The sequence below is a fragment of the Triturus cristatus genome, chromosome 2_1, assembly GCF_964204655.1.
Source record: "Triturus cristatus chromosome 2_1, aTriCri1.1, whole genome shotgun sequence".
In the NCBI taxonomy this organism is placed as follows: Eukaryota; Metazoa; Chordata; class Amphibia; order Caudata; family Salamandridae; genus Triturus; species Triturus cristatus.
Window position 1 is genome coordinate 111,044,304 of NC_140581.1, and position 72,089 is coordinate 111,116,392.

Here is a 72,089-nt window from a genome sequence, read left to right on the forward strand (position 1 = left end):
AAATAATATGAGTCGTTCCGTGATGTTTTTAATGTTAATATACAAAAACTGGGGGGGATAGGCCCAAAGGACAAGAACCAGGTAGGGCTGTACTAAATTGAATACAAAAAGGAGAACCTGGCTCCGTTTGACATTATGCTCTTATTATTTTTGAGCAACAAACAGACCACTATCTTTTCTGTTTGAATGGAATTTTTATTAAACCATTCTTTTCTTTGCAATTGTTTATATTTACCAAAAAGATTTTAGTTGCATGAGAAGTAAAGAGACAAACATTTTTCAAAATAACATACAAAACTTGAAAAATACTTATGACAATTCACAATAGACAGTGCATGAAATACTTACATACAAACACATTTATATACAATAACGTTGGACTTTTGCATCATAACATCAGAAACCAGAATACTCTTATCGCTATCTTGTTTTTGGGGCCAAATATGTGCCAAACACGGGAAAATATTTAGAGTGTGTGCGTGGGGCATACAATTCAATACAAATCCCTCACGTCACAACAGGTTTATCCAAATTCCTCTGTGTTGAAAAAAGTGCCGACGCGTTTCAAGACCCAGTCCTCTGGTACCGAGACTCTCATCAGGGCTTCATGTTAATGGTCAGCGATTTCTAAAAAACATAAATGAATGGGGCAAACTTCACATCAGTGAACATGAAAACTAAGCACTACTCTCCTTAAATATGCTTAATTCAATTTTTCTGTACCTGATTGCTGATTCACGGACAGAGCTGCTGCTCTGACTCCTATTTGAGTGGTAACCAGAATCTCTCAACGGAAATTACTGCAGTGCGCTTTGTAGTTTATGCCGGGGGGAATTTCTACAAAACATTAAAATGATTGTGTCTATTTTAGTAGATTTAAATACATGGACATTGGGCAACCTGACGGGACAAGGTCAAAAAGTACCTTTCAAACGTTGCTGGGTTGCTCAGAGGCAGGCGTCTATTTCTGTAATCATTGCATCCCTACAAACAAATGGGGAACATATTACTGAAGCCATCAACTTGTCATCGATGTTATAAACATGCTAGATTCCAGCATGAAGTGCACTTACTGTTTTTAAATCAGAGCACATCCATATTCTATATCCAACATGAACCGTAACTTCACTGTCAGCTAGGCATTCCCTGTGTGAACTCTTCCTGTATTTTTACCCTATGAATCATGGGAAAATGTTTTGGACCAATCAAATTGACGTTCAGGTCCCATTGTTACTAAGACCGGGCTAGTGCATTCTGGGACATGCAGTTCTGAGCTATACTCTTGAAAGTTCTGTCATCCCATTCAACCCAGTTATTGCACTATTAAACTTTAGAAATAGGTAAGCTTCTTTTTGTAGCAACGTGTTGTCGATGTCTATCAGACGTTTGGTTGTATCCAGACCTGACAGGACTGTCCACTTGAAGTCTCTTTCACTGTGCAAGGTGTCCATGAAGTGTTGCACCATTGGTGCAGTAACCACCTTCTTTTTGATCCTGGAACGATGCTGCGTGATGCGCTGGTTGATCAGCTGATTTGTCTTGCCAATACATAATTTCTCACAGGGGCAAATATCGCATAAATAATGATCTTAGATTTGCAATTCGTGAATTCAGAATGACGCCATTTAATGTCTTTATGTGAGAACTCAATCCCCTCTATTGTGAAGTCACATGCAGCACAAGTTCTGAATTTGTAATGCCCCTCAACTGCTTTTAATTGCCATTGTGTCCTTAGATTTTGTTTGCTTTGCAATGGATAAATGTCAGCTCTCACAATCTGCTGGCCAATGCTCCTGTTTTTCTTCATGGCAAAGAGTGGTTTTGGGAATGGGTACTCCAGGTTTTCAAACAGGTGGCAATTTTTTAACACAATTTGTCTGAATTTGTCGGTATCTGGACTGAAGGTTGTAACACAAACCAATCTTTCCAATGGTGGTTTGATTTTCTTTTGTAGCAAATCTCCTCTAGGCGTGTACCACGCTCCTTTTATTGCATGCTTGAGCAGTTTCTTAGGATATCCTCCAAGAGCATCTGTTCCTTGAAAATTTGTGCATGCTGTTCATAATCAGATTTTCTTGAGCAGTTTTGCCGTATCCGCAACAATTGACCATACGGCAAGTTTTCTTTCAGGCTCCTTGGGTGAGCACTTCTGCAATATAGAATCGTATTCTTATCAGTAGACTTTCTGTGTAAAATGGTTGTCAATCTTTTCTCATTGGGGGACACCTCCACGTCAAGGAACGTCAGGCTCGTCCTGCTGGTGTTCAAGCTGAATTGTATGTCCTCATTGCGCGTGTTGAGCCAACCATAAAAGCTTTCTAACTTTTTCTTGGACCCACTCCATAGACACCAAATATCATCTATGTAGCGCAGCCATTGCGCGATTTTTTCTCTGAATGGGTTGTTGAAGATGAATCTATCTTCATATTTTGCCATAAAGAGGATCGCCATATCTGGAGCGAAGGGACAACCCATGGCAGTACCCTTCACCTGGAAGAAAGACCACGTCCACATCAGGTACCAACAGCATTTACTCTACAACTTGCGGAGCTGGCTTTAAGGAAGAACCATTTTAAGTTTGAAGATTCATTCTTCATCTAGGTGAAGGGTACTGCCATGGGTTGTCCCTTCTCTCAGAAAGTCTACTGATAAGAATACTATTCTACATCACAGGAGTGCTCACCCAAGGAGCCTGAAACAAAACTTCCCGTATGGTCAATTGTTGCGGATAAGGCGAAACTGCTCAAGAAAATCTGATTATGAACAGCATGCAGAAATTTCAAGGAACAGATGATCTTGCGAGGATATCCTAAGAAACTACTCAATCATGCAATAAAAAGAGTGTGCTACACGCCTAGAGCAGATTTGCTACAAAAGAAAATCAAACCACCATTTGAAAGATTGGTTTGTGTTACAACTTTCAGTCCAGATACCAACAAATTCAGACACATTGTGTTAAAAAATTGGCACCTGTTGGAAAAGCTGGAGTGTCCATTCCCGAAACCACTCTTTGCCATGAAGAAAAACAGGAGCATTGGCCAGCAGATTGTGAGAGCTGACATTTATCCATCGCAGAGCAAACAAAATCCAAGGACACAATGGGAATTAAAACCAGTTGAGGGGCATCACAAATGCGGACCTTGTGCTGCATGTGACTCCACAATAGAGGGGATTGAGTTCTCACATAAAGACATTAAATGGCGTCATTCTGAATTCACGAATTGCAAATCTAAGAACATTATTTATGCGATATTTGCCCCTGTGAGAAATTATAAATTGGCAAGACAAATCAGCAGATCAACCAACGCATCACGTAACATCGTTCCAGGATCAAAAAGAAGGTGGTTACTGCACCAATGGTGCAACACTTCATGGATATCTTGCACAGTGAAAGAGACTTCAAGTGGACAGTCTTGTCAGGTCTGGATACAACCAAACGTCTGATAGACATCGACAACGCGTTGCTACAAAAAGAAGCTTACCTAATTCTAAAGTTTAATGGTGCAGTAACTGGGTTGAATGGGATGACAGAACTTTCAAGAGTATAGCTCAGAACTGCATGCTCCAGAATGCACTAGCCTGGTCTTAGCCACAATGGGACCTGAACGTCAATGTGATTGGTCCAAAACATTCTCCCATGATTCATAGGGTAAAAATACAGAAAGAGTTCACACGGGGAATGACTAGCTGACAGTGAAGTTACGGTTCATGTTGGATATAGAATATGGATGTGCTCAGATTTAAAAACAGTAAGTGCACTTCATGCTGGAATCTAGCATGTTTATAACATCGATGACAAGTTGATGGCTTCAGTAATATGTTCCCCATTTGTTTGTAGGGATGCAATGATTACAAGAATAGACACCTGCCTCTGAGCAACCCGGGAACGTTTGAAAGGTACTTTTCGACCTTGTCCCATTGAGTTGCCCAATGTCCATGTATTTAAATATACTAAAATAGACACAATCATTTTACTGTTTTGTAGAAGTTCCCCCGACATAAACTACGAAGCGCACTGCAGTAATTTCCGTTGAGAGATTCTGGTTACCATGCAAATAGGAGTCAGAGCAGCAGCCCTGTCCGAGAACCAGGCAATCAGGTACAGAAAAATTGAATTAAGCATATTTAAGGAGAGTAGTCGTATTTTTTCCTTTTCACTGATGCGAAGTTTGCATCATTCATTTATGTTTTTTAGAAATCGCTGACCATTAACATGAAGCCCTGATGAGAGTTCCGGTACCAGAGTACTGGGTCTTGAAATGCATTGGCACTTTTTTTCAACACGGAGGAATTTGAATAAACTTGTTGTGACGTGAGGGATTTGTATTGAATTGTATGCCCCACGCACACACTCTAAACATTTCTCCATGTTTGGCCCCAAAAACAAGATAGTGATAAGAGTATTCTGGTTTCTGATGTTATAATGCAAAAGTCCAACGTTGTTGTATATAAATGTGTTTGTATATAAGTATTTCATGCACTGTATATTGTGAATTGTCATAAGTATTTTTCAGGTTTTGTATGTTAATTTGAAAAATGTGTGTCTCTTCACTTCTCATGCAACTAACATCATTTTGGTAAATATAAACAATTGCAAAGAAAGGAATGGTTTAATAAAAATTCCATTCAAACAGAAAAGATAGTGGTCTGTTTGTTGCTCAAAAATAATAAGAGCATAACGTCAAATGGAGCCAGGCTCTCCTTTTGGTATTCAATTTAATGTTAATATGGCAGAAACCTTACCTCCGCATAGAGTGTACGACTGCCAAATAGACCTTATACCAAAAATCACATGTAGTCGCATCTATGCTCTCACTGAACAAGAGAACCAACACTTATGAACCTACTTAGACCAATAGTTTAAAAAAATCAGATTTATTAGACCATCTAAATCACCTGCAGCTTTGCCACTGTTTTTCATAGCAAAAACTACGCGTGTGCATTGATTATAGAGCACTGAACACCATCACAGTTAAAAGTCATTACCCATTACCACTCATCCCTGTACTACTAGATCAGGTGAGATCTGCTAAGATATACACCAAGTTGGATCTCAATGGTGCCGATCACCTGGTTGGTGTTCGAGCTGGATATGAGTGGAAAACTGCATTCGGCACAAGATATGGGTTATTTGAATACTGTGTTATACCATTAAGGCTTAGTAGTGCCCCCACGGCTTTTCAATTTTTTGTAAATGATGTTCTCCAGGAATATTTGTACAGATTTGTCATTGAATACATTGACGACATTAGAGAAGGCATATTCATCGTGCATAATGAAAGAAACAAAACCTCATGTTTAATGTTCTGGCTGCAATTCAGAGAGTGCGTGAAATTAAGCTCAGAGGCATTATCTTTATAGAAAAGCAAGATTCTGCATGAAACGCATCACAAGGTCAAAAGTGTTTTATAAAGACAACGCCTGTGTTATCTTCTATTAGTCTGTTAGAACTGGGGGTCTCTAGTTGGCAGAGGTAGGTAACTTTGACTAAATAGGGACCCTTGCTTCTAGTTAGGTTAAGGGGGTACACTGCTAAAATAGCCCCAGCTCACCCCTTGGTAGCTTGGCACGAGCAGACAGGCTTATCTCAGAGGCAGTGTGTAAAGCATTTGTGAACACATACTGCAACCCAGTGACAACACTACCGATGAACACCACACAAGTTGTAGTATAAAAATAAGTATTTTTTATATAGACTTAACACAAGACCACAAACGACAAAAATCCATAATACTGTACTTTAAAAATGGTTGAATTAGCTTAGTTCTCTTAAGATGTAAAATGCGACACTTGGAGTTCAATGTTCCTTTGGATGCGTAACGCTATACAACGAAAGTGTTGCAGGGAAGGTGATGCGTCGGTTCCTTACACGCAAGAACGGTGATGTGTCGGTTCCCTACTGATGCGTAGGGGATGCGTCGGTTCTTCTCGGCGTGGGGAGGTAATGCGTTGGTTTCTTACTGCGCTTCCATGGCAATGCGGCCCGCAACGCCGTGATGCGATGAAGATCCGGTGCAATGAAACAAAAATGGCGTCTTCTTCTTAATGGGACACGATGCGTGCATGCCCCATGGCCGTGCGGCGACTCAACGATTCTTCTGAGCCGCAACAGGCCCTGCGACACGCTTCCTGGTGATGCGGCGGCGTCTGATGCGACGTCAATCCTCTTCTCCGGCGATGCGAGGCGCTTCAGCAATGATGAGACAACTGCAGCAGCGACACGCTTTCCCAGCGATGCGACGACAGCGGCTGTGGCAGCGACACGCTTCTCCGATGATGCTGCGGCATCTGGAGCGACGTCGATCCTCTTCTCCAGCGATGCGAGGTGCATTCGTGTTGTGAAGCGACAGCGGCAGTTCGGCGACATGCTTCTTCTTCGTGCGTCGCGCTTCCAGCTCCTTGCGACACGCAGCCCCTCAGAAAGCCCAACACAACTGCAGGTCTGAAGGTTCTTCCAAAGAACTCTTGGGGAGCTGGTGGGGGAAGTCTGTTGTCCCTGAGACTTCAGCAGGAGGCAAGCTCTATCTCAAGCCCTTGGAGATACTTCACAAGTTGAATGAAAGTAGCACAACGTTCTTTCTGCTCTCTTTGGCAGTCAGGCAACCACTGCAGGCCAATTCCTCACGCTTAGGGATAGTCTATCCTCAGTCTCTCCGGTTTCACTCCTCAGCAAAGGTTTCTCCTTGTTTCCCAAAAGTGATCTAAAGTTCTTGGGTCTGGTTCCCCCTTTTTATACACAGTTTCTCTTTGTTCTCTGAAGGCAGAGAGGCCTTTGCCTAGTCCAAACCAGTTCTGGTCAGTCCTGGAGCACTTTGTTGACAACACTCCTTCTTTCCTTTCACAGTGTAGGCCAGGGACATCAGAGTGTAGTGTAGTTCCTATATCCCTGATAGGCTCTGCGAATTGGAATAATATACACTATAGTTTTGACATAGGAATGAGGTCAGTATGTCTCTATCGAGTACATTAAACGTAATTACTTGTGTGTGCCAGCTAACTCAGAGGTCACTAGAAAACTTCTCGAATAAACAAGAAGGGATTAGTTTCTGACAACCATATAAACATGACAACTTTGTTTCCCTTAGAATTGGAACAATCTCAGAATCGTGGGAACAATAGATAACAGTTTCAGTAGATGGGCATTTCAATAAAAAGGGTTTATTGAACAGTTTTATTTCTCGTGCAAGAGATATGAACTGCTACAATCGTAAGTCAGAATGTGAAGTATAATATGTACAGCGTTAGCAGTAAGATAAAATAATACTGCAATAGCATGGTTTGTAGCTATGACAGATATTCATAAAAATACATACATAAATAACACAGACTAAAATGTTAATACTCATCTGATGCTTCTAGCTAGTTCTACCCCAGTGTACCTAACCTAAGTGTAATACGAGGTAAGAAGTAGGTGCTGTTTGTCTATAGTCTAGTTTAGCTATAGTTGCCAAGATTTGCCAAATGTCCCTCTAGGTTCTAGTCCGCTCCATACCTTAGAATGAGTGAGGTTGGAATCTCTTTACTAGTCTCGATCTCTAACACCCCGCAAGGGGAGTCAGAAACACTGGAGCTGGATTCTCTGCGAGAAGGATGACAGCGTCTGGTCAGTGCATCAGGCGGGGACTTGACTTCCTTCTGAACTTGCCGTGGTAAGCCGCGTCGTGCAAGTAGGCAGCCGAACCGTGGTTTGCCATAGTAAATGAAGGTATATTTATACCTTGAAGGTGTTTAGGAATGCCAGTATTGACGTAAAAGTCTGGCAGAAGAACGGAATAAACCCCTAACGAATAGATGTTCATGCATAATAAATGAGTTCTTGGAGAAATCAATATCCAAGCAAGGTGAAGTCCTAAAGGCTGAAGAGTCTGGTTTTCCAAGAACTCGTTGTGAAGTAGATAAACGGATGTAGGTGGGCATGGCTGTATTTGGTTAGCATGGATAATGCTTAAATAAGGGTAGGATTTCTATGCCTAAATATGGGCAATGCGAATTGTGCCTGTATAAGGACATAAATCGGGAATCCTATATACGGTATCTAAATCAACACACAACAAGACACACCACAGTAGGTGGAGCCAGCATTTTGGAGGGAAGGCACAGCCCTATTCAGGTCCCAGGTGCAACTCCTTCCACCCATCTCCATGCAGATCTCTCTATTCAGTCCTGTGCTGACTCAGCCTGTCTCCTGAAATCCCCAGCCCCTGTCACTCAAACTCCAGACAAGGAAGGAATACACAACCTAGCAGAGGCAGGCTTGGATAGTTAGGCAAGAATATATCTACTTTCTAAAAGTGGTATTTCCAAACACAGAATGTTAAAACCAACCTCACTAAATGATGTATTTTATCATTCTTAGTTCAGGCATGCTAAACTCGAATTTCTACCTAGTTCCCTGAGTCAGTTATGATTATAAGATGTTAAAATCAAACTACCCATTCTGCCTTATGGGGAACAGGTAGCCTTGCAATAGTGAAAAACGAAAATGGCTGTAATTCACTACTAGGACATGCCACACACACCAGGGCATGTCCTACCTTATACCTACAATGCACCTTTCCCCTGGGGCCTACCATAGGGGTGACTAATATGCAGAAAAGGGAAGGTTTAGGGACTGGCAGTCAACATGGCAGTACCAGACTGCACACAGGCTCTGCAATGGCAGACCTGAGACACACTTTTGCAGGCTGCTCCTGTGGGTGGCACAACCAGTGCTGCAAGCCCACCAGAAGCATTTGGTTTACAAGCCCTGGGCACACTCAGTGCACTGTAATAGGGTCTGACAAGTAAACCAAACCAGCCAATCATGGAGTCACTAATCCACACATAAATTTACCACAGGGAGCATATGCACTTTAGCACTGATGAACAGTGGTAAAGTGCCCGGAGTCATAAAACCAACAAAAACAGGTCAGACAAAATTCAGGAGGAAGGCAAAAAGTTCAGGGCTGACCCTGCAGAAAGGGCCAAGTCCAACATAGTCTGATTATAGATTTAACTATCTCATATAAATCTCCGTGATTTGAGCAATAGTAAGAACCTTGTATCTTGTGGATTGAACTAAGGGCCTGATGTATCAAGGCTTTTTGCGTTCACAAACAGGCTGATTCGCAGAATCGGCCGTTTGCAAATGCAAAAATGCCTTTTGCAATGTATGAAACTTTTGGCATTCGCAATATGGGTGATCACAATTTTTTGCGATTACCTAAATTGCGAATGCAGTGAGGGAATCGCAACTTCAAGTTGATGGTAATTTGCGATTCCTTTGAGAAAGGCACAAAAGTGCACTTTCTAAATGCCATGTGGCGCATACATGAGCCACATGTGCACACTTGCCTTTTTTGGGGGTGCCTCAAGGGGGCCTTATTTCCCACTAGGACCCTTGCAATTTCATTCGCAATTTGCGATTACCTATTTGGTAATCGCAAATTGAGAATGCCTTCCCATTTATTCCTATGGGCCTCTAGACATCTAGGCCCATGGGAATGAATGGGAAGGCATTCCCTAATAGCGAATCGCAATTTGTGATTCGCTAATAGGGAATGTTAAGGATTCGCAAACAAATTTGCAAATCCTACATACATTGCATTTTGCAAATCTAAAATAGCGTATCGGTAAAATTTGCTATTACGAATCGCAAACGCAATTCTTGATACATCCGGCTCTAAGTGACTTAACAGCTGTTTATCATTTAGAGTGTTTAGTATTTTCTGTTACAGGTATCCCTCACCGCAGTACCCTCCCTAATGCCCATCACCCCGTCTGGCCCTCCAACCTTCTGTTGCATATACAGAATGGGGGCTGCCAGAAGGTGAGCATATTAAGGGTATTGCTTCTGAGGAATTGAATTGTGACATGTGGGCAGAGGTCTGATGGTGCTCCAGAGTGGATGCTTTTTATCGTCTTCAAGGCGTCTTCTGTAGTGAGTGGGATCCATTTCAGTAGTGTCTGTTGGGTGATGTCACATGATGGGGGACCTGGAGTGGTGAGGTGGTCTTGGTTGTCAAAGTTGTCATAGATCTTCTTAATATTGTGGTGGAAGAAGGTGCTGAGTCTGTTGCGGAGGTCTTGGGAGGGTGGGATGTCTGTTGCTTCGCTGCAAGGTTCGGAAAATTCTTTGATGATAGAGAAGAGCTCTCTGGTGTTGTGTGCATTGGTGAGGATTCTGTCTTGGAGGGATTTCTTCCGTGTGGATTTGATGAGTAGGTGGTGTGTGGTGCTGCATGCTTTGTAGGCGGTGTGGGTTTCCAGGGTTTTGTTGTTCCTCCATTTCATTTTGAGTTGTCTGCAGGAGCGTCTGGATTCTTAGAGTGCAGGTGTGAACCAATTTTCTTTCTTGATGTGTCTTCCTGTGGCTTTCTTGAGGGGGGCTTGTGTGTTGGCGCAGTTGTTGATTCAGCGGTGAAGGTTCCATGCTGCGGTGTTTCTGACGTGGTCGGTGGTAGGGTACTGACGAGGGTGGAGGTGAGCTGGTCTTCGGTGACATTGTTCCAGTTTCTGTGGGGAGGTAGTGGGCATGCATGTGTACTGTGGATTTTTTGAAGGAGAACTGGATGCAGTGGTGACCTGTCCAGAGGAGTTCCATGGTGTGACTGTAGGAGACGCTGTTTCCTCCATTGAACACAGGGTACAGTGTGTGTCTGACTGTGTGCATGGGGGTGGTGACTAGGTGATTCAGTTCTAAGTTGGTTAGGTTCTCTAGGAGGGAGGCAGTGTTTGCATCATCGTGGTTATCCAGGAAGTTTAGGTCTCCAAGTACGATGTAGTCTGTGATTGGGAGGGTGTGGGGTGCAATTAAGTCAATGATGGTATCGGTAAAGGGCAAGTGGGGGCCAGGCAGCCTGTAGATTAGGGTCCCGCGGAGAATCGTTTTGGAGTTGGTCTGGATCTGGAAGGAGGGGTGCTCCATGGGGTGTGTTGTGTCGTCAGGGTGGGCATAAGGAGAGTACTTTTGTGAATGATGGCAATGCCTCCTCCTAGGTAGATGGGAACGTTCCTTAAGCAGGATCTTGTAACCATCGGTAATGGAGGTAGCAATGTCGGGTGCTGAGTTGGCGTTGATCCAGGTTTCCATGAGGAAGGAGACTTTGGGTGAGTAGATTTCTAATGTGGGCTTGTGTAGGGAGCGTACATTGAGGAGGATGCAGTTGAGTGGTTTCTGAGTGGTGATGTCCGGTAGTCTGGGAGATGTTGCTGGGGTACAGAGGTGGGTGAAGGTGCAGTGGCAGTGTAGACAGGAGAAAGGTCTCGACCTGGAAGCCCGCTACCATCAAACACATCTCCACGACCATGCATAAAACCCACTCAGGAGCCCCCATGGACCCCTGCCCACCACACATATTCCACAGGGCTGCCATCGCATCCAAACTTGGACGGACCATCAACGCCTCCTTCACGTCCGACATTTTCCCTGACGACTGGAAGCAAGCCGAGGTTAAACCCCTCCTCATAAGCCCATGGCCGACCCAACAGACCTGAAAAACTACCGGCCCATCTCTGTCCTCCCTTTCGCAGCCAAAGTCACAGAGAGACTCGTGAACACTCAGCTGACCACCTTCATCGAAGAGAACTCCATCCTAGACGCCACCAAGTCCAGTTTCCGCAGCAACCACAGCACCGAGACCGCTCTCCTCTCCGCCACAGACGACATCCACCTGCTACTCGACCAAGGACACACCGCGGCCCTCATCCTTCTAGACCTCTCCGCAGCCTTCGACACTGTCTCCCATCGCACCCTTGCAGCCAGACTTCATGACTGGATCGGATCCTTTCTCTCCGGCAGAACCCAGAGGCTCAGACTCCCTCCCTTCCTCTCCGAACCCACCGACATCAACTGCAGAGTGCCCCAAGGCTCATCGCTGAGCCCCACGCTTTTCAACATCTACATGGCCCCCCTCGCTGCCATCGTCAGACAGCATGGGCTCAGCATCATATCCTTTGCAGACGACACCCAGCTCATCCTCTCACTCACAAAGAATCCCAAAGACACCAGACTCTGCTTCCAGGACGGAATGAAGAACGTGGCAACCTGGATGAACAACAGCTGCCTTAAGCTCAACTCAGAGAAAACCAAGGTCCTCATCCTGGACCCTGCACCTCCGCCTGGGACAACATCTGGTGGCTCTCTGCCCTCGGGATCCCACACACTCCTACAGACCATGCATGCAACCTCAGCATCATCCTTGACTCTTCCCTCTCCATGAACCACCAGGTCAATGCCATCGCTTTCACTAGCTTCACCTGCCTGCACATCCTCCGCAAGACCTTCAAATGGATCCCCCGACTGCAGAAAGACTGTCACCCACGCACTCATAACCAGCAGATTGGACTACGGCAATGCCCTACATGCCGGAATGAACAGATCTCTCCTACACAGACTCCAGACCATCCAAAATGACGCCACCAGACTTGTCCTCGGGACTCCACGCCACGAACACATGACCCAACACCTATGAGACCTCCACTGGCTCCCAGTTGAGAAGAGGTTCACCTTCAAACTCCTCACTCATGCCTACAAATCCCTCAACAACATCGGCCCCAAATACCTCAACAAGAGACTATCCTTCCACGTACCCAAGAGGAACCTCCGCTCCGCCGACCTTGCCATGGCAGAGGTCCCCTGCATCTGCATCCACAGAAGTAGAACAGGCGGGAGAGCCTTCTCCTACATCTCAGCCAAGACCTGGAACGAGCTCCCCATGAACATTAGATGCTCTCCAACCCTCCACACCTTCAGGAAGGACCTCAAGACCTGGCTCTTCGACTGATCCAGAGCCCCCCAGCACCTTGAGACCCTCGCGGGTGTGTAGTGCGCTTTATAAACCCCTGATTGATTGATTAATTGATTGAAAGGGCCATGAGTGTTGGTCGATGTCGAGAGCTGGCAGTTGCTTTTGCGTGCGGGGTTTAGATGGTAGATAGTGCTGGAGTTGTAGCAGATGCAGGCCAGGGGACCAGGGTGCCTGCCGCTGGTCGCAGCTGCCATTAAGTAGGGATCGGGGTAGGGTGGGTCATCTGGTGCAGGGGAAAATTAAGGAAAGAGCAAAAAGAGGGAAAGAGTGAAAAATGCAGGAGAGAGCAGAGAAAAAGAGTGAACAACGAAGGAGAGAGCAGATAGAAAGAGTGAAAAACAAAGGAGAAAGCAGAAGGAAAGAGTGAAAATGAAGGACAGACTAGAGGGAAAGAATAAAAACAAAGGAGAGAGCAAAAGGGCACAAAGAAGAGGCAAGAGAGGCAGAGCAGCAGAAGAACAGAGTGCTCTCCCACTGGACCACCAGGGATGAGGCGCAGGCAGGAGCCTGCGGCTGGCAGAGGGCCTCGAACACCCTACAATGGAGCTCAGGCGGCTCAGGGGGCAACACGTAGTGGTGGAGCTGCACGAGGGGAGAGCAGTCTACGTACAACAGTACTACCATTCCACATCAGTTAGTGCAGCCCCTAAATCCATTTCCCAAGCCTGTCTAAGCTGCTCAGTGCACCCCACTCTGTGCTATCAAGTCAGTGTGTACAACCTGGAAGCCCATCTCAAGGAGTAAGGTGATCCCACAAGTTGAGTTAGCAGACTGAAAAAAACTCTTTTCAATGATTTCTGCTTAATTCCGTTTTTTTATTGTCGAGAGACACTCAACACAGGCAGGGGTGTTATAAATAATTATTTGTAAAATAGATATTTTTGTCACTTTTTGACACTGATACTGCTATGAGTGGGGGTATATTTAACCTATTGCATTTGAAAATATTACGGTGTTTATTACCAAATTATAGTTTGCAACATGAACAAAATATACATTTATTGGAATTCGCAAATGTATTGGATGCTTGAACATAGTGTATGCATGGTTGCATAAAATGGCTATAAACTATCCTCATGGAGGAGACATTGTTATAATAAGCCTATATGTTCCTTCCATATGGCATGGTTTGACTTTGTATGTTCGGGTAGTAACATTACAGGTCTTGCTACTATATGACAGGCACTGCTATTCTATTTCGAACTTCCTATATGGCTGATATATGCGGCCTGTAGCCAGGTCATATTATTCACTCTTTTGAAGAACCCTGCCATCCTAGGTACAATTTATATCTTCACTTGCTATGAAATGTCATTGGTGTTAAATATCTAGGTACTTTTGCATTGTGGCACACTTTTCACACATACACATGTGCGCGTGGGCACACACACACCTTCGTGCGTACACACACACCGACACAAACACACACACATCAGTTTTATATAAGCAAGCACACACATATATGCACACACCAAAGACATACTACCCAGAGCTCCACATGCACACAGCCACTGACATATAAAGTGCAAAAAGGAAATGTCTACATTACCAGTAAGCACAAAGAAAAACACTCATGGACACAGATGTACCAGGCTGGTGAAAATTTGTGGTGATCAGCAGTCGTAACATAATTGACATGTCGTGCACACTCACCTACCAGGTAATAGGTACATGCATGAAATCACCGCAATGTATATCAAGATAATCTGGAGAAGGCCAACAAAACTGTCTTAGGCAAGGCTTATGTATGGGTAAGCAGCTGAGTGGCTATTTCAGGTTCTGAGGACGTTCTGGAGGCATCTTGTTGAGATATAGCAGTTCAATGTTACAATTTATGGGGTAAAAAGGATGCTAGTTTATGAGAAAGGTATTGTGAAACAAGTTCAGGGGAAAAAGAAGATAGAGGAGATGGAGTTCCTTAGAAACTCTGAATATTTCTAGTTCTTTACTGTCTCCATATTGCCTGTGTGGTTTCGTGCTTGAGAGATTTTATTGCTTCAGAGCACCATGGTTCTGCCTTGGGATGTCACCTGGTTTTCCTGAGTTTTGCAGGGGCAATTTCATCTAAATCGGCTACAGCTCAGTTAACATAATGTGAATATTCTATTTCTGGATCTGAAATCATAGGGGGCTCAACAAAAGAGTGCATTAGAAACGGTTGACCTATTTTCTTCCATGTTCTAAACCATTTTCCTTGGTTTACATTACATTTGACATTAGTTGGGTTGTTGAGAAATAGAGACCTGTGTTGACGTCCTTCCATGGGGCACATTGGCCATGTACCATCTAAACAAGGAATCAGTGGGTCTAGGTTCTGGTTACTACTCTATCCTCCATGCAGTTGTATGATACAACCATGCATGACTTACCCACACATGCCTAAACAACACTTAACCAAGACTGCGTCTTTACTATGCATGCCTTTACCACGCCTTCCTTGACAATGATTTTCTTTGCAAAGGCATGATTGATAAAGGTATATGCGTGGTGAAGTGCACACCTGAGCTTCGCGTCTTGTGCCCTAAAGCCCGATGCCCCAGTCCTGCAATCGACCCCCCCTAAAAATGACGCCAACTCCCCACCATGAGCCCTAAAACTCAGCCCTATACCCAAAAAACTACCCGACTCGAGCCCCCCTGCCCTGAGCCCTAAAACTGACCTCTGTCCCGGAAAACTGACCCTCCACCCTAAGCCCTAAACCCAGACACCAGCCCTAAAAACTACACAAACACTCCTGCCCTGAGCTCTAAAACACTGCCCCTGCCCAAATAACTACCCCAGCCCCCAATGCCGAGTCCGAAAACTGACCCCCCAGCCCTGAAAACTGCCCATTTCCCCCACCCTAAGCCCTAAAACCGAGCTCCAGCCCTAAAAATTAGCCCCCCTTCTAAAACCAGGCCCCAGCCCCACTTACCAGAACATGTCCTGTTCTTTCAAGTTCCTGTTCCCGCCCATCCGCACATCTAGACCGCTGACTGCCTTAACCATACATATGCATGGTTAAGGCAAGCGCTGTTCTGCCTCCGTTGAAATGGCACACATGGCTCAGCTCACGTTGTGAATGCCCTTTCACTTTCCATGGTCCCCGTCCATTGAGGATGGGTTGCTGTCACATCGAGCCTTGAGGAATCTGTCATCAGTGGCCTGACAAGGTATTATGATTGCCTACATCTATTGAGACCCCAAAGGGTTTGGTTCTTCTTCCAAGAGAGAGCACTTTTAAATCTAGGGTCCTATCAAAGGGTTGATGTGTTTCCATCCATTCGATGCTACCGATGTTGTTCTTGAGATGTTCAATAAGCACTGTACTCCTGTTTTCTCAAGGCATGGTTGCGATAAAATGTCGAATTTTCAACTGAACACATCTGTCAGAATGGATCAGTCCCTATCAAATATCCATGAATCAGCTTCAAGCACAACTTCCCACATCCTTTCTGACCCACATCCTTTCTGTTAGCACTGCCTGACACCCTTGGGTGGTAGTCCCCCAGACCTTTTGCCATCACGTCTCCTGTTATGGTGAACTCATTTTTGCTGGTTTTAGGACTCTGTACACTTTACCCCTGCTAATAAGTGTTAAAGTACTCATGCTGTCTCCCTAAACATAGTAAAATTGCCCTACACCCAATAGGCACATTTAATTTACTTGTAAGTCCCTAGTAAGTGGTACCGCACCCAGGGCCTGTAAATTAAATTCTACTATTTTTCCTGCAACATCCATTGTGCCACCCACTGAAGTAACACTTTAAAACATACCTCAGGACTGCCACTGCAGCCTGGAGTGCAGTTTTAAACTGCCATTTCGACCTTGCCAAATAAACCTTTTGGTAGGCCTAAATCTTTATTTTTAGCACTTCTGAGTCACCCATGAGGTAGGCTCTTTAAGCTCCCAGGGCACGGTGCAGTGTATTTAAAAAGGTGGACATGTCGGTTTAGGTTTCACATGTCCTGGTAGTAAAAAACTCCTGAAGCTGTTTTTCACTATTGTAAGGCCTGCCTCTCCCATCGACTTACACTGGGTTATTACATTCAATAAATGCTAAATTTAGATTGGAAGCAGGTAGAAAATCACTTCTTGGTCTCTTTTGACTTGTAATTTAAAATGTTCTTTAATGCTAAAGTTCTGGTTCTAAGTTCCAACTATAAAAATGGTAATTCAGAAATTTGCATTTGTGTGCCCAAATCAACTGTGCCTTTCTGCCTGTAGCCTGGGTCATGTGACTGCCCTGCTGCTAGAAGGACTGCCTTGCTGCTTAAGGGACTGCCTTGGCTCATGAAGAAGGAAGATTGGATAGACTGGCTTGATCTCAGCCTACCCACTGTGTCTCCAAGAATCAGTTGGCTGACCTCTTGTGTGAGCTACAGTGACAGAACAAACTTCCAGAGGCCTCCCTACAGACCAACTGCATCTGAACCTGCTTGAACCTATATGAGCCCTGCTGCTGGCCTCTGCTGGAGTGAGTCCTGATCCCCAAAAGGCAGCCCCCAGTTCCTGGATCTTTGGCTGGCATCAGAGCTCCTGCAAACGACAAAGGTGAAAATCCTGGAGTTTAGGCTCTTCGTGACTGCAAACTGGACCGTTTCCGCCAACACTCTGCTGCCAGTGATGACCGTCAACATGATGTTCCATCAAGACCTGCTTGTCAAGCCAACAGCGACCTTACCTGACGACCGGAATGTAAGTTTCTAGCTCTTCATGTCAATGACCGTCGAAGTCTACAGTAACGCGAATTCCAGTAATGACCTGCACTTCAATCAACAACGACCACCCGTGATGACCACCAACGCAAACCTCCAGTAATGACCGGCTCTTCGCGTTACAACAGTGACCATCAGTGATGTTCTAAATGCCAAAGAACTCTTTGCGGCTCCCACCAATGCAAGCCTCCACCTCCAGCTCCTGCATGAACACTTAAGAAGGCAACTTTTCAGCAAGATTAACCTGGTCCCTGCTCTACAGGAGTGCAATTTGTTACTTTCCACCAGTCTAGCACGATCAAATGTCGCAAGTAGTTTTCAGTCAACACTTAGAAATCAATACCTCTAGTTCTAATGATTGGATTTTGTTCGTTCTGGTGTAATTGTACTTATTAAACTTTATTTTTCTAAATTGTTTCAGATTTTTCTTGTGTAGTGTTACACTTTAATACCATTTGAGTGCTGCATAAATACTTCACTCAATACTCCAAGTTAGGCCTGACAGCTGTTGTGCCAAACTACCAGAGGGTTATGCAAAGCTTCATTTAGTGATTCTTTGTGGTTCACCTGACAAGGATTGTAAATGTGGCCTGAATGGGACTCCCATCCATCTTAACTAGCAATCCAATTTCTTACACTTTCTTTCTGCAGGAGATATATTGTTCAGCTTAGTTTCCTAACTCCTGGAATCTGCACACAACCTTGTGTTTTACTGAATTCATTTTGCTGACTTTAAGATTCTGCACACTTTACCAATGCTAACCAGTATTAAAGTGCTTGTGCTCTCGCTGCAAAGCATGGTAGAATTGGCTTAAACTCAATTGGTACATTAAATTTACTTGTACATCCCTAGTAAAGTGATATTAATTGTGCCCATGGCCTGTAAATTAAATGCTACTAGTGGGCCTGCCGCACTGATTTTGCCACCCACAAAAGTAGCACTTCAAACATGTCTCAGGTCTGCCATTACAGCCTATGTGTGCAGTTTTTAAACGACCATGTCGACTTGGCAAATATAACCTTTTGCCAAGCCCAAACCTTCCTTTTTAGTACCTGTAAGTCACCCCTAAGATAGGCTCTGGACGGCCGAGAGAGCAGGGTGCAGTGTAATTAAAAAGTGGGTCATATACATTTTAGTTTTTCTTGTCCTCCTAAATTCCTTTTTCATAACAGCAAGGCCTAATTCTCCCATAGGCTAACATTGGAGTTACCTTATTACATCTAATGAGTGATAATTTCCAAATGGGAGCAGGTAAGCAGCTCATGTTTGGTGTCTTTGGAATTTTAATGAAAAATCCTCTCTTATGGTGAAGTCGGATTTTAAATTACAATTTAGAAATTTTGTAAGAGAGTTGACCTTTTCCTGCCTTAGCCATTTGGTGCCTGCAACCTGTCTCTGAATCACATGACTGGGTGTAGCTGACAGTTTTGTTTTGTGTAGTCATCCTAGATAGCCACACACAATAGAGAGCTTAGGTGTGCATAGAGGGGCCATAATTTGCAGGATTGGAAGGCGTAGCTGAACACAGCTTTACTCTCACATGAATAGGGTGTGTACCCCCGGTAGTGAGTCTGGAGCCAAGGCAAGTAAGGCAGGGTACCTGTTCACTTCAAAGGCATCCCTCTAGAAGCGACTTTCTACTTCAAAGGCATAACTGGATATAAATATTGGACCTCAGACACCAACCTTTCAATACACTTCTGGATGTGGAAACTCTACCAGGAAGAAGGACTGCTGTGCTGCAGAAAGGACTGCCACTCTGCTGGACTGCTGCTCTAAAGGACTGGTGCCTTGCTGTACTAACCTGCTGTCCTTTTGCATGGGTGAGAAGGACTGGACCTGCATCTGTTGAGCCCAGGACCCCAAAGTGACTCCAGGGGCTAGTTGGCTGGCCTCCTGACTTTAACCTCAGGAAGAGGATGCGCCAACAACCAAGGACCCAGCACCTAGACTCTGCCATCTTTGAGTCTACCCTGCCAAGTGGTACCACCTGAGGCCTGAACACTTGAAAGTGGAGATAATGTGCTCTGCCAGCCTCAGTGGATCGAGTGGAACTGACACATCTCCTCTACTGTACATATCCAGGCAGAACCGATGCATTGCCACTGCTGCATGGGTTAGAACCATTCCAAATACCTGTATCGCTTTCGCAGTATCTTTGGGACTGCTGCTACGTGAAGCATACTCGGTGCAGGCCTTTTCATCCCTCCCATTTGGTGCATGTAGCATGTTTATGGGTCAAATGACTGAGTGCAGTTGACATTTGGGCTTTGTGTATTCCTCTTGGACTGCTGCTCTGAAGGACTAATGCCCTGCTGTGCAGATCTGCTGCCTGCTGCCCTCTTGCCTGAGTGAGAAGGACTGGACCTGAATCTATGGAAGCCTGGACACCAAAATTACTCCAAGGGCTTTTTGGTTGGCCTCCTGAGTAGAGTCTCAGGGACAAAAGGCTCCAACAACCTTTAAATCCTCTGTAAATCCTACCCTGCAACGAGATCCCCCCCCAGTCTTGCACCCTTGGAAGTGGATCTAAAGGTGCTCTTCCATCCCATTTGTGGATTCAGCAGAACCTACGCATCTCTTCTGCTCCATAGCACAACCCAGAGCAAAACCAATGCATCATCTATGCTGTAAGCTTCTCCCGATGCAGGGACTCAGCATTGACCTCGCAGCCCACATCAGAACTGTCACTGTGCCAAGCTTCACCGGTGCAAGCCCTTACAGCGCATATCTCTCGTCGACGCCAGCCTCGACAACGATTCCGGTTCTCGCATCGCAGACTCTCAGCTCTTTGTGACTGTGTGGCACATCGTCAATGACTATGCAGGTCCTTGCATCACAGTTTCTCGGAACCGATGCAACGCCTTGGTTGTGCTATGCATCCTTGGCAAGTGACCTTGCAACACTCCGCAACCAGTATTTTGTAGTACTCTTGTTCAGCAGGTCTAACTGGGTCCCTGTAGCTAGCCCACTCTCCATCGCAACTGGCCTGAAGTTGTGACTTTGTCTCAGTCCGGCATGACCGGATAGACACAGTTGGTGCTTAGTGCTTTTTGACACTATTTTCACTAAAATCTTTACACTTGCATATTTCCGGTTCTACTGATTGGATTTTTGTTGTTTTGGCCTGGATTTATTTAGTATACTTTACTCTATTTGTCTAAATTTGAGTGGGATTGTTCCTTTGTTGTATTATCACTTTATTACTGATTGAAGTACTGCATAAATACTTTACACATTGCCTCTAATTTAAGCCTGACTGCTCTGTGCCCTGCCACCAGAGGGATGAGCACAGGTTAATTCGGTGATTAGCTTGAGCCTCCCCCTGACAAGGATTGTTGTTGCTGCTTGAGTAGGGTTTTTCTCCCTCAACCTGTAACCCAATTTCCTACAAGTGGTGGTCTTCTGCTTGAGCAGGTTCCTTTTTTTTTAGAAGCGTAGGTCATCTTCTTTATGAGTGGGGTTCTCCTCTTCATGATTGGGTACTTTCCTCTATGAGCGTTGATCCTCTTCTTTAAGTAATGGGCCTTTCCTTTAAGAACAAGGTCCTCTTCTTAATAAGTAGAGCCCTCTCATATATGAGCGGCGGTCCTCCTCATTATGAGCGGCGCCCACTGCTTCATGAATGAGGTACTTTCCTTAATTGTGAGTGGATCCCTCCTTTCTAAGAGGGGTCCTCTTTTTTCTTAGTGCGGTCCTTTTTGTAAGACTGGGAACCTTTGATTTTCGGGTGGCGGTCCTTTTCTTAATGAGCTGGGCCCTTTCTTTTTGAGTGGCGGGCCTCATCTTTATGAGTCGTGGTCCTTTCATTTGTGAGTGTTGCCATCTTCTTTACAGACAGGGATGTCTCTTTTATGAGTGGGCCCTTCCCTTTATGAGCAGTGGTCCTTTCTTTCCTTTATGAGTGTTGATGTTTTCTTTTATGAGTGAGTTCCTCTTCATGATGAGTGCTGTCTTTTCTTAATGAGAGAAGTCGATTCATTTTTGAGTGGGTCCTCACATTTATCCACGGGGTCCTCGTTTTTACGAGCAGTGGTCCACTCCTTTATGAGCAGGACCATCTCCTTTATGAGTGGGATTCTAGTTTTTACAAGCTGAGTTCTCTTCTTTTGAGTGGGGTCCTTTCTTTTTTGAGCATTGCTGCTTTTCTTCATCAGTTGTGGTTCTTTCTTTTTTGAGGGACAGTCATTTTCTTTGCTGGGTCCTCCTCTTTAGGAGTGAGGTCATCCTTTTTATGAACGGTGCTGTACTTTATGAATAGGGGTTGCCCTTTTTATGAATAGTTGCTTCGTCGATGAGCAGTGGCCCCTCTCTCGCTACCTTAAACCCTTCGATACTTAGCTTTAAGGAAGTGAAGTGGATTTAAAGACAATCTCATCTATAATTAGAAAAAGTCTTCAAAGTCCAGGTACATATTTACAAGCCCCTTTCGCCACAGGAAGGTCACTTTTAGTGTCATTACTGTGGCAATAGGGGCTTCGCTGTATTTACAAGGCAGCATTAAGCCACTTAACGTAAACAAGGGCCCCTTTCACGTTATACTTACCATGAAAGGGTTGGGCACTGGGTATTGGGGTGGGCGTTACACCGCAACACCCATTGATTTTGACACGGCGTCCTATTTACAAGGGTGGGGTAAATAGGAGGCAGCGCCAAAATTAAGACCAGGGAAAACCTGGTCTTAACATGGCGAAACAAGAAGAAATGCTTTATTTCTCCTCATTTTTGATGTTTCTATATGCGCTGCATTGTGCAGCACACATAGAAACAGCAAAATGCCATGAATTATTGTTTATGTGTCGGAAGGTGCCCCTTCCTGCCCATAAACAATTGTTTAAAAAATGATGATTTGCAACTTCTCTGTGTGCTGCACAATGCATCACACATCGAAGTTTCAAAACGCCATTCTAGATAGTTTATGTGCAGGAATGGACACCTTCATGCACATAAACAATCATTCCCTCAATGTAGGCACCCTTCCACTATGGTGCAAGGGTGCCTGCGTTGGCGCTTGGCAGATGAATTTAGCGCCAGCACTAGGGGAAACGTAGGGTTGCCCCGTATTTTTGAAAATAAGGTGCATCCCTGCATTTCTAAAGTGACGGAGCGCGGTGTTACCCATTTTGGAGGTAACCCGCGCTCTGCCAATCTATCGGAAATATGCCACCCAGTCTTTGAACAGATGTGAAAGGAATCGACATTATTTCTGCCAAAGAAAAGGTGCCCTCAGGCAGCACCAATGGCCTGAGGTACCAGGCACTTAGGAACAGTTCAGAGACACTTGACAAGTTGCATCTGTGTTAATAACCATCCAGCCCTGGATCGAACTAAGCTGTGTGGCTGTGATTGCTGCTTTGAAGCTTTTAAAATGACGGAACACTTCCACTAAGTGCGAGGCACTATATTCTGTCAATTGCGGCTTTATTGTTCCTTCATGAACGTCACAGGTCCATCCTCTTAACATTGGAAGAGTCACATTAAAGCTATTCTACATTTAGCAATATTCACCTTTTGTTCAAAGAGCATCCTTACAGGAAGGATACTTAGAAATAGGTCACAGAAAGATGCTCTAAATTGCTATTGACCGTGCAATTCATTCATGACTTTATTGTGCCGCTGTTATACGTGACCAGCTGTCAGCTCTTAGGGACTGTGCAGGTGAACTTGTAAAAGGGGACCTGGGATGTTTCGCAGGGGAGCAAACCGCAGGATGTGAGAAACTCCTCCAATAAAGATAAATGAAAAGTCATGAGCAGAGTCAAACATTTATTAAAATCAAGTGTTTTTAAGCTTTAGAACGTCTGACTGAACATTAGGACTACAGAAGGGCCTTCTTTATACGAATAATTTACAAGATAATGTTACTAGCTCTGTTCTTTTAAGGTCCCTTCTAAACCCGCTGCTTAAAAGTGGAGGTTTTAGTTTTTCATGAATTTCTTTTTAAACGTTTCTGTACTTAAAATATTTGCTACTGATTTTTTCTCACTAAAGCCTTAGGAGAATAGTGGCATCAATGTAGGCTGTGCACCTTTTTGTCCCTCAAAAACCGAATGTTAGGAGGTGTATTCCACCGGTGTTCTCTTAACTTTGCAAATTTATAGGAAAAGCGTCACGAGGATGGAGCTGTGAAAGCTTCACATATTTGCTGTGGAGGGCCATAATAGTTGTTAAAGGCTCTGATCCCAAGTTAAAGGCCCAAGCCACAGATGATGGCCCGTTGCGAAAGAGAGGGCCTTTAATATGCTGTGTAGTCCAAAGCTAAAGTAAATTCAACTCACAGAGGGTAAAATGTTCTAAGTTACAAAGGGAAAAACAGAAAAGTAAATATTGGAATGTTGGTGCCGAAAGCCTGGCCCTGAGCCACTCCACTGCCTCCAGAAGAACTCTCAACATTCCAATGTTCTAATTAACATACACTGGCCGTACACTGACATGACTCTGATTGCACAAATTAGCGCTGATTGATTGCTCCTGTGTACAGCACACATGCTTCCTTGAGTGCACAATTAGTCTGCAAGACAAATGAGTTCATGTACGGCTTCTTGAGCTCTGTTATGGTTCTGTAACTTGTCTGAGGGATTGCTGGACAGTCAGCGTTCTCAAAGTTTAGGGAGTGATTTTAGGCCTGTGGATAGAGTTGATAATACCTCATGGCCACTGCGACATCTACGCATGCATTTAGGAGTTCATAGTCTTTCCGTACTAGGGTATTATGGAGAGACACTGGCTTTGGTGGCGGCAGACATTGCATCACCATCCACAGAGGCATCATTGGCAGAACCAGCAGCCTGGATGTGGGGCAAAGCTTTCAGGCTGTTGTTTAACAACATCTCCACCTCAGCATGTTATACATCATTCCTAAAATTAATTATAGACCCTTTTAAACCAAGCTGTGGCTTTTGCATTAGAAGTAGGGAGCCATTGGCAGGGCTCTCCTAAAATACACAGTTGGACTTACAGCGCTGTGGGACAGTGTTATCTAACAGTGGGAATGGATGCAGCAAGCAGTAGGTCTGTCTCAATAGTTTCAAGCTCCTTTTGCTATATTAGGAAGTTTGGGATGCCTTACTCAAAGTATCAAAGTTGCAGACAAGCCTAACTTTCCATTCTTCCCCTCCATGGCCAAGGTGGACTCCACTGGCCATCCAATTACAGTTACTGAGAACACGCTTTAGAAGACAGCTCTCCTGCAGATCCTATGAACAAGAGAGTCCAGGTATCACAGGAAGGGGTTTTCTGCCATTATTTTCCCTGCTTGTTCTAGTACCTACACAGTATGGGCAGCCTGGGGGCTTCCAAAGGACATTCAGCAGCTATGCAGTGGGTGAGGATCCTTCCCTTTTGCTGAGTGCGAGTGTTCGTCCAAAGTAAGTCAATTCATGTTTTGCCTCAGAGGAAGCCTCTGTGGCCGTGATTACGGCAAGGCACTGCGTGTATGACCGGCCCACTTCAGTTCTGTCACAGCAGAGGCATAGGAGCCAAATGTGGACCAAGATGGTAAATGACAGAGGGAGCAGAGGCAGAGGAGCAAAATCCAAGAACATATGGGAAAAGATAAAAATGTACCATATTTTAGTCAAGGCAGTGAAAACACAGCCATGTGAAGATGAAGAAGGGAGGGACACAGGGATCCTCCCCAGGCAAAATAAAGAAGACATTTATAAGGTAAGTCACCGGAGCATCTCTGTGCCAAAAAGGTGAAAATGTTAGGTATGGCCTTTAAGAAGGTTGACAATTATTTTAGATGGGTGGTAGCCCACTTCAAGGAATTAAAACACTAGCTTTTTAAGGTGAACTCTACAGTCATTAAAAATTAACTTGAACTCAACCCACTGTAGGTATGGCACAGAGCAGACAGGCTCAACCTAGGTCAATATGTAAATTATTTATGCTGTACCAAAACAGTAATAAAGTAAAAACTCCAAATAATAAAAATTCCAAACCGAATTTGAAAAATAGAGTAAATTTTACACCAAAACAACAACAATTCAATGAGGTAGACTGGAGATATGTGTTGTTAAAGCTTTAAGTGAAAATATCAACCGAAAAGTACTAAATGCCAATGATAGTTTATGATCACAGTAGATTGTGACCTAGACTTGAAGATGATCACAATAGATCTCGAGGTCAGATACACCGAGCGAGACGGCCCAGTCAAGGAGTGTAACTTCTGACTTAGGGACTGATTTAGAGTGCAGAGAACTGGCTTTACTCCATCAGGGTGACAGAGTAAAATACTCCATTGCCCTGACAGAGTACCCTTCCTCCACATCTAAAGACATCCAGCAGCCCTAGGGACATCTCTTAACATTGACATATACCACCGCCATGGTGGTTCCTATCAATGTGCTAAGAGTTTGACGGACTGCTCCATCCAACATGACAGCTGTTCGCCAAACTTTCAACTTGTTTTTGTTTTTTCAAGAACAAAAGACACAAAGAGAATTTTATTTTTTAAAAATCAAAAAATAATGACTCTCACACCATGGTAGTCATCTCCCATGGTGCGGGGGGTCATTCAAACATTTTCACTGTCCCTTACCACCAGGAAATGGGCTAAGGATTTGGGGGGGAGAGTACTCCGTTGAATTTGCAATGGAATACCCTGTTTGGAAAACTCTGAATCAGGCCCGTTATCGGCAAAATCGAAGTCAAAATCTCTCAGTGGGGCATAGCATCAGGCTGTATTTAAGAAGGTCTCAACAACATTAGACAGGCATTGAGTGAGGCCCCACTGAAGCCATTGATTTTGGTGGGAAAAGCTTAGAGTGAGAGAAGATCAAATTTCATACCCAGAGAAGTCATGGTGCCAGTCAGACACTTTTAGTGCCTTCACCCAGCTGTGATTTCAATACAGAGACTTATTCTCTGATTTGGGGGCTCATATTCCTCCAGCAGGCCAAGGCGCAGATTGTATCTGAACAGGGCTCTGCAAAGCCAGATGTCCTCTTTCCAAGGTCCTGTTGAAACAGAATTTATGCTGTGGGGAAGGTCCAGTCTATTTCTTCAGACCAGGGACACGGCACCTTTGCTTGGTGGTTGGCCATAGACTTCCAGAGTTCTGGAAGCTCAAAACTTGTCTAAGCCCCTGTTCTTAAGGGCTTTGTTCCTTTTTCCCTCAATTTTTAATGTAAAGTTTATATTCTTCAGAGGAAGATCCTATGACTTTTAGGGCTTGATCCTGACAAGGCTTTGCGGGGTCAGGGCAGGTCAGTTGGAACTGGGTAATTGGTCGTCCGGGAAAAAGGGGTTTTTTCAGCTTGTTGTGTCCCTGTTGCCACACAGGAGATCAGCTCACTAACTCTTGGAAACCATTTCTTTGTCCTGAATACAAGAGGGGCAGGTCCAGTTTTTCAGGGGTCTTCTCAAGTCATTGCAAGCAGGGTCCAATCTTCTCTTCTGTTCTTCTGCAGGTTTTGAAAGTATTCCGAGGAAGATGCCTTGGGATGCCACTTTTATTCTAGTGAGGGTTGGAGGGGAGGGGGCTCTTGACTCCTGTATGAGCAATGGGGTAAAATTTCCCAGGGGCAACCCTGACCACTTTTACAGCAGTTCTTCGGGATGAAATAGCCCTTCATCCATTGTGAGAAGCCTTTGTGCCCACTCAGAGGTGTGGCAAGGGAAATGAGCAGTGCCTCCCTCTGTGGTCATACAAAACTGGTCATGGTGGCAGTGTACCTCCCAGTGGGTTTGGTGCCAACCTGACTGGGGGGATGAAGAGCTACCACCCCTAGATCTCACCTTACATTTACGTGTGACCGAGCAGGCCCCTTTACAAGTTAATGAGGTTCTTGCATACAACCCTACTGGTCTTACTGCAAGGTAAAAAGAAAACCACCTCCCCACACTGTGTAGCCTGGCTGCAGCAACCTTAAACCTTCTGTACAGATCAGTCAAAATAACCCTATTTGGCAGGCCAGAAACCCTGTTTTTATATGTTATTGCCACCCCTGAGTACACTTTGTCACCAATAAGGTAGGATGGCTGATATTCTAAAGTGGAACATGTGCAAGATAAAAAATTGGCATGTTCCTCCAGTTGCAAAGCCCCCAAAGCTTTTTTTACTGGCAGGGCTGTAGCTTTAACCTAGACAATGTCAAAGAACAGATTCTAAACTTTAATCAGTCCATTTTTACTGGAAATTGCTACAAAAGTAATTCAAAGATTTTATTTTATTTAAAAGAGCAATTCATTGGTGAAGGCAGGATGTAATGAATATTTAGGAAAAGCACATTTTAGAAAGTTGCCTTTTGCCTTCCTGAAGCTCCTGGAGGCTAATTTCTTTCCAGCAGCTGCCCAGCCACTACTGGACCTTAATGAGGTATAAACAAGGGCTCCAAGAGCAGGAAGAGTGACTTGGGAGCACAGGTACTTTGCTCCTGGTTAGCAGGGATAAGGTGCACTGAGCTCTAAATCCAGTAACACAGATAGGGCATACACTGGGGGATGTCACACAAAAGATGGTCATTCCCTTCAGTGCCACTAAACTGAATTTACCAGATGATTGTCCTATTAGAACACACCCCTCTCCATAATTTAGAAGTCGAAATCCAATCTATTATCCTCCTCAGCTCTTCGTATTCATTCTATGCATATTATTTGAGATGTTCACTTTGAGTCTGAGGCCAAAAAATGGAAAATAAGGAAATGCATGAACGAATAAGTTATCATGAGGAAATGATGAAAATGCGTTTTCAATTATGAGTAAACCATTTCACATATACCGGAGTAAGAGAAATCTCTAAAAATAATAATCCTAACACTCATCTTAGCCCATATATTCACGCTAAACCAAATCCTAACTATTATCTGAATCATAACCATAATCTCACTTTCACCCTAAACAGAAATTATCCCTAAATATCAACGCAACCCTAACCACACCTATGATGTCATAGAAACTTATATGTAACCGTAATCCTAATTTTAACCTCCATGACAATCCCATTAACTCTAACCCTAATTCGATTCTCATCTTAAGCCATATTTTACAATGATTAATCATTAATATTAAAACAACATGTATTTTGCCTCCATTCCAGACTCTGTTATCATATATGTGGTGCTTTTAGATTAAACCACACCTATTTGCGACAGAGGAGATCTCTCTTCTTCTTCTTGGTCAGGGGCTCCATTCCTGCAGTACTTGGCAAGGAGGAAGCTTATCCCAATTGATGATCTGGAAAATAAGTAAAAGAGATTGTACTAAATTGAGTTACTGGTTGAGAGTGAAACAAAATGTACCCCAAATCAGCCTGTGCTTAACCCTCTGGAAGCTTCGCTCAAAAGCAGTAAGGCTTAACGTAAAAACATTGTGTAAAGTATTTATGCAGCACACAATAACAATACTTTGAAAATACAACACAAGGAAAATCCCAAGTCAATTTACAGTAAACTTTAATTTAAAAAATCCAATCAATGGAACCAGAGATGTAAAGTTTTATAGTTTTAAGTAAAAGTAGTGATTCATTGTGATACAGAGGCCAAGTTAGGCCCACTAAACAAAGTACCTTAAATCGGGGTTGTGGACTGTTGTGAAGTTCTGCATCAAGGAAGCATTGCACAGAGGTGATGCTGAGGAGCTGCGGGTCTGCGATGCAAGGTCCTGCGCTGAGGAGGTGTCACCCAGCAGCGATTCTGAAAAGTTGCGGGCTGCAGTGTGAGGTTACGTGTCAAGGATGCGTCGCACAGCTGCGGTTCTGAGGAGCTGCCATGTGTGGTGCTGCATTGAGGAAAAGGCTTCCTTGGTTATTCTTAGCAGACAGATGAGGTAATCACGAAGGATTACAGACTAGCAGAGGCGGTCCTGTTTCAGGTGTGAAGGGTGCTGGAATTGAGACAGAGCTGCTTTCTGGCTTGAGCTTGGACTGTCTCTATCAGATTCCTGCAATGCATTGAGCTCCATAGCTCATTTTTGTCCAGCAGCATAAAGCAGTGTTCAATTTGAGCTTGTGGTTGCTGGTGGGGGCCACCGGCACTCATTTTTGGTGAGCAACACTCATTTTTCTACATCAGCATATGACCTCGAGCTAAAGAGAGAAAAACAAACAGTGGGTAGAAATAGGTAGAGGAAAATGGAAAAAACATCATGAAGGGAGAAAGCAGGGACCTGCAAGAGTGAGATAAAGGGGCAAAGGGTGCCTGGTAGTTCATTAAGGAGTCACGAGGTGGATTTATGACCACACAGCCTTGGTATTTGTCGCACCGACATTTAATAGCACACGCCACATGATTCTGAGCAGAGCTGTGGACACCCACACTCAGGGCCATATTATCAAGAACGGCGATGAAATTATCGCCGCTTTAGCGGTAGGAAACTTCCTCTAAAGCGGCGATAAAGGGCTTTGGTAGATTTGGGGGTCTCTAGTTGGCAGACGTAGGCACCTTTGACAAATAGGGACCCTTGCGTCTAGTCAGGGTAAGGGGGTACACTCCTAAAATAACTCCTGCTCACCCCCTTGGTAGCTTGGCACTAGCAGACAGGCTTACCTCAGTGGCAGTGTGTAAAGCATTTGTGAACACATACAGTAACTCAGTGACAACACTACAGATGGACACCACACAAGTTGTATTATAAAAATAAGTATTCTTTATATAGATTTAACACGCAACGCCGTGATGCGATGAAGATCCGGTACAATGCGACAAAGATGGCGTCTTCTTCTTCATGCGACACGATGCGGACTGCGACAGGCCCTGCGACATGCTTCTCAGTGATGCAGCAGCGTCTGATGCGACGTCGATCCTCTTCTCCGGCGATGCGAGGCGCTTCGGCAACAATGCGAGCGACGACAGGCCCTGCGACACGTTTCCCAGTGATGCAGTGGCATCTGATGCGACGTCAATCCTCTTCTCTGGCGATGCGGGATGCTTCGGCAACAATGCGAGCCGCGACAGACCCTGCAACACGCTTCCCGGTGATGCGGCGGCTTCTGATGCAACGTCGATCCCCTTCTCCGGCGATGCGAGATGCTTCGGCAACGATGCGAGCCACGACAGGCCCTGCGACACGCTTCTTGCTCGTGAGTCGCGCTTACAGCTCCTTGCGACACGCAGTCCCTCAGAAAGCCCAGCACAGCAGCAGGCACTTCCAAAAGAACTCTTGGGGAGCTTATGGGTGAAGTCTGTTGTCCCTGAGACTTCAGCAGGAGGCAAGCTCTCTCTCAAACTCTTTACAAGTTGATGAAGGTACACACAAAGTTCCTCTCTCCTTTCTTTGGCAGTTTAGGCAACCACTGCAGGCCAATCCCTCAAGCAGCACTTCGGCTTAGGGATAGTCATTCCTCATTCTCTCTGGTCCCTCTCCTCAGCAAAGGTTTCTTCTTGTTTCCCAAAGTGATCTAAAGTTCTTGGGTTTGGGTCCCAATATTTATACTCAGTTTCTGTTTGTTCTCTGAAGGCAGAGAGGCATTTGCCTAGTCCAAACCAGTTCTGGTCAGTCCTGGAGCACTCTGTTTACATGACTCCTCCTTTCCTTGCACAGTGCAGGGCAGAAACATCAGACGCACCACAGGAGGTGGAGCCAGCATTGTGGAGGGAAGGCACAGCCCTATTCATGTCCCAGGTGCAACTCCTCCCACCCATCTACATTCAGATCTCTCTATTCAGCCATGTGCTGACTCACCCTGTCTCCTAGAATCCCTCAGCCCCTGTCACTCAAACTCCAGACAAGGAATACACAACCTAGCAGAGGCAGGCTTGGATGGTTAGAAAATACCTACTTTCTAAAAGTGGTATTTTCAAACACCGAATGTTAAAACCAACTTCACTAAAAGATGTATTTTAGCATTCTGAGTTCAGGCATACTAAACTCGAATTTCTACCTAGTTCCCTGAGTCAGTTAGGATTATAAGATGTAATAATCAAACTGCTTATTCTGGCCTATGGGGAACAGGTAGCCTTGCAATAGTGAAAAACGAAAATGGCTGTAATTCACTATTAGGACATGCCACACACACCAGGGTATGTCCTACCTTATACTTACAATGCACCCTGCCCTTGGGGCTACCATACGGGTGTCTGATATGAAGAAAAGGGAAGGTTTAGGGACTGGCAAGTGGGTGCACTTGCTCAGTCAGCATGGCAGTACCAGACTGCACACAGGCTCTGCAATGGCAGACCTGAGACACACTTTTACAAGCTGCTTCTGTGGGCGGCTCAACCAGTGCTGCAAGCCCACCAGCAGCATTTGGATTACCAGCCCTGGGACTCCTGGTGCACTGTACTAGGGTCTGACAGGTAAGCCAAACCAGCCAATCATGGAATCACTAATCCATACATCAATTTACAATAGGGAGCACTTGCACTGTGGCACTTGATAGCAGTGGCACAGTGCCCAAAGCATCTAACACCAGCAAAAAACACACGAGTCGACAGCAAAAAATGGAAGGGATACCCACGCCAAGGTGCCAGATCTAACAGGCTTGATAATATCAAGAGAATTCCAATAGAAGCCCAGGTTCTGGTGTGAAGGACTACAAACCTGGGCTTCTATTGGAATTCTCTAGGGCATATTGTCAAGCCCCTTATCGCCGCTTTAGCGGCAGTTTCCTACCGCTAAAGTGGTGATAATGTTATCGCCGTTCTTGATAATATGGCCCTCATTCTTTTACGAATTGAACACTGCTACAAAGTAATTTCCAGTGATTACTCAGTCAAGTGCTTTCTCTGTTCGATAGGCCATATGGGAATTACTGAACCACAGACAGCAAAGGATTGAGGTCGTTGAGCTGTTACTTTGCTTCTTCAATTTACCGACATAGGTTGTGGTCCTCTAGGTCCTTGGTCAGTTCCCACAGGCTTATTTACAAGCCTCTTGCGCTGCCGGCGCGTCATTTTTTCCCATATTAAAAGTGATGCACCGGCAGCGCAAGGGACTTGTAAATATGCCCACTAGTGCTTAAGCACTATGACAAGGGAGATAGATGAGTTAGTTACGTCCTAAGTACTTGCCTTTAACTGCAAGTCTTACGCGTGACAGTCCTTACATTTCCCTCTGCCCCTAATAATTTCTTGGCATTCTGCTGGGAATGAGGAGTATTAAGAATCCTGAGGGGGAAGACTTGGACTTCAAAAAACACGGATTACAAGTAGGTTAATGTGAAAATTTCAGAAAGCATGTATAACATATAGATTGTTTTAGACGCCAAACATAAAACGTATCACACTTGCCCAGAATGTTTTCACTAGCTGACTTGCTACGCGGCCCCCAGCGACCAAACCATCACTAAAACCACTAGGTGTTGTGGACCAGTAAGACATCCAAACTAACACCGCCGTTATTTTTTCACATGTGATTCATTCCCTTTGATTACGACTGTATTACCCTTCAAATCTGAATAAATCTCTACTTCTATCTCCCTTTCTTTTTTTTCAGATTGACACTTTAGGACTCCTTTAAGCAAAAGGAAGTATGATATTCCTGTTGTCGATTGCGGGGTCATTTTAGAGCTCCATAACATCATCTTCATCCCCCTCCCTTCCAGTTCATACTGTTCTGCACTTCCAACTGTATACATTAACACAACACTTTGCAAAATATTTTAACAGTCCTACCGCTGTCACTGCACCCAAACACACCTCGTTGACACACGCCATCATCCAGTTGTCTGCTACAACATCACCCTCAACTTCCACCGGCAAGCAAGAACCTGTGTTCCAAGCTTTACTCTGAGAGCTTAACTGATATCAAAAGTATTCTCTTGTATTCTGCATAGTCACTTAGTTAATCTTGGTTTTGCCTTACCAGCACCCTTCATAGAAACTAAATCCATCAATGGCCTATGGTACCTCCTCAATTAAAAGTGGACCCCCCAACACACATATGTTCGAAAATGCTTCATGCCCTACCAAAAAGCCAGAACTTCCTTCTCAGTGGTGGAATAACTGCCATCTGCCTACTTCAATGTAATGTGAGTGACGCTCAGCACTATGCAAAGGATTGTATACAAACCAAGTCAGACCCTATTTAATTGTGGTCATTCTACTGCATATGACATAGACACGGCAACAGAAAATACAAGAGTCCTGAGTAGTGTCCCCAAAGAGCAGCGCACAGAAGAGCACAGGTCTATTGCTTTACGGAGGAGGTCTCTTCGCAGCTTATGTCAAAGTTTCAGACCTATCTCAATAGTTTTGCAGGACCAGCCTCAGGTCAGAACTTGGTGTAGGCCACAAAATGTTAGGTGAACAGTGCTTACTGATGTGTACATCAGGAAACATAGAGGGGCATATTAACAAGGGCCTTGCCTCATGCTTGTGCCACACAACATGCTACATTTTATGTTATGTTATGGATAGCTGTAGAGTGCATGGCTACCCGAAGGCATCCCAGTGCTAGCCGAGAGAAAGGCAGGTCACGACAGTTTAATAGGTGGGGTTTTGAAAAAAATAAGTTTTCAGGAGTTTACGGAAGGGGAGGAGATTTGGTCCCAAGCGTAGGTGGAGAGGCACAGTGTTCCAGAGCTTGGCAGAGGTGAAGCAGAAAGATCGACCACCACTTTTCATCCTGTTGATTTTAGGGACCGCAGCTAGGTAGAGACTGGATGATCGAAGGCGTCTATTTGGGAGATAAGGGGAAATGATGGATTGGAGAATGGGGGGTCCTTTATTCCAGAAAGATTTGTGAGCAATACATAGAGACTTGAATTTTATTCTGTCCACAACCGGGAGCCAGTGCAGGGTTTTCAGAGCAGGTGTTGCAGAGAAGCTGTTGGGAGTCATAAAGAGCATCCGTGCTGCACAATTCTGGATGGTTTGCAGTTTGTTTGTGGTAGCCCTAGGAGCTCCTAGATACAAAGCATTTCCATAGTCGAGGTGGGAGAGAATTAAGGCCTGGACCATGAGTCTTCTTGCTGAAAAAGGTAGGAGCAGGAGAACTTTACGAAGCATCCGCAGGATGCCATAGCAGGATGCGGCCAGTATGGTTGCCTGATGAACAAAAGTAAGTGACTGATCTATCCACATGCCTAAACTTTTAATCTGGTTTTTGGGTGAGGATTGAGAGCAGAGGCAGCTAGGCCATGATGGGCTGATGCCAGAAATGGGTGAGTTGCCCAGCAGCATAAGCATGCAGTGTTAGTAAGCATTTTACAACAATCCAGTAGCCAAGCCCAAGGTAACCAATGCAGGACAGAGTGGAAAAAAGAACTGATTATTTATAAGCACTGATTACCTTTATATAGAGTCTCCACAAACAGAAATTCTAGTTGTATTCACAGTTCTGATATTAATCAAGGTTATCAAACTGTTTCCCGAAACACACCAAGCTCAAAACCCCCAAAGCTCAAAAAATAAAAAGACTGAAAGGCACAAAACTGCACCTCAGACTATGGAAACTGCACCTCACAACTCTCTCTCTACCATGCATAGCTCTGAACCCCGCTGCACTCATTCTGCACCCCCACTTCACTCAAAGCACGACAACATTAGGCCTATTGCTTACACTGCACGTCAAAGCACACATGAAGTCCAAAGGTGCCCAAAACTGCACCCAGAGCACTCACACTGCACCCACGATAGTCACACGCCAGCTCACTGCATTTACACTGCATGCAAAGATGGGATTTTGTATTATTAGATCGTGGAGAGAAAGTAAAATGCACGCAGTTAACTTTATTCAAACAGCACAATCAATTTCAGCTTTCAGAATGTACAGCAGACATCTTAAATATTGTAATCCCATATGTTTTAACACATGTAGGTAATTCACTAAATGCCTGAATATACTCACATGTTCTGTTCTTCGGCTGTATTAAACCCAGGCTTAAAGTTTTAATTTCTTTCTTTCATAATGGAGTAAACACACGCCTGCTTTGCAGTTTGAGGACCTATACCTACAAAAGTAATTGCAAAAAACTTTAGTGGCCTTAGTTCCCCTTTTTGGGCTGTCAAGCTTTGCTAACCCTATTTCTACACAAGGCAGAATGTTCCATCAGAAATAATTACCTACCAGCCCTGCAGAGTTTATTTTAATGCATTCCCCGGTGTAACTGAAAGATTTGTTTACAATCCTGGCCATCTAAGGACAACTCTCCTCTGCCTTCATTGCATGTTCATGATGCTTCTCTTATGGCTGTGTATTATTTGTTTAAGAAAAGTAAAAATGTTGAAAATGAGAGAATGGGGACAGAAGAGGACAGAGGATGGCTGGATTGAGGGATGGCTGAGAGTGAAATTTAAAGAGTTACATTGCATAGATATCCAGCAATAGAAAGATACACATATATATTATCACTGAAAAAAATAAAAATGTTACAGTGGAGTTGTACGTAGGTGTTCTTACATTAAATAAAATACTGTGGTAAAACCAAAACAATACTGAAATTCACTGGTTAAACTAATTGACATAAGTATGACTTACATCGCTATTATGCACTACCTATAACATCACCTATAACATTACTGATAGCATATGAAATGTCTACAGGTGAAAGTAATGCTGAGGTCAGGTACATATAACTGGTGTTTCACTGTTCTTTTGGTTTGAAAATGGTAATTCCTTTATTATTAGGACACCTAAGTATAAATCCGCTTTGACCACTGTTTTAGTTTCAGTGAATTTCTACGTTTTAAAAAAAATTAAAATTAAAATCTTTCAACCTTATTTACAAATCATTCCACTTTAACCTTTGATTTTTTCAGTGACTATATATTTATATATGTACACGCACATCACTTATTTAAAAAATAATTTCAGTTCGTTCCTACGGGACTCCCGCATGAGTCCAAACACAAGGGGGTCATGCTGGCTCCCGCGGGAGTTCTGAGTTACAATTCTGGCAAAAACGTACTTTTTTTTACCCCTGGGGGATCCTTCTGGGAACCCTGCACCAGGGCTAGAGGGTGAGGATATCCATCATGCCTTCTAAAGGTTTTTTTAATTGTTTTTGAGGACTCCGAAATTGAGACCCTGACTCTTGTAATGGCAGCCACAATGTTTTTCCTCATGTTGCTGCCAGCCAATGGGAGACCAGCCTTGGTCCATCAGGCCCAACTAATCAGAATGTTTTATTTTGTCATCCAGCGGTGCTACATATCACTATTTTTTAAACCCTAATTTTTCTAAAACGGCTAAATAGATGTACACCAAATCAAGAAAAGCATGCTTTCTGGATAAATAGCTAGCTTTCTGGCAATCTTGGTGTAATTCCGTTTAGCCATTTTTAGGTCGAGCCTAGGCAGCGCTTGCGCTGTCTCTTGAAGACGTACTGTATTCAATCTGTGGGCTTATAGCTGGCCCATTGCTTTTCATTTGTTTCTTTTAGTGTCCTTTATAAATCCTTGCTTCCAAGTGATTAATCTTCCTAGTTGTCCCTCCTTTTCATCAGTTATTCACTCCCATGGAGAAGTGCTGCAGTACTTATAGCCTTCCACTTGTCCCATATTAGCGAGTGTAAAAGGGACTACTTTTTCCTTTGTCCAAGAGCAGGGCACAGTGCTCTTGATCTTTTCAGCCGCTCTGATTTCTGTTTCTGTACACTGGACTGTAATTCTTGTTCGTAGCTTTTAACACTCATGTCGCTCAGTGCTCCGATGGCTCCGTAAATCTTGTTTTAAAAGGAAACCCCTTGAATGGTATCTAAATACATTTTGTTGCAAACTTGTGTCTCTTGGGCTGCAGTACACTTCACAGGACAAGCCTCCCCCCCCCGCCCCGATACTCCCCCTGCCCCCTCTTCTAAACTGCTGGACTGCAGGAAACTTCCTATATGGTCTGCACCAGCTGCAATAAATGCCTGCTACATCAATACCTTGCATCAGACACCCACCTTAACCCCTTTGTCTCCAGGACAATGAAGCGCGGTGGACCTGTTTGGAGCTCAATCCCCTTGAGACTTTAAATAAGATACTTTTCACAAACACTCCTTTGCTTGCACACCACTGCTCTTTTCTGTCGGCAACTTTTCAAAATGTCTAGTGACATGAAACAGAGAAAGAAAGCAACTACCTCTGAGTCAAACAAGGAAGTGAAGCCAGAGCAGTACCGAGGGGCTGCCAATGCGAGAAGCTATCTCCGGTGTCTGTGTAGTGGACGGAGTGTGCCCCGAGCCCCACACGGTGCTGTGCCTGCTCTCCCTGTTTTTCTGTTCGGCGTCCTGCTGGTAAGAACACCATGGCGAAGAGAAAGGCCCAAAGAAATTTCTCCGCATGAAACAAAAAGTTTTCCAAGTGTAGCAAAAAACTCTGAAAAAAGCATGTGCTAATTCCCTTAATCAATAGGCTTTCTTAAAAGCTTTAGTCCTTTTGTGTTGATTTGGGCCTGATAGCAAGTAGCCAAGAATCATCGGAGCTCAGGTTATCTCTAACTTGAACACTAGATAAAGATTTCTCCAACAAACGATAGAAAAAGCACCAAAAAAAAATAGTGGTGCATTTCTCATCTTCAAACATGCTTTGTAACCGCACTGTCCATTGAAAGATACAACATGTGGCCACGTACAGTAGAGCCTGGGACACTGTAGTTGGCCATTAAGTTGTCCCTTATCAAGTGCGAGTAGTTTATTTAGTTCTGTTTACTTATTTCCTATTCATTTTAGGACTTGGGTTTCTGCATGTCTAACATTTAATAGAGTACTACAATTACCAGAATGCAAAGCGAACTTCTCTGTGACGTGCTCTTCACAAATGGCGCAGGAGGCGTGAGATGTTTTGAATGTGTGAGGGCAGCCCCTCTTTATTCCATTTACAGGGCACAGATTTGGATTCTCGTCCTAAACCAGAGAAACAAGTGCAATTCGCCCTGCGTGCAAGATCCAGCCAAAGCGTCTGGAACACAGAAAAAACCCTTGGACTGCTCAAGGTCTGAACAGTTGTTTTGACTGGTAGGCACCAGGAAGTGTTTCCGGTGTGCAACAGGCTGATGTGAGGCGAAAGCAAGAACCATACCAGACACATAGCTGGCAAGATTCCTAGGTCCATGCGCGATGTGCTGCAAGTCCAGGTTTTTTCATTTGAATTCTGGAACTTGTAGTTCTGTTTTAAAATGGAATTAAGAAAACTAGAAGTCCCAAAATTCAAAGAAAAAAGCTGGACTGGAGCAACATATCACACCTGGACCTGAGAAAATTGGCGGAGCTGCAGACAGGGAAAAAAAGTGATCTTCAAATATATGACAGGAAAAATAAATCGCTTTTTGAATACCTTCTCGCTCCACAGTAACCACTACTACTTCTACCACCACCACTAGTGATAGTACCACTATTGCCACTCGGGCTACTGGTGTGGCTCATGATTCTCCAACCCTTTCTACTGCTGTTGCTATAGTCACTACTTTTTCTGTTGCTGCTATTATCACTTTAATGCTACTGCTGCCACTGCTACAATCTCTTCCCCAGATGATGCTTCTATAATAACCCTATTTTCACTTTTATGGCAGCTAATACCCCTACTGCTGCTTCTACTGCTATTGTTGCTACTAATACAATCTCCACGAGTTCCACTGCTACTACTTATAGTGCTTCAGCGACTACTACTGATATCACTACTACTACTGTTACGTATGATATCAAAAAGGAGAACAATACTCCTCCTGTAATATAACACAGTTGTTGCATATCACTTGTTTTTCAATTATGTGGTCTAATTGCACTTTGGTGTAGCCCTTGTCTGTATTAGTGGGTTTGCCCGAGGGTGGCTGTGAGGGGCAATGGGTGCCAGTGGACATGCTCCATCCCTAGGAGTAAGTGTGGAGTAGAATGAGTGTGGCTCTTTCCCTGTGAATGAGGTCTATAGTTGAAGGTGGATCTTGCAACCTGCTGTCCAAACTTGTGTGGATCTGAGAAATGTTTGGGTTCTCCCTGCAGCATGTTATCACAGAGGGAGTGTGGGTCTTCTGACTTTCCGCATGACATAAGTAATCTATGAAAGAGTAACCAGTTGTTTGGGGTCTCACCAATCACTGTACTGCACTGGTGAGTTGCTGCTTTTCTTAGGTCTTGGTGGGTGAGTATGCTGATTGTGGTGGGTTGGTGTAGGCAGTCAGCCCTTCCTCAGTTGGTCTTTGCATGAGCCTAGACCTGGCGTTTTAGTGGAGGGTTCTATTTTCTTCAGATGAGGGAATAGGTGTATTGTCTAGGTTGGTTAGCATACTAGGGGGCATATCAGCAAGGGCTGGTGATAATTATCGCACAGCACTCTTAGCATGAGGATAATTATCGCCGGCCAACTCTGAATTTTATCGCGGAGATAGCGTGCTATCAGCAACGCTTATCTCCAAAGCGATAAAATTCAGAGCGCAAGCTGCCAATTGTGAGATTATCGCTGGAAATACAGCGATAATCCCACAGGGTTTGGCGATAGCTTGCTGATAGGGATAGACATACTTAGCCATGATATCCACCTTACATAAGATATCATGGCTAAGTCAGAAAAATACCAGACGTTAAAAAGCAGCGTTAACCGCGGTTAGCGCTGCTTTTTTTTTAGCGATATCCTTGATAATAGGAGAAATGTCGCTTAGCGACATTTCTCCTATTATTTTACTCTGGAACGCCCCCTTTGCATCTCATTAGAGATGCAAGGGGAAGCGTAGAGTAAAAGGGTGCTAACATGCGAATTTGCGTTTTAGCACCCTGTTGCTGATAGGGCGCTAGTTTTATCTCTGCTTTTTTAGCTTTTAAAGCCAAAAAACAGAGATAAAGCCCTTGTTGATATGCCCCCAAGGTCTTTCATGGGTTCTAAACAGCATTCTGCCAGGCCTGTGACTCTGTTCCCAATTGCCAGGTTCTCATTCTCCTGTCTTTGTTGTACTGAGTTTGACCCAATTTGGCTTGTATTTTAAGGTTATCCCGCTCGCATGAAGACATAGATGTCCTCAAGCTACATATATGTGGAGTTGAGAAAAGTATTTCTATACTTACTTTCACAAAAATGTTAGCTATGATTTTTTTGTAGCATAACATTTACACCGTTATACGCTGGTAGTATAGCCATTTACCATACTAATGCAATCTCAAAGCTGGAGTCTTGGCTCGATTCAATTTGGTTCGATTCAACTGAATGGTTTCTAAAAAGAAAGCCCAGGAATTGTATCCCCACCAACATGGAATTACCTGGTAACCCTACATACTGGGCATGCATTATCACTCCACTAGTCACAATTCTGTATTCCACATCTTCTTTTATTATTGTATATTATAATGTCTGTTACTTCTAGAGTCAATCTAGGCACTCTTGCTTTAGTTTCTAAGACCACTGTCTAGTATTGTGTGGCCCTTATATAACAAGTCACATATGCCCACATGCAGTCCCTGCCATGGCAGAATGGGTGAATGCCAAAAGTATTGGATTTCCTCTTTGGTTTCTCCCAAGTCCACACCACTGGCTCAGGGAGTGCACACAGATCCCTTGGTTTATGTTTTGCTTACCATGGCACAATGAGTTGCTTCTGTGTCCGGTACTTAGATCACTGAAGTGATGGCTGGAAATCTGCCATATTGGGCTATAGAGTCTTCTTAAAGCCAGTTTGTAACTGTACCTTAACTGGTGTTTTGGCGAGCACTCCACACTTCAGGCGCCGCAACATGTTTATACAAATATCATACCTCCCATTGTGTAGAAATTCACTGCTGAGTGTTAGTATAAATTAATGTCTGACTTTGTGTCCAAATGGACGTGTATGACCCAATCTCCCGATGTATTTTTTTTGAGGCTTTACAAAAAAAATATCCCAATGGGTAGCTGTTAATAGTCGGATTCTTTTTCACCAAGTTATTCTATTAAGTATACAATGAGAGAGAAGTTTGTGTTTGATGTCACTCAGAACCCCAAGTTAGTAACCGCTATACATCTACAATTTTATCTTAAGTGTGAACCTCCAAAATGTTGCACAGGGTCAGATTTCATGTCCAAAATGTAACCAGCCTTTCCATTCTCTCAGTTTCCCTTTAAAAATACTGGTATATTGCCATCCCGAGCCACCACCTTCTGGCCGTCATTGCCCTTCATTAGAATATCCGTTAAAAATAGTTCCCGTCCCACCGCGCTCCCTCATATCTCCAAACAGTAATACACCTCTTCCCTCAAAGCATTAAAAAATGATCTTGAAACATCACATCCATCCTCATCCTCTGGGGGGAGGATGTGGCATGACGGTCAGAGTTGCTGACTTTAGAAGTGTTGAACCAGGTTCGAATCTCGTCATTGGCTCAACATCCTGTGATCAGCCCTGCCAAGTACCAAACCTTGGGGGTTAGAGTAACTCATTTTAATGCATGTCCCAGCATTGAACAGTTAATTCACGCATTACAATAGCTTCTCTGTGCATTGCTAGAGGTGCTTTGTGCTGTGGTCTCTTGGGAGGTGTGTATAAGCAGCATGATGTCTGCAACAGTTTCCAGGTGCCCCAAGCAGGCTGTCAAAGAGCTGGGCCTGAGGTCGAGGGGACTGTGGTTGCTATGGATATCCAGTAATCAGTCTAAGCCTGACTTGTTTTCATCATTGACTCACATGTCCTCCTCATGGCATCTGAACCCTCAATTGACGGAGACATTCAAGCCTGAGACAGTGCAGCCTGACAGAGACAACTAACAGATAACCCCATACATGGCCTCCTTCTCACCAATAGAGGCAGCATGGCCGCAGCATGAGAAAGGCACTTGCCTTCATACAGGTTTTTAGTGCAACACACCTGCCACCCAGTTGAGGGCAGCAGGAAGGAAGGTTGGGTTTCTGTGAATACTGATCCTCCGTTGGCCACACAAAGAAGAAAGTAACTTAAATAAGCCAGGTGTATTGGCTATCTTCATACTGAGAGGCTTCTGGTGGTCCTGCTCACTCGCTGTGGTTTGTGCGCTTCGATTTTAGGAGTTTTAAAGCGGTTTTCAGGCTTTTTTTAGGCCAAGCCTAGGCAGTGCTTCTATTGTCTCTTCGAGACATGCTGTATTCACTCGTTGGGGTTACAGCCCGCCCATTGCCTTTGTATTTGTCCTTGTGATCCTCCTTAAAAAATGCTTGCTCGCTAGAGGTGAATACTTCCTCTTTGTCTCTCCTTTTTGTGTTTTGTTTCCTCCCACGGAGCACCGCCCAAGTACTGGTATCTTTACGCTTCGGTATTTACGTGTTTGTTTTATGGGACTATTTATATCTTCATTTCCTGCCCATGTTTGGTGTGACCTGTTTTTCTTTGTGTTCCTCATCCTTTACTGTTATAAAGTCAGCGTGTGCTTGTGATTCTTTTTTTTTATAGTTAAATGCTGTAAAGCGCAATGCATTACAAGCAAAGAAATAATTATCTTTAAAACGCGCTCACACGGCACGCCCTTAAATGAGTTTGAGTTTCGGCCTACTTCTCCAAATGGCCAGTGCTTGCCCCTTTAATAATCCTGTGCTCCGCTTTGCCTTTAACTCTGCTTCCTTCAATTTCCTCATCAGCCGCAGCCGTAAAAGACAAGCTGTTGTGCTCCGATTGGAGCAGCTGCAACGGGGGTGCTCTGCTGCTCAGTGAGTGTTTCTGGTGATATAATCTGCCTGAGGACACTAGTATTGGGAAATCAGACGGTGATTCACGAATATATCTTCATTTCCTCGGTCCCTGCAGCTGTAAATAGCTGAACTTGCTTACCTCGTTGTGGCATTCGTTGCAGACAGTTCAGGCACTGATCCAGAAAGCTGCTACCAAGTCATTCACCACAGCCAGTGCTCAGGCACTGCAGCCAGCTCGTCTACAGCTGATACAGCGCTCCAGTGGCACAGGGGTCATGCACCACAGCCAGCGCTTATGCTTCACTGACAGCACTTTTACACCACATTAAGGGCTCTTACATTCACTACAGTTGATGTTTTGCTACCGCACCACTGTCAGTGCTCTCCTATACCAGTCATAGCTCCTGCGCCACATCTTATACCATAACCAGCAGCGTTTCACCACAGTTGTTGCTCCTGCACCCTTGCTTGAACAGCAGCCAGCAGTCTGCATGACTGTGAAAGTCAGTCCTTGCACTATACCAAGCACCACATTTGGGGGACCCACTACACCATTTTTTGCTCATAACTAGGCCATAGGGTCCCATTTTCATTGTTCACTTTAGAACTAAATGCCCACTTGTTAAACCACTGAGATCTCAGCCAGTGCAGCACAGAACGTGCTCCACCACAGCCAGCACTGGTGTGCAACAGCACAGACCAGAGCCTATGCTCCTGTAGCACAGGTCACACCATGGTGGGTGCTCCTGCAACCACTGATCACACAACAGTCTGTACCCTCGTCCCATTGCCTATGTTTGTTCACCACAACCTTAGAGGTAGGTGAGCCACTGAAAGCTTGTTATGGGCATGTGGTTCCAACAGGCTCAAGCCTGGCTCTGGCTCAATTCAAGGTCCTGCTGAAACCTGGCTCTGGCTTAGCTCGAGGTCCTGTTAGAACCTCAAACCCATAACGAGCCGAGTTGGCTGGGAGCAGACTTAGGGGCCGATTACGATGTCGTTAGGAAGGGGTCCGGATGGTATTCGGTATTGTCGAATCCGATTCGGAGCCCTTGTTACTGACTGAATCGGTCACCTTTTCGGACGACCGAGTACGATGCAAGGAAGCTGTCTGGGCTGTCCGAATCGGTTTCGCATGTGATTCAGGCATGTAATTCAGGCAGCCCACGTCATTCGGATCTCACTCGTACAGCCCGATGGAGACAGTTTCCGAACGAGCGAGTACGATTCGGACAGCTTCTCCGAATCAGGTTGACCGAGATGAGACGGCGTTGGGAACCGGGTCTTTGGGGGCCAGTTGAGGGCCCCCCTTCACCTGGATGCCACCGAATATGGCTTGTGCGGGTACCCAAGGGACCCCTCTTCCCAACCATGCACAATGTGGCAGGCACCATGGGGTGCCCGCCACAGGGTGCACGGTTTTCCTCAACCATGCCTTTTTCCAATGGGAGCATGTGTTCCCGTTAGGGACACAGCCTCCCATTGAAGTCAATGGGAGTCCGAACGAAACAAGTCCGTAAACATCCGGACACATTGTTATCAGTCAGTAGGACTCACAGACTATGATTTGTAGGGAAAGGATTCCTAACCCGATTCAGTGGGAAGGCTTTCCGAACTACATCGTAATTGGCCCCTTAGTGTTTATATTTCCCTGCCTATGTTAGTGTAGGCAGGGAAACTACTGTGTCCCAGGGGTGGGCTTCCAGGACACAGTAAGGCATCTGACTCCAGAGAATAGGGTACCCAGGCCCTGTCAAGGCTCAAGAAGGGGGGCTGCATTGCCCCCTCCCTTTTAATTTAAGTTGCGCTCTGAAAAATGGGGTCCATAGGGGCCTTTTTAAGGCTAGGGGAGGGGGGTTGCCCAGCCCCCCTCCCATTTTTTTTTACATTCAACCCCATGGGATAGGGTCCCTGGGGTTTCAGTATTCTCAGGGATGGGGGTACATTTTTAAAAAAAAGAAATTCTCCCAGGGGATGGAGTCTCTGGGACCTTCGCAGGCTCAGGGAGAGGGGCCATGCAGCCCCTTTTTTCTCAAATCGGTACTGTTGGATGGGGTCCACCTTTGGCTCCAGAAGGGAACCGGGAGCCCCTACCCTACCCTAGCCTTAAATATACCCAGCCCCAAGCTGGGGAGGGGGACCTCCTGATTCCCCCCTCTATATATATATATATATATATATATATATATATATATATATATATATATTCTGCTCCAAAGGTTGTCCACCAGGTGAGCAGCACTCGATCAGCAGCTTTGTTTATGATAGGCATGGACGAGGATCCGCTTGTAGAAGCCGCTCCGTAGTGGAATTGCCTGACGCGTTTCGAAGCTCCATATGCTTCTCTTCAGAGGCTTTAACAGAGACGGTGTGTGCAAATGCTGAACCTACTTCGCCATTTTCATATTGCACTCCCACCAATGGGAAGCTCAAATGAGACTGTGCATTGTGGGAAATATGGTCCGGACAGCACACAAATCTTGTCCTGTATGGACCCTGCAAGTGGACTCGTCCTCAATCCTGTTTGCCGCTGCTGGCCCACATTACTGACATGATGGTTACCATGTCAGGTGGCCCCCGTAACATTGCGGGGTGGTGCAAGCTCCGCAGCAGGACGGCCGCATGTTACATTCTGCTCCAAAGGTTGTCCACCAGGTGAGCAGCACTCGATCAGCAGCTTTGTTTATGATAGGCATGGACGAGGATCCGCTTGTAGAAGCCGCTCCGTAGTGGAATTGCCTGACGCGTTTCGAAGCTCCATATGCTTCTCTTCAGAGGCTTTAACAGAGACGGTGTGTGCAAACGCTGAACCTACTTCGCCATTTTCATATTGCACTCCCACCAATGGGAAGCTCAAATGAGACTGTGCATTGTGGGAAATATGGTCCGGACAGCACACAAATCTTGTCCTGTATGGACCCTGCAAGTGGACTCGTCCTCAATCCTGTTTGCCGCTGCTGGCCCACATTACTGACATGATGGTTACCATGTCAGGTGGCCCCCGTAACATTGCGGGGTGGTGCAAGCTCCGCAGCAGGACGGCCGCATGTTACATTCTGCTCCAAAGGTTGTCCACCAGGTGAGCAGCACTCGATCAGCAGCTTTGTTTATGATAGGCATGGACGAGGATCCGCTTGTAGAAGCCGCTCCGTAGTGGAATTGCCTGACGCGTTTCGAAGCTCCATATGCTTCTCTTCAGAGGCTTTAACAGAGACGGTGTGTGCAAACGCTGAACCTACTTCGCCATTTTCATATTGCACTCCCACCAATGGGAAGCTCAAATGAGACTGTGCATTGTGGGAAATATGGTCCGGACAGCACACAAATCTTGTCCTGTATGGACCCTGCAAGTGGACTCGTCCTCAATCCTGTTTGCCGCTGCTGGCCCACATTACTGACATGATGGTTACCATGTCAGGTGGCCCCCGTAACATTGCGGGGTGGTGCAAGCTCCGCAGCAGGACGGCCGCATGTTACATTCTGCTCCAAAGGTTGTCCACCAGGTGAGCAGCACTCGATCAGCAGCTTTGTTTATGATAGGCATGGACGAGGATCCGCTTGTAGAAGCCGCTCCGTAGTGGAATTGCCTGACGCGTTTCGAAGCTCCATATGCTTCTCTTCAGAGGCTTTAACAGAGACGGTGTGTGCAAACGCTGAACCTACTTCGCCATTTTCATATTGCACTCCCACCAATGGGAAGCTCAAATGAGACGGTGCATTGTGGGAAATATGGTCCGGACAGCACACAAATCTTGTCCTGTATGGACCCTGCAAGTGGACTCGTCCTCAATCCTGTTTGCCGCTGCTGGCCCACATTACTGACATGATGGTTACCATGTCAGGTGGCCCCCGTAACATTGCGGGGTAGTGCAAGCTCCGCAGCAGGACGGCCGCATGTTACATTCTGCTCCAAAGGATGTCCACCAGGTGAGCAGCACTCGATCAGCAGCTTTGTTTATGATAGGCATGGACGAGGATCCGCTTGTAGAAGCCGCTCCGTAGTGGAATTGCCTGACGCGTTTCGAAGCTCCATATGCTTCTCTTCAGAGGCTTTAACAGAGACGGTGTGTGCAAACGCTGAACCTACTTCGCCATTTTCATATTGCACTCCCACCAATGGGAAGCTCATAAACAAAGCTGCTGATCGAGTGCTGCTCACCTGGTGGACAACCTTTGGAGCAGAATGTAACACGCGGCCGTCCTGCCGCGGAGCTTGCACCACCCCGTAATGTTACGGGGGCCACCTGACATGGTAACCATCATGTCAGTAATGTGGGCCAGCAGCGGCAAACAGGATTGAGGACGAGTCCACTTGCAGGGTCCATACAGGACAAGATTTGTGTGCTATCCGGACCATATTTCCCACAATGCACAGTCTCATTCGAGCTTCCCATTGGTGGGAGTGCAATATGAAAATGGCGAAGTAGGTTCAGCGCTTGCACACACCGTCTCCGTTAAAGCCTCTGAAGAGAAGCATATGGAGCTTCGAAACGCGTCAGGCAATTCCACTACGGAGCGGCTTCTACAAGCGGATCCTCGTCCATGCCTATCATAAACAAAGCTGCTGATCGAGTGCTGCTCACCTGGTGGACAACCTTTGGAGCAGAATGTAACACGCGGCCGTCCTGCCGCGGAGCTTGCACCACCCCGTAATGTTACGGGGGCCACCTGACATGGTAACCATCATGTCAGTAATGTGGGCCAGCAGCGGCAAACAGGATTGAGGACGAGTCCACTTGCAGGGTCCATACAGGACAAGATTTGTGTGCTATCCGGACCATATTTCCCACAATGCACAGTCTCATTCGAGCTTCCCATTGGTGGGAGTGCAATATGAAAATGGCGAAGTAGGTTCAGCGCTTGCACACACCGTCTCCGTTAAAGCCTCTGAAGAGAAGCATATGGAGCTTCGAAACGCGTCAGGCAATTCCACTACGGAGCGGCTTCTACAAGCGGATCCTCGTCCATGCCTATCATAAACAAAGCTGCTGATCGAGTGCTGCTCACCTGGTGGACAACCTTTGGAGCAGAATGTAACACGCGGCCGTCCTGCCGCGGAGCTTGCACCACCCCGTAATGTTACGGGGGCCACCTGACATGGTAACCATCATGTCAGTAATGTGGGCCAGCAGCGGCAAACAGGATTGAGGACGAGTCCACTTGCAGGGTCCATACAGGACAAGATTTGTGTGCTATCCGGACCATATTTCCCACAATGCACAGTCTCATTCGAGCTTCCCATTGGTGGGAGTGCAATATGAAAATGGCGAAGTAGGTTCAGCGCTTGCACACACCGTCTCCGTTAAAGCCTCTGAAGAGAAGCATATGGAGCTTCGAAACACGTCAGGCAATTCCACTACGGAGCGGCTTCTACAAGTGGATCCTCGTCCATGCCTATCATAAACAAAGCTGCTGATCGAGTGCTGCTCACCTGGTGGACAACCTTTGGAGCAGAATGTAACACGCGGCCGTCCTGCCGCGGAGCTTGCACCACCCCGTAATGTTACGGGGGCCACCTGACATGGTAACCATCATGTCAGTAATGTGGGCCAGCAGCGGCAAACAGGATTGAGGACGAGTCCACTTGCAGGGTCCATACAGGACAAGATTTGTGTGCTATCCGGACCATATTTCCCACAATGCACAGTCTCATTCGAGCTTCCCATTGGTGGGAGTGCAATATGAAAATGGCGAAGTAGGTTCAGCGCTTGCACACACCGTCTCCGTTAAAGCCTCTGAAGAGAAGCATATGGAGCTTCGAAACGCGTCAGGCAATTCCACTACGGAGCGGCTTCTACAAGCGGATCCTCGTCCATGCCTATCATAAACAAAGCTGCTGATCGAGTGCTGCTCACCTGGTGGACAACCTTTGGAGCAGAATGTAACACGCGGCCGTCCTGCCGCGGAGCTTGCACCACCCCGTAATGTTACGGGGGCCACCTGACATGGTAACCATCATGTCAGTAATGTGGGCCAGCAGCGGCAAACAGGATTGAGGACGAGTCCACTTGCAGGGTCCATACAGGACAAGATTTGTGTGCTATCCGGACCATATTTCCCACAATGCACAGTCTCATTCGAGCTTCCCATTGGTGGGAGTGCAATATGAAAATGGCGAAGTAGGTTCAGCGCTTGCACACACCGTCTCCGTTAAAGCCTCTGAAGAGAAGCATATGGAGCTTCGAAACGCGTCAGGCAATTCCACTACGGAGCGGCTTCTACAAGCGGATCCTCGTCCATGCCTATCATAAACAAAGCTGCTGATCGAGTGCTGCTCACCTGGTGGACAACCTTTGGAGCAGAATGTAACACGCGGCCGTCCTGCCGCGGAGCTTGCACCACCCCGTAATGTTACGGGGGCCACCTGACATGGTAACCATCATGTCAGTAATGTGGGCCAGCAGCGGCAAACAGGATTGAGGACGAGTCCACTTGCAGGGTCCATACAGGACAAGATATGTGTGCTATCCGGACCATATTTCCCACAATGCACAGTCTCATTCGAGCTTCCCATTGGTGGGAGTGCAATATGAAAATGGCGAAGTAGGTTCAGCGCTTGCACACACCGTCTCCGTTAAAGCCTCTGAAGAGAAGCATATGGAGCTTCGAAACGCGTCAGGCAATTCCACTACGGAGCGGCTTCTACAAGCGGATCCTCGTCCATGCCTATCATAAACAAAGCTGCTGATCGAGTGCTGCTCACCTGGTGGACAACCTTTGGAGCAGAATGTAACACGCGGCCGTCCTGCCACGGAGCTTGCACCACCCCGTAATGTTACGGGGGCCACCTGACATGGTAACCATCATGTCAGTAATGTGGGCCAGCAGCGGCAAACAGGATTGAGGACGAGTCCACTTGCAGGGTCCATACAGGACAAGATTTGTGTGCTATCCGGACCATATTTCCCACAATGCACAGTCTCATTCGAGCTTCCCATTGGTGGGAGTGCAATATGAAAATGGCGAAGTAGGTTCAGCGCTTGCACACACCGTCTCCGTTAAAGCCTCTGAAGAGAAGCATATGGAGCTTCGAAACGCGTCAGGCAATTCCACTACGGAGCGGCTTCTACAAGCGGATCCTCGTCCATGCCTATCATAAACAAAGCTGCTGATCGAGTGCTGCTCACCTGGTGGACAACCTTTGGAGCAGATTGTAACACGCGGCCGTCCTGCCGGGGAGCTTGCACCACCCCGTAATGTTACGGGGGCCACCTGACATGGTAACCATCATGTCAGTAATGTGGGCCAGCAGCGGCAAACAGGATTGAGGACGAGTCCACTTGCAGGGTCCATACAGGACAAGATTTGTGTGCTATCCGGACCATATTTCCCACAATGCACAGTCTCATTCGAGCTTCCCATTGGTGGGAGTGCAATATGAAAATGGCGAAGTAGGTTCAGCGCTTGCACACACCGTCTCCGTTAAAGCCTCTGAAGAGAAGCATATGGAGCTTCGAAACGCGTCAGGCAATTCCACTACGGAGCGGCTTCTACAAGCGGATCCTCGTCCATGCCTATCATAAACAAAGCTGCTGATCGAGTGCTGCTCACCTGGTGGACAACCTTTGGAGCAGAATGTAACACGCGGCCGTCCTGCCGCGGAGCTTGCACCACCCCGTAATGTTACGGGGGCCACCTGACATGGTAACCATCATGTCAGTAATGTGGGCCAGCAGCGGCAAACAGGATTGAGGACGAGTCCACTTGCAGGGTCCATACAGGACAAGATTTGTGTGCTATCCGGACCATATTTCCCACAATGCACAGTCTCATTCGAGCTTCCCATTGGTGGGAGTGCAATATGAAAATGGCGAAGTAGGTTCAGCGCTTGCACACACCGTCTCCGTTAAAGCCTCTGAAGAGAAGCATATGGAGCTTCGAAACGCGTCAGGCAATTCCACTACGGAGCGGCTTCTACAAGCGGATCCTCGTCCATGCCTATCATAAACAAAGCTGCTGTTCGAGTGCTGCTCACCTGGTGGACAACCTTTGGAGCAGAATGTAACACGCGGCCGTCCTGCCGCGGAGCTTGCACCACCCCGTAATGTTACGGGGGCCACCTGACATGGTAACCATCATGTCAGTAATGTGGGCCAGCAGCGGCAAACAGGATTGAGGACGAGTCCACTTGCAGGGTCCATACAGGACAAGATTTGTGTGCTATCCGGACCATATTTCCCACAATGCACAGTCTCATTCGAGCTTCCCATTGGTGGGAGTGCAATATGAAAATGGCGAAGTAGGTTCAGCGCTTGCACACACCGTCTCCGTTAAAGCCTCTGAAGAGAAGCATATGGAGCTTCGAAACGCGTCAGGCAATTCCACTACGGAGCGGCTTCTACAAGCGGATCCTCGTCCATGCCTATCATAAACAAAGCTGCTGATCGAGTGCTGCTCACCTGGTGGACAACCTTTGGAGCAGAATGTAACACGCGGCCGTCCTGCCGCGGAGCTTGCACCACCCCGTAATGTTACGGGGGCCACCTGACATGGTAACCATCATGTCAGTAATGTGGGCCAGCAGCGGCAAACAGGATTGAGGACGAGTCCACTTGCAGGGTCCATACAGGACAAGATTTGTGTGCTATCCGGACCATATTTCCCACAATGCACAGTCTCATTCGAGCTTCCCATTGGTGGGAGTGCAATATGAAAATGGCGAAGTAGGTTCAGCGCTTGCACACACCGTCTCCGTTAAAGCCTCTGAAGAGAAGCATATGGAGCTTCGAAACGGGTCAGGCAATTCCACTACGGAGCGGCTTCTACAAGCGGATCCTCGTCCATGCCTATCATAAACAAAGCTGCTGATCGAGTGCTGCTCACCTGGTGGACAACCTTTGGAGCAGAATGTAACACGCGGCCGTCCTGCCGCGGAGCTTGCACCACCCCGTAATGTTACGGGGGCCACCTGACATGGTAACCATCATGTCAGTAATGTGGGCCAGCAGCGGCAAACAGGATTGAGGACAAGTCCACTTGCAGGGTCCATACAGGACAAGATTTGTGTGCTATCCGGACCATATTTCCCACAATGCACAGTCTCATTCGAGCTTCCCATTGGTGGGAGTGCAATATGAAAATGGCGAAGTAGGTTCAGCGCTTGCACACACCGTCTCCGTTAAAGCCTCAGAAGAGAAGCATATGGAGCTTCGAAACGCGTCAGGCAATTCCACTACGGAGCGGCTTCTACAAGCGGATCCTCGTCCATGCCTATCATAAACAAAGCTGCTGATCGAGTGCTGCTCACCTGGTGGACAACCTTTGGAGCAGAATGTAACACGCGGCCGTCCTGCCGCGGAGCTTGCACCACCCCGTAATGTTACGGGGGCCACCTGACATGGTAACCATCATGTCAGTAATGTGGGCCAGCAGCGGCAAACAGGATTGAGGACGAGTCCACTTGCAGGGTCCATACAGGACAAGATTTGTGTGCTATCCGGACCATATTTCCCACAATGCACAGTCTCATTCGAGCTTCCCATTGGTGGGAGTGCAATATGAAAATGGCGAAGTAGGTTCAGCGCTTGCACACACCGTCTCCGTTAAAGCCTCTGAAGAGAAGCATATGGAGCTTCGAAACGCGTCAGGCAATTCCACTACGGAGCGGCTTCTACAAGCGGATCCTCGTCCATGCCTATCATAAACAAAGCTGCTGATCGAGTGCTGCTCACCTGGTGGACAACCTTTGGAGCAGAATGTAACACGCGGCCGTCCTGCCGCGGAGCTTGCACCACCCCGTAATGTTACGGGGGCCACCTGACATGGTAACCATCATGTCAGTAATGTGGGCCAGCAGCGGCAAACAGGATTGAGGACGAGTCCACTTGCAGGGTCCATACAGGACAAGATTTGTGTGCTATCCGGACCATATTTCCCACAATGCACAGTCTCATTCGAGCTTCCCATTGGTGGGAGTGCAATATGAAAATGGCGAAGTAGGTTCAGCGCTTGCACACACCGTCTCCGTTAAAGCCTCTGAAGAGAAGCATATGGAGCTTCGAAACGCGTCAGGCAATTCCACTACGGAGCGGCTTCTACAAGCGGATCCTCGTCCATGCCTATCATAAACAAAGCTGCTGATCGAGTGCTGCTCACCTGGTGGACAACCTTTGGAGCAGAATGTAACACGCGGCCGTCCTGCCGCGGAGCTTGCACCACCCCGTAATGTTACGGGGGCCACCTGACATGGTAACCATCATGTCAGTAATGTGGGCCAGCAGCGGCAAACAGGATTGAGGACGAGTCCACTTGCAGGGTCCATACAGGACAAGATTTGTGTGCTATCCGGACCATATTTCCCACAATGCACAGTCTCATTCGAGCTTCCCATTGGTGGGAGTGCAATATGAAAATGGCGAAGTAGGTTCAGCGCTTGCACACACCGTCTCCGTTAAAGCCTCTGAAGAGAAGCATATGGAGCTTCGAAACGCGTCAGGCAATTCCATTACGGAGCGGCTTCTACAAGCGGATCCTCGTCCATGCCTATCATAAACAAAGCTGCTGATCGAGTGCTGCTCACCTGGTGGACAACCTTTGGAGCAGAATATATATATATATATATATATATATATAAAGTTCCACACTTGCTAAAGCTTCAGGACGCACTATTAAAGGTATTTGAAATACGCAGCAGCAGTCGATGCCTTTCATTCAATGTCGCTCTGCCTATGATGAAGGACAGTTTATGTTTGAAACGCGTAAGGCAATGTTATTTACCATGGAGTTGCAGAATGCGTTGTTGCCTAATTTTCCTATGGAGAGTGCGTCCTGAAGCTTTGGCAAGTGTGGAACTTTATAAATTACACGGCAGCCATGCCATGAGGACTGCACCACCGCAGAGGGGCGGGCCGGAGGCTCTGGATGTCAAGAGCAGTTTTCGGTCCATGAGGATGGCTTACTATATTTGAACAACGTTTCTTTTGCTTCCCCTGGCAGCCCACTAATGGCGAAATTATAATATATTGAGAGCAGACATGGGTTGTTGTTTACGAACTACGAGGCTGAGTTAAGAACTGCTGTTCCCAGAATGCAATCGCTGACAAATACGAGGCCTCACCTGATGGCTATTAAAGGTATTTGAAATACGCAGCAGCAGTCGATGCCTTTCATTCAATGTCGCTCTGCCTATGATGAAGGACAGTTTATGTTTGAAACGCGTAAGGCAATGTTATTTACCATGGAGTTGCAGAATGCGTTGTTGCCTAATTTTCCTATGGAGAGTGCGTCCTGAAGCTTTGGCAAGTGTGGAACTTTATAAATTACACGGCAGCCATGCCGTGAGGACTGCACCACCGCAGAGGGGCGGGCCGGAGGCTCTGGATGTCAAGAGCAGTTTTCGGTCCATGAGGATGGCTTACTATATTTGAACAACGTTTCTTTTGCTTCCCCTGGCAGCCCACTAATGGCGAAATTATAATATATTGAGAGCAGACATGGGTTGTTGTTTACGAACTACGAGGCTGAGTTAAGAACTGCTGTTCCCAGAATGCAATCGCTGACAAATACGAGGCCTCACCTGATGGCTATTAAAGGTATTTGAAATACGCAGCAGCAGTCGATGCCTTTCATTCAATGTCGCTCTGCCTATGATGAAGGACAGTTTATGTTTGAAACGCGTAAGGCAATGTTATTTACCATGGAGTTGCAGAATGCGTTGTTGCCTAATTTTCCTATGGAGAGTGCGTCCTGAAGCTTTGGCAAGTGTGGAACTTTATAAATTACACGGCAGCCATGCCGTGAGGACTGCACCACCGCAGAGGGGCGGGCCGGAGGCTCTGGATGTCAAGAGCAGTTTTCGGTCCATGAGGATGGCTTACTATATTTGAACAATGTTTCTTTTGCTTCCCCTGGCAGCCCACTAATGGCGAAATTATAATATATTGAGAGCAGACATGGGTTGTTGTTTACGAACTACGAGGCTGAGTTAAGAACTGCTGTTCCCAGAATGCAATCGCTGACAAATACGAGGCCTCACCTGATGGCTATTAAAGGTATTTGAAATACGCAGCAGCAGTCGATGCCTTTCATTCAATGTCGCTCTGCCTATGATGAAGGACAGTTTATGTTTGAAACGCGTAAGGCAATGTTATTTACCATGGAGTTGCAGAATGCGTTGTTGCCTAATTTTCCTATGGAGAGTGCGTCCTGAAGCTTTGGCAAGTGTGGAACTTTATAAATTACACGGCAGCCATGCCGTGAGGACTGCACCACCGCAGAGGGGCGGGCCGGAGGCTCTGGATGTCAAGAGCAGTTTTCGGTCCATGAGGATGGCTTACTATATTTGAACAACGTTTCTTTTGCTTCCCCTGGCAGCCCACTAATGGCGAAATTATAATATATTGAGAGCAGACATGGGTTGTTGTTTACGAACTACGAGGCTGAGTTAAGAACTGCTGTTCCCAGAATGCAATCGCTGACAAATACGAGGCCTCACCTGATGGCTATTAAAGGTATTTGAAATACGCAGCAGCAGTCGATGCCTTTCATTCAATGTCGCTCTGCCTATGATGAAGGACAGTTTATGTTTGAAACGCGTAAGGCAATGTTATTTACCATGGAGTTGCAGAATGCGTTGTTGCCTAATTTTCCTATAGAGAGTGCGTCCTGAAGCTTTGGCAAGTGTGGAACTTTATAAATTACACGGCAGCCATGCCGTGAGGACTGCACCACCGCAGAGGGGCGGGCCGGAGGCTCTGGATGTCAAGAGCAGTTTTCGGTCCATGAGGATGGCTTACTATATTTGAACAACGTTTCTTTTGCTTCCCCTGGCAGCCCACTAATGGCGAAATTATAATATATTGAGAGCAGACATGGGTTGTTGTTTACGAACTACGAGGCTGAGTTAAGAACTGCTGTTCCCAGAATGCAATCGCTGACAAATACGAGGCCTCACCTGATGGCTATTAAAGGTATTTGAAATACGCAGCAGCAGTCGATGCCTTTCATTCAATGTCGCTCTGCCTATGATGAAGGACAGTTTATGTTTGAAACGCGTAAGGCAATGTTATTTACCATGGAGTTGCAGAATGCGTTGTTGCCTAATTTTCCTATAGAGAGTGCGTCCTGAAGCTTTGGCAAGTGTGGAACTTTATATATATATATATATATATATATATATATATATATATATATATATATATATATATATATATATATAAAATGTCAGCAGCCATTTTGTTTCTTTGTTTTTCCGGCGATCTCACAGTACTCCCACAGGATCGCAGCAAGATTTGCAAAATGTTTTAAAAGTTTAGTCCGGGGGGGGGTCCCTTTGGATCGATCATTGGGCCTTAGGGAGGGCAGGGTATCCCAACCTTGCCCCCTTACATCAAAGCTCCCTTGGCCAATCAGAATACTTTATTTTTTTAATTGGGTTTGATGAACTTTCTCAAGAGTCGCTTAAACCCAACCGTCCAGATATATAAACATTTTCAAACCTTAATTTCTGAAAAACTACTGAACAGATTTTCACCAAACCAGAAAAAGCACAATCTGCAAACCAAGATCTAGCTTCCTGCCAAATTTGATTTGATTCCTTTCAGCAGTTTTAGCGGTAGTGCTTCTTAAAGACGTTTTTAGAAACGACATGGGGATTTTGTGTTTTGGGACCCCAACATTTTCTCGCCCCCTGCTTCACAGATTACCCCAAAACCTCCCATGCACATGCTAGTCAAAATGTAGCACCCTTTTAGAAAGTTTGTGGCAAGTCGTCAAACGGGGTCAGAAGTATTATCAACACAAAAATTCATTGCCTTTGGAACAGCTGACCTAACTATAACTACCCAGTGATCACCACTTCAGGAGTCTTACAGGATTGCGGCACCCTCAAATTTTTTACATTTTTTATTTTGGGCCTTTTGGAACGCCCCCACAAGGGCTAGGGGTCAGAACTTATGTCCCCCTTATGTCCTTTTTAAAAAACATTTTCAGGAGAAGGGACCAAGCCCCTGAGTCCTTTAATGGCCACTGCAACATTTCTTGTCATGTTGCGGCAAGCAGATCAGAGCAGTTGCTTAACCTTTAAGGGAGCAGGTTAAGAATATGCTGACCACCTAGCCCTTGGGGGGCATCCTAGAAGGCCCTACATTTTACACACAGAATTTGGGAGGTTGCCGCAATCTCGTTAGACTCTTGAGGAAGTCCAGAGGTGGTCTCGAGGGACTCCTGAGAGACTGGGAAAATAATTTTAAAAAAAATATGGGGTGAGTTTCCATGGGGGATTTACCAACCACGCAGGGGTAGGTGCAGGACCTGGCCACAGGCCGGACCCTGCACCCAACTCCAAGCCGTGCATGGCCAAAGACCATGTGCCGCATGGCTTAAGCCATCCACTAGGGGTTGAGTATGGTATGAGATCTTACTTTACAATACATAAACCCTGGAAATTCACTGATAAACAAAGGTTAAAGTGACATTAGAGTTAGGTCTGGTAATAATATTTCACTTTGCGTTAAAAACAATATAGCCTCAGAAATTCACTGAAATAAACAAGCGATAAAGGAGACATTATAGTTAGGTGAAAATGTCAGTTTAAACTGAAGATTTTAAACTAAAAAAAACACTGAAATTCACCAGTTTTAGTTGATTCAAGTAACTATATCACGTGCCCCTGCCATGCACGTCATCAATTATGTAATTTCAGATGTCATCAGTGATGTTATCAATGATGTCATAGTACATGTCATGAGTGATTTTAAATGTGAGGTCATAAGTAGTGCATGGTGTGGGCACTCTCACTTAAAAGAAAGGACCTATTGCACAGGTTAATGGCATCTGAGCCACATGGCTACATCAAAGCTATGACAAAAGTTACACTGAGCTAAGAGCTATATAGGTAAAGTGATCATAGTATGGGGGGGTCTAAGAAATAGTTCCAGCTGGATGAAGGCAAAATATGACTTTAGGCTCACAAACCCACAGAAGGTATTATTTGGACATGATTGTGATCTAGCACTTTATCTAGTTTTTAGTGTCAAGCCTAAGAGAGCAAGCGCTAGTGCATGCACTCTCTGTTGCAAAACACTACTGTTAGAGAAAGGGGCTTGGAGCCTACCCAGCATGGTTAATTTTTTTTATATAGCGCTATAAGAGGTATAAAAAAGTTCTATGATGCAAGGTAAAAAAACATACTCATAGTGCATTTTTAAATAAATGTTAGCAATGCTGAGCAACAGCCACAGTGCTCTACAACATGACAGCCAATAACTCTCACATAGGCGAGACCTATTTGTTTTGCCAATGCTTATTGTTATCTACCTCCAATAATATTGTATCCAGAACAATATTGTGCCAAGAACAGCAAACAAGAAACAGTATAAACCTGGCTCAATGACATGAACCTTTACAACCTCAACCCCTAATTTTCACTGAATTCCAAGTGCTAGAGATTACCTTTTTTGTGTGGTTTTACCCCAGATTTTGCCTTCTGTAGCTGAACCCATTTTTGTTGGCATTAGGACTCTTTCTAACCAGTAGTCAAGTGCTTGTGCTCTCCCATAAAAGCATGGGAAAATTGGTGTACCTGATTGGTACATTTAATTTACTTATAAGTCCCTAGTATATGACACTACATTTATCCATCGCTGTAAATTAAATAATACCAGTGGGCTGCAGCATTCATTGTGCTATCCACTAAAGTAGCACTGTAAAACATGTCTCAGGCCGCCCACTGAAGCCCGTAGTGCAGTTTAAAACCAGCATATCGAACAGGCAAATCAAACTTTTTGCCAGGCCTAAACCTTTATTTTCAATATTTGTAAGTCACCTCTATGGTAGGCCCTAAAGGCTTGTATGGCAGGCTGCATGGAATTTAGAAAGTAGGCAATGTATATTTATTGTTTTAAGTTTCCTGGCAATGAAAAATCCAAAGTCCTTTTTCACTGTGGTAAGCCTGGACTACCATTGACTAACACTGGTTTACTCTAATATAGTTAGGGCTAAAATAATTAACCTTTTATTAGTAATTTAAAATCCAACGTATTTAAATTTCCTTTTTTGGAAATGACAATTTTACAAAGTTTTAATTTTCCTACATAGACCTAAAGCTGCCTTTCTGCCAGTGTCCCGGTGTTAGCTGACTCCAGGATGCTCCCTGGAGTGAGATGTGTGCTGCTCCCAGACAGTGGATGGCATGGCTGGGGAGGAGCCATGACTCTTCTCTGCTTAAACGTTAAAGGGTGCTGTCCTGGCACTCACAGAAGAACCTCACACCAGGCCTGCCCCTCGACTTGTTTCAGCAGCCCATCATTCTTGCCTGTGTGTCTCACTCGCTCTCCACCTGCCACCCTCTCTTGTTCCTTATTTCAGCCCTCCATTTTTCCCCAGTCTGTCCTATTTGATCCCTGACCTGCCTTCCTTTTCATTGGCCTCTCATTAGAGCTGCCAGAACTTGTAGGCACTGTTTTTCTTCTTCCCTGAGATAGTTTTGAGTTAGAACAAGCGGTGTATTGGCTGTGGAGTAGGTTCATGCTATGACACAGGGCTTGGTTTAGCGCTGTTGGCGCCCTGTGCCACAATCATTCTCAGTGCCCCCCATGACCTCCTTTTCTAATTCCCTCATGAGCAAAAGTGCCCCTCATCTCTCTACAAACACTCTCTAACATACATTTAATATAACCTGATAGCCCACGGGCTATACCCGCCATTAAGGCCCGCTCCAGCGTTAAAGGCCCGAGCCAAAGGCGAGGAGCTTTAACAAGGGAGTGGGACTTTAATGGCCGATAAAGCTCAGCTACGAAGGGATATAAGGCTATTAGAACATTCTGTCACTAGAGGGCAGATTGGTCTAACAAATTAAACAAAGGCCTCTCGGAGCCCGAGGGTATTGAAATCCCCCAGGGCTCCGAGAGGCCTTTGTTCAAACAACATTGGAATGTTGCTCTGCAGGCTTCTACCGGCCCATAGAAGCATGGAGCACTCCACTGTATTCAATAGAGTGCTCGACATTCCAATGTTCTAATTTATTTTAAAGCACTAGTAAAGGCTGACATTACACAAACAATTTTCAGCAACATTACGGATAGATAATGAAAGACTGGGGATAAAGCATACCATCTTAACCTATTTTTTTCAGTTAACAAGCAGCTCTCTCACATTACAATTTGTAAGAGTCACTGGGGCATATTATCAAGCATGTTGACACCAGAACATGGGCTTCTATTGGAATTCTCAATGGTATATTCTCAAGCCCATTATCTCTGCTTTAGCTGTAGTTTTCTGCCGCTAAAGCGGTGCTAATTTTAAAACCATTTCTTGATAATATGCCCCACTGTTCTTTATTAGGGTTGTATCTTATGACCTGGGTGACAAGAGTATATCTGTGACAAAAGCAGTCATCCGCTCAGGCATCCACATAAAATAGAGATCTGTGATCTGCACAGTACGAGTTCTTTGCAGCAGGCATATTAACCGTTTGTGCTACTTTATGGCAAGTGATAACTGCCACTAGACAAAAATCTGATCTCTCTCTCTCTCTAGCAGGAACATTAATTAAAAGAGTTATCTTGACATATTTAATGCTGCCTGAAAACTGGACACACAAGGAACTATGCCACAGGTGTTTTATAAAGTATAATTTATTGCTAAACACAGCGCCCCCACCTTTGAGGTCAGTGCCCCCCCTCCCCAGGCCAGTTCCCCACCTCCCAAGGTCAGAGCCCAGTGCCGCCACACCAGTCGCACTGCCCTAAAGCCAGCCCTGTTTTGACAACTAGAAACAAAAGCCGGTCAATTGTGAACGCTCCTGTTGTGTGTAGATTTAGATTCCGTTTATAGGTATCCCGATTTATGCCCTTATATAGGTACAATTCACATTGCCCCTAATTGGACATAGAAATCCGGCCCTTATTTAGACATTGTCCGTACAAATCAAATACAGGCATGGCCACCTACATCCGTCCATCCACGTCACAACGATTTCTTGGAAAACCAGACCCTTAAGCCTCAAGGAATTTCCCCCAGCTTGAATATTGATTTTTCCAAGAACTCATTAACTATGCATGAACATCTGTTCCTTAGGGGTTCATTCATGACGTTCCTCTGCCCGACTTTTACATCAATACTGGCATTCCTAGACACCTTCAAGGTATAAATATACCAGCACTTGCCTTGTCAAATTGCGGTTCCCGGAGGATTCGATCCAACCTAGACTGCGCGGTTTGCCACTGCAAGTTCGGAAGCAGATCGAGTTCCAGCCTGATGCACTGACCTGACTCTGTCATCCTCCTCGCAGAGAATCCAGCTCCAGTGCTCTCTGACTTCCCTTGTGGGGGCTTAGACTATCGAATCCAGAAAAGAGGTTCCAACCTCTCTCATTCTCAGGTATGGAGCTGACTAGAACTTAGAGAAACTTTTGGCAACTCTTGGCTAAACTAAAATATAGCTAGCTATACTTTAGAAATAGCACCTACTTCAAACCTCGTACTGCACTTAGGTTAGGTACACTGGGGTAGAACAATTTAGAAGCATCAGATGAGTATCACATTTTAACATATGTTATGTATGTATGTATTTTGATAAATATATGTCATAGCTACAAACCATGCTATTGCAGTATTATTTTATCTTACTACTAACCTCGTACATATTGTACATTGCAGTCTGTCTTACGATTGTAGCAATTCATATCTCTTGCATGAGAAATAAGTCTGTTCAATAAACCCTTTTATTGAAACGCCCGTCTCTGTATTTCTGTACAACTCTGGAGAAAATAAGCATGCACGATTGACTGAGTGAAACTGTTCTCTATTGTTTCCACGATTCTGAGACTGTTCCGATTCTAAAGGGCAACAAAGTTGTCATGTTTATGCGGCTGTCAGAGACCAAGCCCTTCTTGTATATTCGAGAAGTTTCTAGTGACCTCTGAGTTAGCTGGCACACACAAGTAATTAAGTTTAATATACTTGATAGAGACATACTGACCTTAGTCCTATGTCAAATCTATAGTGTATGTTATTCCAATGCGCAGAGCCTATCAGGGATATAGGAACTACGCTACATGGAGCCCAACGGTTTGGTAAGGCACTAATTTAATGCTAGATACTGAAGTAACTCAGTCGTGCTTTTCTCTCTACTCATAAAACTCCATAAGACGTTTGGAGTGGGTAGGGATAATATCCGCCATAGCTGAGTAGGACGAAAGTTCTATGTATCGGCTGTTTGGGTTTGTTCAACGTTGAAGGATACAGTGTTCCAAAATACTGTGCACCTTATCTTTGTTTCCTTGAAACTTGCTCTGTAATTTTTTCATTAAAATGTCCGACACCGTAGATGCTGTTGTCGACAACGGTCAAGCTACAGCTGACCTTACAGGTCTTAATGAAGACGAGTGGGGTGTTATACACATCCCACCAAATTTAAGGAGAGCCATCACTCTAAAACTTATAAAACATGGTCTGACAACAAGAGGTGGTAGAGCAGTTTTTGTGATAGAGGCTCATGAATCTCACCAGACAGAGGTATTCTACTCATGGATAGTATTCCCAGAATCAAATCCAGTAACACATATTTTTCACTTCTACAAAGAAGAGGAACCACCTGAGGAATATATTCCTTTCAAGGATATTGAAATTCCACTCACATACCAGGAGCATGAGCTCTGGTTTAAAGGCACCCTAAATCATCAAAAACAAATCACCATTCTTGGTCCACTAGGTAGACCGAGAGTGATTTGGCCAATACTGGCCGGTTATAATCCCGATCCTGACATTGAAGCAATGTCAGTCGAGGAATTATTAAAACAAATACAAAAATTAATTGAATTACACAGTGGAAACTAATAAAACCACAACGGTCTGAAAGTCCTGATAAGGTCTTTCCTAAAAACACTCCTACCACTTCTAAAAGGAAGTGGGAAAATAGTAAACAGAATTCCAGAGAGAAGCGTTCTCATTCCCGAGGCAGGTCTCCATCACAGAAGGAGCCCTCTGAAAGGAGGTAAAACCTCAGGAATAGGGATAATTTGAGAAAACCTGACAGATATCAAGTTAATGATACACGTTCCTCTCGTACCTTTCAGATATCGTCACAGACATCCGAAAGAAGAGGACGTTAAGAAAACAAGGAAGAACTCGTGAAGTCCAAAGACGATCAACACGTTCAGAAAAATAAAGCAAAACCTCAATTCTGCAAGAAAAAGGTAGCAGGTCTGAAGTTCAGACATGCCCAGAATACTGAGAACTCAACTACAGAACGGAGAATGGGCCCAGACCATGCTGCACAGTGCAGCAGAAGTTACAATAGCTCGCCAGAACCTGAAGGGACTTCTGGAGACAGTGGACTTGAGTGAAGACATACAAGTTGAGACTGTAGACACCAGGGTTAGTTCTCCACATAGGTTATATGAAATAACACTCCAGATGGAGGGAGACATACCAAGAAATGTGAAAGCACTCTTTTGGGAGCATCTTTCAAGGGGTTATGATACACTTCTAGCAGAAAAGGACTGGCCACCAGAATTTGTCAGGGAGTGCCCACATGGTGAGGCCATCATTGTGCCTGCCTTCTCCAACCATGTTCCAGTCCATTTAAAATATACATTAGCCAGGAAATGGGCAGAAGCCCAAGCCCCAGCACTGTATAAAAATCATGTAGGATGGGATGAGAACTCACCTCACCATAAAATCCAGTTAAAAATTCAACCAATTGCACAAAGGCAGTACCCAGTTAAGCAAGAAGCTAAAAAACAGGTCAGGGAGATCTTAGACCAACTTGAATATCAGGGGGTGATTGAAACATGCACCTCGTCAATGAACAATCCTTTGTTTCCTGTTTCCAACCAGACAATACATATCTTCTAATTTTGGATTACAGACACTTAAATTCTTACTGCAAAACATTTGCAGTGCAAAATGCACACAGTACAGCATTAATGAATAACATTGTGCGTAAAAAATATAAAACCACATTAGACATTTCAAATAGTTTCTTTTGTCAAAATATTGCACCAGAAAGCAGATATTTGACCGCTTTCTCAATAATGGGGACTCAGAGTCAATTTTGACGACTGCCCCAGGGGTTCAAAAACAGCCCGGGGTTATTATCAGCAAGGGTAATAGAGTTACTACAAACTTATGATGGCGAGGCATATTCGTATGTCGATTACATATATCTAACAGACGATGACCTGGATAGGCACTTGAACAGGGTGAGCACCATAATATTGGGCTTTGCCTCAGAGGGTTACAAATTCAACTTTAAAAAGTCAAGAATTTCCCACCTCAGTTTCCTATTCCAAGGATATGAAATCTCAAGTGAAGGCAAAAGCCTGGCAACCAACTTTTTAGAAAAGTGTGCACTGCTCCAACCTCCAAAAACAATGAAGAATTTACAGTTGATTCTCGGTTTCCTGAATTTTGGAAGAACTTACATTTTAAATTACACAGAAAGGGTTAAATCTCTATATGAATTAATCAAACCTGATTTTGAAATCACACATTGGACACAAAAACACACTGAAACTTTGCGTTCACTCCAAACTGACCAGTTAGCAACGAAACACTTGCAAACGCGAAAAACGTACGCAACTTAGTCATCCGAATAATTCCGGGTCAATGTGGATTCACCTACTTAACTTTAAACGAAGGTGAAAAGGTATCAATTGCATACAATTCCCACTTTTATACACAACAGAAATGAAATTCACTTCTACAGAAAAACATCTGACAGCAGTTCAAACCGCTGTAGCACTAGAAAGAGCCCTAGCACAGGGGAAATGCATTATGATAGTGACTCCTGTACCAGCCCTAGAGGCAGTGACAAAGGCTAGCATTCCAAATGCAAAAGCTTTACATCCAAGATGGATACAATGGGTTAATTCTCTTGCTGCAACTGCTGTTGAATACATTTTTGATCCATATTTGAAAACACAAGCATTCCTGCAATATGAACACGAATGTCCTCTGCCTACTGAAATTCTCCCTCTTGACCAGTACGAATTTCTAATTTATACTGACAGATCTGCACAGCCCGCTATGGGGAGTAAACAAGCTTACAGTGCACCGTGTGCTATCGTTAAAGGTCGCATGCGAGATGGCAAATTCAGACCAATGGTCACAAAAACCCAATCTCTAGGAGATTGTACAGCTCAGCGAGCTGAATTAAGATGGCACTTGAAAATACAGATCGCGAATTCCCCACACTAATAGTGTGTGATTCTTTTTACTGTGTTCAATCTTACAATGAATATTTACAGAATTGGATTCAAAATGGTTTCAAAGATGCAAAAGGTGGCACAATTAAGCACAAATTGCTTTGGGAACAAGTAGTTCAGTTGCGAAACGGATTACCAAACACTCACGTGATACACACGCTGAGTCACCAACGTGATGGCGTTCACGTTGAAGGGAATTCTTTGGCTGATGAAGCCGCGAAAGGGGCTGTGCAGACGGCTTCCGTATCTGCAATCACTCGTTCAAAAACGAAAATAGACAGCGAAATAATGCTGCCTGTCAATGCAACAAGCAAAGGCAGCGGTGCGGCATTACCTAAAAAGTTTCCACTCAAATACTCATATATAATTGATGCGAATGATGTTCCGTTTGCTCGAATCCCTGGAGTGGGGGATAGGGTAATACCAAACATGGAACACAGACTAGGGCTAATCCTAGCAGCACATGAAGGGCTCGCCTCTGCCCATGTAGGTTTTTCCGCCACAGTATCGTTATTAAAACAGAGATACTGGTGGCCAGGCATTAGGAAACAGACCAGGAATTATGTTTTGGACTGCTATATCTGCCAAAAGATGAAAGTCTCTACTGTGAAACGTCCTGCGCAGACGCCCCTGTTAATTTCAGATAAACCATTAGCTTGTGTTTATCTGGACCACTCCGGTCCCTTACAAAGGGATGGGAACTATAAATATATCATGGTCGCAGTGGATTTGTGCTCTAGTTTCCTATTGATATGGCCTCAGCGTTCGGCTGATGCTCGAACTGTTATATAAGAATTGCGAGTCTTTATCGGCACATATGCAATAGGCGCACTACATTCTGACCAGGGTCCTGCGTTTACCATTTGGGCTTACAAAGAAGCCATAGCCAGTCTGGGCGTAGCATTGCGGTATTCTTCTCCATTCCATCCAGAGGGAAATTCTGTTGTGGAAAGAAAAAACCGGGACATAAAGCAGTCTATAACAGCTAGGGTATTAGGTTCGGTGATGGGTGGGTCAAACATCTATATGGGGTCCAGCGAGCACTACACAACTTGCCAAGAAGTTCTCTAGGGGGTGTCACTCCATATGAGGTCCTGTTTGGGGCTAAATGTTGGGTCCGGACTAAGATATGAAAGGCACAGTGGTGGAAAACAAACAATTTGATATCAAAGATCGTTTGGCTGTTTTACAGGACTTAAATGACTTGAGAAAACAACAAAGCAACGTGGTCCTGAAGCCAACCACCACTGAGAAAAATCCGGCCATCCCAGCAAGTCCTGTCTGGATCCCAAAGCTTGGGGATCTAGTCAGAGAAAAGATAGCCGATAAAGAAGGAATTTGGGCCTTCGTACAGACAACCAGTACCTGTCCTAGCAATCCACGGATCAAGAGCAGTACTTTTGCCGCCCCTTGCTGGTAAAAAGGAGAAAAGATTTGTGTCCATCGATCTGATCAAACCACACTATGTGGCCGATACTGAATAGTAGGCCAAGTGGACTCCGCCAATGTAGCAGGCGTACTCCTCTAGCTACAATCCAAGATGTTCAAACTGAGAGACTCATCACCTTTGAAGATTCGACAGTAAGAAATAGAGGACTAAGCAACAATGCTATGGACCTTGTACTTCTTGAGACAAAATAGCAGTTCGTCCAGATACACCTATTTACAACGAAGTAACAAGTGATCAACTGGTTCCAGCAATTTCATCAAATACGGATGCAATTCCAACTATTGACAGAACTGCTTCTGGCTATTACATGAACTTTAATACGTTTTCTGAGGATCCCAGCGAGCCTGAAATGACGCCAATACAAAGAACTTTCAAAGAACAAGCAACAGACTTTTTTCATCTACTGGAAAAGACTTATCTGGTTTCACCATGGATTGAACTATGGATTGTTCTCGGAATATTCTTCTTTCTACTTTGGTTAGCTCTGGTAATAACTCTGGGTATGCGGATTAATGGAAGATATATTCAAATAGACACAGCAAGTACAAGAGTGAACTTACTTCTCCAGCCACACAAGTCAACCCATCGTAAAGCAAGAGACTTTTCAGCAGTGAACATCACAGCGATTCCTATACCTAATGGTATAGTTTGGGACAAAACCGAATATGACATTTTTGGCCCGTCGAAGCTTTTGAAGGTTCCACATTTATTTAAAATTTCATTAAGTGACTTTACTACCTCCAGTACCTTTTCTGATGATTGGGACATCGAGTCTGTTAATAATATGATGTCTGATCTATAGATGTCAACTGCATTCACTAATAACGAATCTTTACAAGGTTCATCAGACTATGAACAAGCGTATTGCTATACCCACTATGGTCATTATTTCCTGCATAAATCTGCAATGCCCAGAAATGTATTTATGTATAACCAATGGTAACATTGCCCGACGACACCAAAGGGTAGCTCGAAAACATTTGCAATGAAATTTCCATATTTTTCAGGGTTCAATGTGTCAAATGCAGAATCATTTTACTTTACAAATGTCAACAAGACAGGAATTAAAAAAATGTTAACGAATACCAAACAGATTTATTCTGCAGCCTTTATTGCCCAATTGTCTAGACAGGTTACGACTTTTGGAAAGACAATATTGAGACAAAAACTGTCTGGGGTACTAACGATTGGCAAGTACAGGGTATAGAAGCTTTGTTTAGAGCCTGTATCATCCCTGAGCAAATTATGTTTTTGAACAACACTATCCAACAAACATCATGCCTTGGATTAGCCAAGATAAAAGACATGAACACACCGTCTATACCTGCACCTACAAGTGAAATCACTACAAAGGGGGAGGTTGACGTACACACTATTTTGCATCACAACAGACCAGATCCTGAATGGGGAAAATGGTTGCTCTGGCCCTGAGACACAAACAAGTGTCAAGATAGATTCCTGAACAAGACACAAAGTTTTACTTTTCATAGGCCAGACCCATGTTATGTCCAAAGAGAGCATCCGGGGGTAGTAACAACTTACAGTGTAGGGAATCTTTGCCTTGATTGGCTACAGAAAGCTACATTAGAGGATGTAAAACAACACTTAACTTTACTTCAAGAAGACGCAGACCTTAGGGAATTCTTGTTAGGATCAAGAAAACTGCGTCAATAACGTTTCATATATGCAGGTTTCTATGCTGCTTATAATGAAGCATAGAAGGTCACCTAAGCAGAGACTGCAGAACGAATATGAGAAATTGATCGTATTAATTTAGAGAAATCTCTCTCTGTAGTGGACAATGGGTTAACGACTCTGTCGTCCAGGATATATTCTTTGGACAGCATTGTATCCTCTGTCATAGACATCATGGAACAAGACTTGGTCATGTTGCAACATGGTCAGTCTCAGTTACGTTCTATCATGCTATTATGATACAAAAAACAGTGGTCCTAGACCTTCATTTATAAATCAACCAATGATTATATGAGCTATTGGCTCATATGACTTAATACATTATTTACAACATAAGAGTGCAACAGACCATTATCTGGGTCACCATACATTTTATTTTCAAGTCAAATGGTGAAAAACCAGACAATATTATATGCCTTTATCGATTTAGAAAAAAGGGGGTTGCTCCAGAGGGAACGTGCATAGAAATAGAGGTGCTCAAGTGTGAAGTGGTAAGGAAGAGGGTATTCAAAAGGATGGCATAGAAGAGTTTAGTATGTCAAAAAACAAAGGACTGGTTGTAAATCACCGTCCTTAGGAAGCCTGGCCACAAAACAGTCGCAAATATATTGCAATTGATCTTCTACACAAGGTATTCCAACTCTCACCCACAACGGTAGACAACTTGTTGTCTACAGGATTAGACCATTTTATGTTTTCTCCATTCCCACACACTGACTTTTGATTCAAGTACACAGTGTTCCGGAGAGACTCTGAATTTGGCCTTCATTCTTTTTCAAATGTGATACTGACTTTGGAACTTTCTCCTATGATTAATATTTTTTTTTTCCCAAATTTGTATTTTTTTCATTTTTTGGCACAGTAATCTGCTTATAGTAGAACTATTCATAGAGAACAGAATTCTTTGATAACACTTCCAGGGACAGTATGCCACCTTGTCATGAATAACAATTTGACTTGTGTAACCTGATGTGAAATGGTTTCGGCCCCTTTTTTTTCTTCTGTATTCACGAGCCATTTTCATCACATGTATATATTTTGTTCATTCGTTTAGTATTCCAATGTGATCCTATGCTTTGAATGAAACATTTCCGTTTATATGTACAACACTTTTTATGCATAGCAATGGTTTTGTAATGTATTTTTAGACAATATGTTTTAGATATGTTTTAAGCGTATTTTAGCAAACCAATGCGATACTCTGTTTTAAGATATGTTTAGAACGTTTAGGATTTAGTAACGTCGTTCATACGAAACTGGAGTGGGTGTTGTGTGTAGATTTAGATTCCGTTTATAGGTATCCCGATTTATGCCCTTATATAGGTACAATTCACATTGCCCTTAATTGGACATAGAAATCCGGCCCTTATTTAGACATTGTCCGTACAAACCAAATTCAGGCATGGCCACCTACATCCATCCATCCACGTCACAGCGATTTCTTGGAAAACCAGACCCTTAAGCCTTAAGGAATTTCCCCCAGCTTGAATATTGATTTCTCCAAGAACTAATTAAGTATGCATGAACATCTATTCCTTAGGGGTTCATTCATGACGTTCCTCTGCCCGACTTTTACGTCAATACTGGCATTCCTAGACACCTTCAGGGTATAAATATACCAGCACTTGCCTTGGCAAATTGCGGCTCCCGGATGATTCGATCAAACCTAGACTACGCGGTTTCCCACGGCAAGTTCGGAAGGAGATCGAGTTCCAGCCTGATGCACTGACCTGATGCTGCCATCCTCCTCGCAGAGAATACAGCGCCAGTGCTCTCTGACTTCCCTTGCGGGGTTAGACTATCTGGTCCAGAAAAGAGGTTCCAACATCTCTCCTTCTCAGGTATGGAGCTGACTAGAACTTAGAGAAACTTTTGGCAACTCTTGGCTAAACTTAAATATAGCTAGCTATACTTTAGAAATAGCACCTACTTCAAACCTCGTACTGCCCTTAGGTTAGGTACACTGGGGTAGAACAATATAGAAGCATCAGATGAGTATCACATTTTAGCATATGTTATTTATGTATGTATTTTGATGAATATATGTCATAGTTACAAACCGTGCTATTGCAGTATTATTTTATCATACTGCTAACCTCGTACATATTGTACATCACAGTCTGTTTTACGATTGTAGCAATTCATGTCTCTTGCATGAGAAATAAGACTGTTCAATAAACCCTTTTATTGAAACGCCCGTCTCTCTATTTCTGTGCAACTCTGTAGAAACAAAGCATGCACAATTGACTGAGTGAAACTGTTATCTATTGTTTCCACGATTCGGAGACTGTTCCGATTCTAAAGGGAAACAAAGTTGTCATGTTTATGCGGTTGTCATAGACTAATCCCTTCTTGTATATTCGAGAAGTTTCTAGTGACCTCTGAGTTAGCTGGTACACACAAGTAATTAAGTTTAATATACTCGATAGAGACATACTGCCCTTAGTCCTATGTCAAATCTATGGTGCATGTTATTCCAATGCGCAGAGCCTATCAGGGATATAGGAACTACACTACACTCCCCTACCTTTAATTCAGTTCTCTTTTTGATTCAGGAAGGAATGCAGGTCAGGTGTCAAGGAAGACTTATCGTCCTACGTTTATATGAAACTAAAGAAGTACTTTAATGAAGGACTCTTTGCCATCCGGCCTTTATATGACATAGCAACAAAAAGAGGATGGCAAGGTTTTTTTTAATATAGAATGGCGTTTGTTTCTAAAATTTGCTTGGCATCAATGTGCTCACACTGCATCCATTAGCAGGCCATTTGGTGCATGATGTCAAATAGCTCTCAAAACCAAGCAGAGATCATCAAACAAAGCATCCCTCTAAAATGCCTATTGTTGGAGATAGAGAATCAGGACTGAGTAATGGGGGACTCTACACTACATGGTCTCTTTAAATACAGACCTCTTGACTTTTCTAAGGCTTGTTATTGTTTATCGGCTGTACATTTGAATGAACCTCTAGCAGCAGTGTTCAAGTAGAAAATATTACACTTGCGGGAAGCAAGATGGCAGCTAAACCTTAGCCGTTGCGGAGGTGCAGTGACGGCTCGTAAGGATTAGACGATCGAGACGGAACATTTAGACCCATTGACCCGCTATCCCGGGAATTGATTATCCCCTTCTGCACACATACTTTTGGGGATGCCGAGAACGCTAGTATTTACATACCTGATACTTTGTTGCTCCAGGAGGAGGAGGATTACCCGGGCGTTTGTGGCTTTCGCGTCTGAGTGTTGTGCCGGACGCATAGGAGGGCGGGGCTCGCTTTCTGGTCAGCGTTCCAGGCGGAGTGAAGCGGAGTTTCGCTTTGGACCAGAGGGCATTTGCTGTGTTGTTCCGGTCCTTTCGAAGTGGTTTTCTAGGAGAGAAGGCATAATGGCTCTGAAAGCGGCGGCGGCCGGGAAAACGGCCATCCAAAGGAAAAAACTCCTACAAGAAGGTGAAAATATGGCAGCTAACGATGAATTGAGCGGGAAAGCATGTCGACCTGGCTCAACAAAAAAAAGCCAACAAACTCTTGGGAGAACTAGACAGGCTACATCCTCGACAGCCTCAATTGCTGATATTTTTTCAAAAACCGGTAAGGAGCAGGAGGGCTTAAAGATGAATGAAACAAAACACAGGAGGGACAATGTACCCTCAGAGATGGTGATTATCGAGACTGTTAATATAAAGGATGGACTCTTCCTTCGTGAGCAGGCATTACCTATGGCACCTAGCGCAATTAATAGGGGAAAAAATTTTGATGGTCTGGCAATCGGGGGTGAGATGAACAAGGATTTGACCCTTCAGGAGGCAGCGAGGGATAACGTAGCCCTTCCAGAGCAGGGCCTTGATAAACCCGATAGCGAGCTGTTCCCGCAGGAATCGGAAGAGTCA